At 40.2% G+C, this 72,089-nt stretch overlaps 1 protein-coding gene across 1 annotated transcript; it reads right to left on the bottom strand.

Annotated features, from left to right (window-relative positions):
• Positions 1-26,860: 26,860 nt before the first annotated feature.
• INO80C (INO80 complex subunit C) lies at positions 26,861-57,195 on the bottom strand. Its single transcript, XM_015618157.3, has 5 exons — positions 56,701-57,195; positions 36,678-36,788; positions 33,661-33,772; positions 31,908-31,975; positions 26,861-27,580 (listed from the first exon to the last, which is right to left on the bottom strand). Exons 1-5 carry the CDS (start codon positions 57,169-57,171, stop codon positions 27,449-27,451), a joined length of 894 nt encoding a protein of 297 aa, XP_015473643.1. The 5' UTR covers positions 57,172-57,195; the 3' UTR covers positions 26,861-27,448.
• Positions 57,196-72,089: the final 14,894 nt, after the last annotated feature.

Here is a 72,089-nt window from a genome sequence, read left to right as displayed (position 1 = left end):
ATTTTCAAGTTAATCATACAAAATATAAACTCTGAGTGAGTGCAGAAGAAGACTGAGATGATCAACATGGGGCAGGAGCACTTTTCCTGTGCAGACAGCCCGAGAAAATTTGAGTTGTTCAGGCTGGAGAATAGAAGGTTCTGTTGAGACCCTGTAGCATCTTTCAGTAACTAAAAGGGGTATACAGAGAGATGGAGAGGAATTTTTAGCAAGGTTATGCAGTGCTAGGACAAGGGGTAATGGCTTCAAACTGAAAGAGAGTTGTTTTAGATTGGATATCAGGAAGAAATTTTTGACTATGAGCATGGCTAGACACCAGAACAGTTTTCCCGGAGAAGCTGTGGATGCACCATCCTTGAAAGTGTTCAAAACCAAGTTGGATGGGACTTTGAGCAACCTGGTCTAGTGGGTAACATCCCTACCCTTGCAGAGGGATTGGAACCAGTTATCTTTAAGGTCCCTTCCTACCATTCTATGATTCTCATTCTGTGACTCTATGATTGTGAAATTGAAAGAAGTTTCCTTGGCAGCACTAAGTATCCATCATCCTGCCCTGGTGACTCAGGGTTACCAGTGCAGGAGGGCATGAGGCTCTCAGAAGGAAAGGGGACACGTTGCCTGCACACCAGCAGCAACGGCCAGAGGGTTTTAGGATGCTCATTTTAGGTGTGTGGAACAAAGCTAGTCTCTTAACCTCCAAGAAACACTGTACATGTGATGTGAATATGGCCATGTTACAGTGGGAAAATGTCTCTCCTTAGGACAGTTTGCCAAGATGAAAAGAGGTGTACAGAATTGCCAGGGCTCACATCCATGAGAAATCTCGCTTTGAGGTACACCATGAAAACCTGCACTGAGCAGCCAGCCTGTATGCATACCAGAGAATAAGCAATTAGGGTTTGATTTGTCTTTTTTTGAATATTCTGCTTGGGGCTTTTTTGCACAATCAGAACATCTAAAAAGGGATTGTATGCTGATGGTCAGGAAGCTGTAATTTACATGATTACTGAAATTACTTATTCAACAGTTACTTATCTCACCAATTCATCATTGTTTAAATTTTAATTCAGTGACAATGTAACCTCTGGAAAACACTGCTTGCATCTATAATTAATAGATTGTTATGCTCTGTAGTTTAAAATTTGATATATTTCCCTCAAACTCCATGAAGAAATGTTTCATGTGATCTCTTTTTGAATTCACAACAGATGAAAATGGCCTGCTAGGTTTCATACAAGGAGGTTCATTTGCAGGGAGATGCAGATCCAGTTTGCTGTTTGCTGTCTAACACAATTTAGTCAGAGCAGCACAGCCCTCCCCTTTTCTCCTGACAGCAATTCTCCCTCCAAAATGAGGTTCTGGCAGTCTGCTTTTGTACAAAGTAGACTCAAATGTAATTATGCTGCTATGACAACTTAGTCTTAGAGCACTCACAGTCCTTTTTCTTCTCATCTTCTTAGTGCTGCTACGAGTAGAAAGTGATTGTGATTTTTCTTCTTCCAGTATAAATAGAAATACACGTCAGTGAAATCCAGGTTGTACTGGTGTAAGGTCGGGGTCAGTCCCAGTATATTAAACACTTGTCTCTTAAAAATAATGTAATGAAAAGAGGGAGAAAATGTAAAGCACTCAGTCCTCCAGCCCTGTCTTAATGAAGGCCATGTTAATCACCCTGTCCACACACCTGCACAGGGAAGGAAACTTTCTCTGTTTGGATATCTACATGAGAAGAGAGCAGCCATGGCCATATCTCTCCCCGCCTCCCCTTTCCTTAGGAATAAGCCACATGAATTCATCAGAGCCCTTGGTTGCAGTGTTTAGTCCTTGTAAAAGAGTCCTGTCTGCGCTCCTGTGCGGGCTGCTCCCAGGGCTGGGATGGCTCACAGCCTGAGTCGCTGCCACCTGGGGACACCAGCGAGGAAAGAAAGCAGAACCCAAATAACTTCTTTGGACATTGTACAGTGCCTCTGGAGGAAGGCAGACGAAGGATCTGGGCTCTGCATGGGAAGAGCCAGTGAGGAGAAACTGGCAGGAAGGACCACACTGGTCACCCAGCTTACTGGAGAGATTGGTTGTTCTGGTGGGAGAACACCGCAGGAAATGCTTGACAGCTGAGTGTTTTATGGAGAGTGGGCACACGCTTTCTGTTCCCTCCTGCCTGTGTCCTTGCTGTGCTCTGAACCTGACATCTGCTCTGAAAGCAGAATCTCTGCTGTAACAGGTTTCAGCTTCCCCTTAGACCTTCTCATGCAGCCTTTGAGGCAGGCAGTAGAAAGTGTCCTTCGAGGGTCACCTCAAAATTTGGATCATGATGCAGGCAGACTAAGGCAGAATACCTCGGGCCAGGCGTGAGGGAACATGTGGTTTTGCCATCAAAATGTCTCCGTTAATTACTACCAAAGCCAGAGGTTTTCCATGTGTTTACCTTCGAAGACTTACGCCCTGCAAAAAATTGTAAGTGTAGCCAACACAACTTAATTCACAGTGACACCCGGGGAGCTGTGGAGAGGTGCCAGAGGTGTGATGGAGAGCATTTTAGTTTCATGTGGCTTCCTGAAGCTCCCTAGAGCACACTGAAAATAGTCCAGCCATTTTTTCCTTTTTATTTAAGGTAAAAAAATATTCCCTTTCCAGCTGTGAAAGCAACTGCATAGGCCAGAACAGAAGGTGTTTGCGGTAAAAAGACACACAGGCTTAGCCAGACTATTTTGATCTTTTTTTTTCTCTCCCTGAATTCTCCAGGGAGGAGAAGTGCCAGCATCAGAGGACAGGAGTGAGACCCAGGGATTCTCATTTTTTTACCTTCTGAGCCAAGCTCTGGAAGTAGGAGCTTCTGTCACTTGATGTCTCCTCTGTCACACAGGCTGAGACCTGAGGTCAGAAAAAGACCGGGTTCCCAGTTGGTGTGGCTGAGAGAGTGACAGGACCCAGTGAAGGGCAGGAGGGAGGTTGTGCCACTGCTCCTGACACAGGCTCCTGTCTAGAAGCAATGACCCAAACCATACAAGTATCAGAGTCTCTGAAGTCCCATGACCCTCACCCCCATGTGCTCCTTTCTCTCCACCATGCAGTCTCCTTGCACCTGGAGATGGAATTCCCCAGCTTCTCCCTCCCCAAAGCACCCACCCAGAAGCTGCCACAACAGAGCTGGGGATAAACAGGGTGAGCACCAGGGCCTTAGAGGAAGTGACCCCTCCAGCCACTTAGGGTGCCATAATAAAGCCTCACAAACATGCTAAGGAATAAAGTATTAATTTTTGAGCCTATTCAAACTGTGTGGATTGCTCCCTTGCCTGTGCAGGGATGTTTTTAAGTGTAACCCTCCACAGCCCTGGGGCAGAAGTGGGACCTAATTCCCTAGACAAGGGAACTCTAACAGCCATAGTGGGTCTGGACTTGTGTTACGCTCTCCCAGCCTGAGAGTTTGATTCTGGGTCATCCTGAGTGCTGCAGAACCTGTGCCTCCCTCCCTGGCTTCACCCTTCAGCAATGTCTGTCAGCATGGGCACCACCTACATCCATGGGTGGCCACAGGTGGTAACTCAGACACAGAAAAGCTGCTTCCGAATGTCATCTGTCAGCTCTTCCTTCTCCTATCTCCCCTCCCTCTGAAACAGAGAAGAGACACCACTGCAGGTGTTTTCCCTGTCTCATTTTGACATCTTTGTGAAGTGACACTGTCAGAGAGATGTCTCTCCTATGAAGGAACATCTCCTTTTCCACTTGCTCCTTGACATTTCAGTGGATGAACTAAGAAGATTCTGACCTCCGTTTTAATCAAGTAAGACCCATTTAATGTACAGGCTGGTTGCCCTAGAGCTCACTACAGCTTATGAGATGAGAGAGATGTCTTGTTTGAAACACAGACCTAAATCCAGCACTTACAGCATAAACACCATTTCTGTCTCAAACCCTGCGTTTGCTTCAGCATGTTTTCTGACCTGTCATAATGTTCCCTGCTAAACACCTCCTGGCCTAGACCCCACGTTTGCTCTGGTGGGTGTTTTTTTCTCTGTCTTGCTGCCTAGACTTCCTGTGTTTTGCAGACTAAGAACTTGTTTGAGACATTTGTGAAAGCCGAGACAGATCCTTGACAAAGTAATGTTGCTTGTGGGAATCATCCATGTCTGAGTGAGGTGAGTCTGGGAGGGGAACTTTCTGTGTTTCCATTGACCTACTGATCAGATGGTTGACTGCTGCAGCCTGTCTGTTGTGGAGGTCCCTGGAGAACATTTCCTGGGGGAAGCCTTAATGCATCTCCATATGCACAGCAGCTGTTCTTCTCTAGGCGATCAGTGCTCCCAGGCTGATGTTCTATCATGTCCATTTTACTCCCAGCCTCCCTCCCCTCTTGCACATACTGCTCCCTACACCTCCCTGTTGCCGAAGGAACACCCACTACCCCACTTTACCTCTCATCCGCTTTGTTCTCGCTCTGAGGGTACTTTCCACACAATCCCTGTGCACCTGCACTCTCTGTAGCAGGTCCCTGTCTGCTGAGCTGCAACTGCAGGCTGAGCTGCACCTCAGCCCCACAGACTGGCTGCTTCATCCTGTTCATATGAATGATTGCTCAGAAGTAAAACTCCTGGTTTTGTCTGAGATTAGAATACCTGAGCATGTTCATTACTAAAATGCACCACATTCACATGAGAACGGGGCTTCATGTTCTCACGGTCCTGGTTCCTCCACAGTCTTGTACCATCAATCATATCCCTGCAAAGTACAAAACAATGCCCAATGCTGTCTCTTGTATTTACTTTGTGAAGATGTTAATGACTGTGAGAGCGAAATGAAGTGGTCCTTCCCTGAGGAGATAATACCATTTTGTTCTGAGAGGCAGGTCATAACAGATGGGATGTACGTGCACTTACTTTCTTGTGCACTTCTCATTTCTCCTTTCCCGGCTTTTTTTCAGAAGCAAAGTTAGGAGTGACTCATACCAATTGATGGTTGACAGCAAGACAAATATTCTCTGTTTTGAGGGGTTTATAAGAGAAGAAATTGGAATCACACTCTTCCCTCCTTCTCTTGCAAAATGAAGTCTCTCACGAAATGGTAACTTTCTTCCAGATTACTCTTATACTTAATCTTAACAATAGCAATTTGTGATCAATGAAGTAAAAGTCAACTGATCCAGCGTCATAAAAACAGCTCGGAGCTCATTGGAATTCTAGTTTAGTTTCCTATGTTGGCTTATTAGTAGTTGGACAAACAATGTTTCCTGGTTCTGATTCCATATTAGATTCTATGGCTCTGTATTTCACAACTACCATAAAAGCAGGTGCTGCAGTGATGGGAGCCATATAAGAACCTGGATAGATGATAAAAATATTGTTGCTGAGTGCTTCAGGGTGTACTTTGTGTGAGGAGACACTTAATCTAAAAGAATAAGGGATTGTTAAATTTTACTATATAGCATATGCAATACTAGAATTTATTAGTCTATTGTTCAATACAGTAACTGATGTGCTGTTTTAAGTATTTTTTTTAATCCGTGACATAAAACAAGTTCCCAAACTTCCTGACTCAGTTTTCCTGTTTGCAATATGTGAACACTGTTGATATCAAGCGAAAGGGCAGTAAATTAAACAGCAGAACTGATATATAGCACACAGGTGGAACATGATTCATGTGTGTCCTTGAAAAGATTTGGGCTTTCCCCAGACTAATAAAGAACTGATTTCTAGTAAGGTAAGGGCAGAGAGCAGATGCTGCTTACACCCCACATGTTTGAGAGTGTGTAGGAGAGCTGGTCAGGGTTATCTGTCTTGCAGCACTCTTCAAGATGCCTATAACCAATAGTTAATAACACACTGTTGTGTGTCTCCAAAGCTGAGACACTTCAGTAACTCAGTCTCAGAGGGCTGAGCACTCATTACTTTCCATGTGCAATAATAATGATAATAATTAGTAGAAATCATTGGCAACCTTTCTTTTAATATCTATGTCATCAGACAATTTTTTGGATTTTTGCATTTACATTCAGTTTCTGTTTTTAAATTTACAGGTTTAGCCCACAGCTGCTTTCAGCACACTAGGAGAGGAAAGTGCCATTTCTTTACCTCCCTGTTGTATGAGGGAAAAGCAGTTGTTCTTTACACAAAATCTCTATCAGTGGCAGCTTTTAAACATTTCCTTGTGTGATGTCTGAATTTTTAAAATTCTTGAAGCGCCAGGTTTTTCTGCATAAAAGCTGCTTATCCCTCAACAGCAAGAACTTCAAACAGTTTTCTGACAGCACATAGACAGCCCCAACTTAAATAACTTGAAATGGCTGTAGCTTCTCTTGGCAAGTGGGGGAGATTAAGTGCAAAATCTTACAATGATGAAGATCATTATGCTGAAGTCCCTCTCTGCTCTCAATCTCTCCATGTCTCCAGGCCCAACCAGCATTTCCCTGCCTTGCAGTGAGTGTGCATCTCTATTGTGCAGATCCCTCTGCAGCAGCAGCAGCAGCAGCAGCCTGTCCCTCTGTGCTCTCTGCAGGCTGGAATTTGACTCAGACAGAAGGCAGCCTGGTGCTTACACATGGCTGGTGGTTCTCACACTGCTTTGTACTACCTTGCAGAGCTCAAGTGGCTACTTCACCTATTTTGGTGTCTGACACTAATTCATCTTCCTTCCATGCCTCTAGAATAGTAGAAGAGCATAGTCTATTTATGCTTTGTTAAATTCCTACAGGAGGCAGAGAGATGTATTTTAATTATTTTAATCTGGGTATGTGCATCATAGAGGGACAATGTATTGATTTTTCTGTTTATTTTTTTCCATCTCTGAATGAATAAAGCTTTTTTACTGAGCAGCTATATGTTCATAACCTCAGGCTCCCAAATATTTGTCATTTCAGTTGACTCTTCCCTCCAACTTTTACCTACTTGTTTCATATCTTGAGGATCTACTTTTACTGAAAATGATACTCAGAGACATAAAATGTAAGATATACGCTGATATCAACCCCCTGGTGTTTGGGATCTGAAAGGAGAAAATCACTGCAGGAATAGGGACCTGTAGCAGATGGGAAGCTGACCCCTGTGACTGCAATGTGTAGAAGATGCCAGAGTACCTTTGGGAGTATAGACCCTGATGTCTGTGTAAATAGTCTGCTGTAAAAACAGTACCAGGGTTTGCAACATCTGTCTATCCATAGCCAGTTTCTACCAGATTAGCAGAAACAACATAGCTCAGTAGTTAAGGGAGAGGAATTTTTTACTGAGGGCTTTTTGGATGCTGTTCTAAGACAATTCCCTGCAGCAGGTGCTGCTAAGACACAGGGGATCCTCCTGTGCCTTACCATTCTGTCAGCACTCAAGTCTGGATGCACACACAGGCAGTGGAGTTCAAACAAGCATTGTAGCCTCACAGCAAGCTGTTTTTCTCTTTCTTAACATGGTGCAAACACTGTATGTCTAAGGAAATGGAAACTCCCCTCTAATAACTGGCTTAGTCTCAATATACTGTTTGTATGGATCCCCATTTTAGAAACCATATTTTCACCTGACTCACGGGGAAGTTTGCTGCATTTTCACTGTAGATGAAGTCAAGATAGGCAGCTTCACAAACTGCATTAAAGTTTTACTTAGCAGGCAAACCAAGGCTATCACCAAACACAGAAAATACTTTTGGAAAGGAGTAGAAACACTGCAAGGCAAGGCACTGCAACCGGCTGCCCAGAGAACCTGTAGATGCCCCATCTCTGGAAGTGTTCAGGGCCAGGCTGATGAAGCCCTGAACAACCTGATCTAGTGGAAGGCGTTTCTGCCCACGGTTAGGAAGTTGGAGCTAGATGATATTTAAGGTCCTTTCCAACCCAAATCATTCTATATCTTCTGGTTTTTGTGCTGTGCTGATATTCCACACTGAAAATAGCTGGTGGTCCCTGTCTGGCTCTTTGTCCCCCTGCAAAGCTCCAGCAGCCTTCCTGCAAGCTGTTGCTTTAAATCTAGAGGAAAAAAAAGCAGCTGCGGCCTTTTGGGCTTATTTGGTAACAGCTGTTGCATGCCGGTGTGCTCTCTCTCTCATCTTGCAAGTATTTATGTCCTTTTTTTGCTCTTTGTGCTCCTTTCTCCTTTCGTTTTAATGCCCTTGCGATGTAAGATAATTGGTCATGAGAAAAGGTTGGTGGAGGAGGCAGGCAGTTTCCTTCCAGCAGCCAAATGTGGCAGTGTGCTGGGAAACCTTTGTGAAGCCCTTCAGCCCTGTCAGAAAGTAAAGGTTTATATAGCACTGTGCTTCTCTGCTTTTATCTTCCTCCACTCCATGCATGCCATGGGATCACTGGTATGAAGGAGAGCCCATGAGCAAAACCTGCTTCCCTCTGAGAGACTTGGTCTAGTGGAATGTGTCTGCCCATGGCAGAGGGATGGAACTAGATCATCTTAAAGGTCCTTTCCTTCTATGATTTCTCCCCTCTTTCCTGGCAACCCCATGTGTAGACAACCCCCAGCACAGCTATGCCAGTGCCAGCTCAGGGGAAATCTCTGCACTGGCAGAAGGTTGTTCAGTAGTTCCTTTCCTTGCCAAGCCCAAAAGTGTGCCAGTCACTAGTGGAAGCTAAGATTTGAAATGCTTTTCCTCTCTTTCTGCCAACACACCATATGAGATGGTTGTACTCTTTGTATTATTTTAGTAGTTAACAAACATGTGCGTGCTGCAAGGAAAATCCTACATGGAAATGAGATGGTGGGTAATGTACGCCCTCCTTTACAACACCTTTTAAGTGATTTTTCTTTTTGTTTTTATTTTTAAGAAGTCTGTGGAACTGAAGCATAACAGAGAAAGACAGGATAAGCTGAGAAGAACCAACTGAAAGGAAAATCTTACAGTGTGTGGCTATCAGAGCAAAAGGCAAAAAGGTAGGCTTGCCTCCATGTGGTTGTTCATCTTTCACCCCCTCACATTAACTCTAATAGGACTGCTGGCTCTGTGCCCCTGCCTGTTGGACCCTCCCTTTTTAGAGGTGGAAGGGGACATTAAAAGACTCCAGAAGTTCAGGGAGATGGAAGCCAGACTAAGGCAGATTTTAGCAGGCTTGTACTCCAAACAGTTTGGCTCCAGGAAAGCAAGTGAGGGCTTGTAGCGCTCTGCATATGAGTTGGCCCTCTCCAACCCTGTGTCACTGTCTCTTTGAGACCAGCCCAACTTCACCAACACCTCATGCACAAATATGTGAAAAAGAGCAAACCCTGCATTTTTTTGCTGAAGCAGCTACCTGCTTAGTGTTCAAAACAGTGGCTTTATTTCCATAATGTTAGATGGCAGCATCATAACCTTTAACAGCACATGAATCAAAAGTTGACAGTTTTTCCTCCTCTGCATGAGCCTTGTGATTCTTGCTGTGTGCTTTATTTTCTTGTGGTTAGCCCAAGCTTGCTTGCAAATTTTTCCGGTTTAGAAATGTCCATCATTTCCTGTGGTCTTTAACAAGAGAGGAATGCCAGCCAAGGCAGGCAGCCTCTCCACACAGCTCTTTGCTCGTACACACTGAGGTTGCTCTCGGTAAACAAGGTCACTGCCTCTCCCTCTCTTGAAGCAAACTGCAACAAGACTCCGCTTTGTGCCCTTCTCCTGGAAGGAGGCAGGGAATTCGGAGGCTGGAGGGGAAATCCAGCTTGAAAATGCCAAAAAACGAACCAGTCCCAAACCCCAAACAACCAAAAAGAACTCCACAACTTCTTTCACCATTTGTTGAAAAAAAGTCTTATATACTTAGGTGGAAATTTTCCTATTAATGCTATTATTTCAGCTTGTAGCTGGCCATGGGAACATTTCCAAAGAAACCAGTACTCTGGGAAACCTTTTGTTTTCCAGAAAAACTGTTATTCAAAAGCAATTAACATAAAAACATTTAAATTGTCCAACTTCAGAGACAAAAAAATGGAGGAAGGAAATGTGAGAGTGTGTTTGTGTGTGTGCATGCAGGAGGGAATACCACAGTCTGGGGTAATGTAAGAGGCAGAAGGAGGAGACAAGAGCACTTGGGTCAGCATAGGAAGGGTGCAATTGCCAAGGAGGGTTGGGATGGTGAGACCCCACACCTGTGGGATGGAGGAGCTGTGAGGTCAGCTGGGGGCTGCTGTGACCTTGGAGGGCAGCACAAGGCAAGGAGAAGTGTGGGGCCAGGGGCAGCAGGAGCCCCAGGAGTGAGGGTAGAGATGCCCAAATGTCTCACCATTCTTCAGGCCAGGTATAGAATGTGCTTTATGTGTTTTGGCAACTGAGTGCCTGCTGTCATGAGGTGTAGCTGTGGTTTTGAGACCACAGCTCAGGGCAGCGCTCCCAAATCCCCTTGCTTCCCACTGACAATGCTTGGTGAAGGCACTGACAGCAGCAGCGTTGAGGGTTTTATTTTACATTTGTACTGTGCAAGTTTTCTCCACCATTTCTCCAGTGGGTTTTGGACCAGCTGGCTGATTTCAGCCTCACTTGAGAGGGCAGAGGGTCACTAGATATTAAAGTACTGTCTGCTTGTGTGGAAATGGAGTTCAATCAGAGGGAGTTTCCAGATGCCCCAAGACAGATCTCCCTGCCTTTTTCAAAAGAGCACAACTATTTTAAAGTGTGAACTGCACCATATGCAGCCTGAAGTAAGGTGTTCTCTCTTGCAAAGGGGGTGCTATAGCAGTAAATGTGCAGATTATCTTTTTAGGCCTTTTGATGTTTCTATCAATTTTTCCTCCTTCTGTGTTACCTCATCCCTGACCCTGCTCACATCCACATGTGTCAGTCTTAGCCAGACAGAAATGTGGAGATCTCAGTCCTCCTCAAGGGGGACCCAGGGGACTCGGGAGTTAGAGGTAACATATCAGGGAGGAGACCCGTGGAAAGAAGCAGCAGTATTTTTGAGAAGGCTGAGTTCAGTGTGACTGGGAGACATGAACTGCAGTTCTGGGGTGGAATGCAGGGATGCAGGAGTACATGAAATATCTCAAACTAGCTGGGATTCCTGAGATCAGTGACACTCAGAAGAGCCTACCTGTGTCCCAGAAGCACATTCGAAACAGAAATCCACAAAGACCTTAGATAATAAAAGTCTGAAATGCAGAAGCTTGTTCTAAACTAGACAGCGGTCTCACACTGAAAAACCCAGAGAAGTGGGGCAAAAAGAACTGCATAAAAGGGCATGTGAACCACAAGGCCTGCAGAGCAAAAACCTACTTCAAAAAAGGCTCAGGGCAGCATGTGGTGCCAGCGGAAGAGGAGGAGGTGTCTGGGACTGTCCTTCTCCTGCCACAGAGGGAGGCTTTGAAGGTTTCCAGGGCACTGTTTCTGTGCTGGTCTTTTCCTGTAAGCTTCCCCTTACATTCAAAGGACAGAAAGGACTTTTAATAGCTGGTACAACAGTGTCCCCCCACTCCCATCCTTCTGTCTGTTTCAAGATTAAATTTTAATTGAAACAAGATGTTGTAGACAGGATGACTGTCTATAGATAGGTTTTAAACTGTCACCTTAAGAGGAATGTATGGGACCCAGTTCAAACACTAACATGAAGAAAGAAAAATTGTTGAACACAATTCCATTGTGTTGCTGGGATCTTCAGGGGGCAGGAAAGTCCCCTTGTAGATTGTTTTAAACTTTGAAAGATACTTATTTACACTGCCTCCAGCAAATGATAACATATTTTCTGCTTTGGTGCCCAGGAAATGCATTTTGATAATGGATTCCATTCATACCACATGTTGTATTGTCACTGAATTTATGGCACAGACGATATGCATGCTTACTAGTTTCTCCTTCTTGCGCAATTTTCAAAGAGTTTAATTTATGTATTCTATTACCTGATATGCAGAAGGGATTTTGTTTGGGTTTTTAACCAAATCTGCATTTGAAATATGTAATTTTTGATGATATTATAGTCTAGGTTGACCAAATGATTTATGCAAGAAAGCATTTAGAATATTGTAGAGGTTGTGAAACCCATGTAGGGTGTTTAAACTTCCAGTTTCATTTATATAACACAATATTTAAGTTGTCTGAGCCCCCAGAAGATTACCTGTATAAGTAGCAAAGGCAGACAGGATTCAGCTTTTGTTATTCAATCACTTTTCAACATATGAAATGCTTTTCCAACAGCTGGTTATGTAAAGCAAGGTTTATTGAGGTTACATTTTTCAGTACTTGACTCTCGGCACTGCATGTTTCTCATTTTTTATTTGCCTCACTTTTTGAGGGCTTATATGTATCATCCTTACAGCTGAATTTCTGCAGCAGCCTGTATATTTTGAGGAAAATATTTATTTGAAGCATAAATATATTTTCATGATAAAAAATACAAAGCTAAGGGTGGCTTATATTTTACGTATGCTTATGCAAGTTCAGATAAATGAAACACAGACTTTTAAACTTTATCCATATTCACTGAGCTTGATGCAGTGTTACTATAGATAATCAGAACTCAGAGCTAGCTACCATTTAAAGACCAATAACAACAATACTGTGTTTCTAGAGGTTTTATCAAAATGAAATGCTCCTGTGAAGCTATGGGAAACTATCCTATACAACAGTGCTGGCTGCCTGCAAACACGCTGCAGAAATTTTCAAATCTTCTTATACCAGGCAATGTTCCTGCTGGAAAAAATTTCCTCACTGAAGAGTGGTTAAGTATTGGAACAGGCTCCCCAGGGAAATGGTGGAGTCCCTGAAGGTATTCAGTAAACAAGTAGATGTGGCACTTTGTGATATAGTTTAGAGGGCATGTGGTGTTCAGTCGAAGGTTGGACTTTATGATCTTTTATGGACTTTATAAATCTTTTCCAATCTTAATGATTCTATGATTCCATTAAATTTCTTGAAAGTTAAGTAGTTACTGCTTTGAGGCTAATAAACAACATATTCACCAGTCATACATGCAGACTACAGGCCTCAATAATCAAAATATAGGCGTCTTTTTGTTTTGTTTTGAGTTTGTTTGGTTTTTAGGTTTTTTGTTTGTTTGTTTGGGCATTTGTTTTATTTTGGTTTTTTGTTTTGTTTTGCTTTTTTTTTTTTTCTTTTGTTAAGTTGACTGGTAGATTTAGAAATAACACTCTATTTGAAGCTGTGTATCCTAGGCAGTCTCTAGAAGGAAAAGTCACAGAGCTTTTAAAACAAGGCGAAATATAAAGTTGCTTCCAGCCATAGACACCAAACAGTTTGTTTTGATAAGGTTTTTGGGACAGGCTGACAGTTTAGTTCATTGACTTTGCTCTTGCTTGAATTTGGGTGTAAATCTTGTTATCTAATGGATACATCTTAGGATGTGTTTTAAAACTCATTAGCCTGACTACAAGGATGCACAAAAGCAGGATAAAGAGATAAAGGAGAAAGAGAGGTCCTCTGCCCACAAGCACATGGTATGTCTCCTGTCTTTCAGACATTAAACACACACTCATTACCAGAAAAACACAGAAATCTCAGGAGACAACAGTTTGACTTTCTCACCAATTTGGAGACTTCTCTCTGGACACCACATCAAAGGGCCTCAATTGCTTCCAGCTCATCACTGTTCTTTGTGGTGTCAAAAAGGTGATGAGAGAAGAGAACTTTGAGCTAGGTTGAGGTCTGAAAATCCCAGCAACCAAGAAGGCCCTTGGGATCCTGGACCCTCTTATGCCCCTTACACACCTGAAGTGCTGTAGTTAGCCAGCCACATCATGATATAAAGCAGACAACCCCAGAGAACCAGTAAATATGTAAAGCAGTTCAAAGTATGTGCCATATGAAAGTAAGCATCTCTGTGAACCTTCAAGTTGACATTTATATTTCAAAGCAGCAAAATCACCTGTTTTCCCCTTTTGCAATAAAATATTTGAGGTATATATGTACAAGGAAAGACTTGCAGTAGATGTCTTGAGTAAAAACATCATCTTGAAAAGTGTATCTGCAAGCACAGAAAGAATGTGGGTATTTTCAAGTCTGAACTGCACATGTCCAGCATTATATGTGGTACTTTCTTTTGCAAGAGGAGAGAAGACTACTGAATTTTTTTTAATTTACTCTTTCCCAATATCTCCTTTCAGAGCTTTTACAAATTTTCCAGATAGTTCTGGCCTCTACAAGAATCTGGATAGGGAATAGAAACCTTATTGTTTAATACCGGTGACCAGTCACACAGCATATTTGAATCCTGAACAAAAATGCTTGGAGATACTGGTACTATTCAGCAACCCATGGGCAAAAAAAATATTTTTTGAACCTCTTCACCACATGGTTATAGGAAAAGACTGTAAAACATGTTACCCATTTGTGGTCAGAAATATCAAGTACAACAAGTTAAACTTACTGAATACTTCAGTTACTGTACTTGGCAGTGAATTTGCTTTAATTCCAAGACAGCATTACAAATTAAATCCTTAGAAGAGATGTGAACAAATTGTTCAATACTGGACTTTTTGTTCCTCAGGCCATAGTCTTGCTCCCAGACCCAGATTCACTGTGCCTTCACATGTGTCATCAAGAGATGCATGCTATTAAGAAAACAGAAAACATGAGCAGTTCCTAACTACAGAAGGCAGCAACCGCAGCTAAGATACTTGGGATGAGACCACCATGAGACAACTGCAGTTCCAGCAGGACTTGGCTCAAGGATCATGTGGGAAGCCTTTCCTCTGCCAGACCAGTGATGAAAAAGAGACAGGGGGTGAGGGGGACACAAGTTCCAAGTTGTGACTCACCCTTCATGTTGGCTGAAGAGCCTGCAGACAGAAATAGGAGGGAAGAGACCACTGAGGCTGAGCTCTGCAACCTCACTTTACCCTGTCCCCACTCGGACTCTTGGATGACCTGTGCTTTGTTTCCCTTTCTGAAATATGACTTTTCGTACAGTATTTGCCATCATTAATTGGAGCATCTCCCTCCTGCATCCTAATCAAACAGTGCTGGCAAAGAAGAATCAGTATTAAAAGCAATGTCTGATGTGCTGGCCAATTCAAGCCATGAATTGCTTGCCTCAGGCCTGGCAGATAGGGGTCTCCATTTAATTTTATTCAGAATAAAATTATTAACAGCAATGAAGCATGTGTAGACCATCCAGAAAATGCAAGTGCCCCTGTTCCTGAGAGAGAGCCTAACTCTCAGTTTCTATTTTTCCCTCAAATACATTTAAAACATCGACACTTTCTCCCATGGGAGGAAAATACCACCAGGTAGATAGCAGCTAGCACATTAAACCTGGTGCTACACCAAAAATCAAGAAGAGGTGAAAAACAGCTGAGAAACAGTTCAAAGTCAAAACTGCACACATCTAGAGGTGTTCCACATCTTAGCAAGTATATCTTTCAGTCAGGGAGTTCCTACCTCAGGGCACAGGCACTCTGTGCCAGACCCAAATGTCCTGCAATGGGAGTCAGCAGGAAGTGGGATTTTGGCCAAACCAGCAGTGGAAATACATGTCAGCCACAAAGTGGCTTCCAAGTCTGGGTTATAATGTTCCCCAAATGTAGTACAGAAATGAGATTTTGCTACAAAAAAAATGCTGTTGGGGGCCTGGACTGCTTTATCCAGAATTGCCAGGGACCTGCACGCACAGAGTGAACTTCACTAGAATGTAATTCCAACAAGGGGTCTGCTTTTCACCCCGTTTCCTGACCCCTAGAGAAACAACTGCGGAAAGCAGGAGCCTTTGCAGCAAGCCTGACCCTGTGTCGCAGGAGCTGGAGCCACCTGTGCGTGTGTGTCACGGTGGCCGTGTCCAAGGCAAACAGCTCGCTTCCTGGAGTGTCCGGCCGGCCGGGGATGGAGCGGAAAGCGGCTGATGCTGCGGGAGATCCCGCCGTGCCCGGCTGGGCTGCCGGCTCCTCGCCAGGGTACAGGGCTCCTCCTGCGCCCCATGGCAGCGCCAGCCGGGGCAGCGGGGAAGGGACGGCTTTTCCCCGGAAAACTATCGGTCTGGCAGAGAGCAAGCTCAGCATCCGTGTGCTCTGCGAGGTTCAGATAGACGTCTTACAGCGCTGAATCAGCCCCTGGGCTCCCCAGCTGCTTGGCTTGGGGTGTGTTTGGCAGATAGTCCTGCCTGAGCCTACTGGAAAAGTTCAAAGGGTATTTTCTCAGTTCTTCCCCCTTCCATTATCCCTGCCAAGGGAAAGTGGAAGCACTGCAGCAAACCTATGGTTCCTTTCTCAGAAACTAAAGCTTTGCACCACTAAAACTTGGCCACTGTGAAGAAAAAAAAAAATAGTATAAATATATATGAACAGCATTTCTCTAGAGAAATATGTTGCAGATCGGATGACAGACAGGTTTCTTTCCATTTTCTGTTGTTCTCTCACTTAGCAATGTACGTATATTTCCCATCACTGAAGTCTAGGCAACTTCCATCGCGCTTTGCTGTACTGGGATTGTGCTCGCAGAGCAGGCAGCAAGCCAGCTTTCTGGGCATTCCCCTGCACCGAGAGGGAGGAGAGAGGGACAACAAGCTTCTCTACTTTTCTTGTCAGCATATAGCTGGTGGTTTAGATAATGATAAGGCACACTGAAGAAGTGCACGTGTCTTTTAATCTAGGATCATCAGTATGGTGTGTGTGAAATATTGGCTTTAGTGAGCAATGCTGGCTCTGGATGGAATGGATTTTGCAGTGCTTCTGCCTAGCCTCAGTTCACCCAGCCTGGCTCCCTGCAGGATAACTTGTTTTAAGGTGGATTTATGAACAGAGATGCCACCTCCTTATTGCAAAGCTCAGTAGCTGCTTGATTGCTTTTTAGCATGAGAGTTCAGAAAAACATTCTTAAACCATGATGTCTCCAGAGGTTTATGGTAAGAAAATAATGTTAATTTTCCCAGTCTAGAAGTAGAAAGATGAAAAAAGAGTGAACTACACTGTGTTCTTTGTTCCAAATACCTGAAATGTGTCTTTGTTGGAGATAAGTGCCATAAATGGCTTTAGCATTTTCAGATTTTCATCTCATTTTGGATCAGTGTTGTATTGCTGCCACAGCACTGCTGCATCACACAGCACAGACCACCTATTAACACTTTTTAACGAGCACTGACTCTACTGTAGCTATTGCATTAGCTGTGCATCCATGATTTATTATAGTTTCCAAAGGAGAGTGTGTCATATCAGCTTCTAGAAAAGTCCAAGATAGTTGCTTGTGTCGTGGAAAAATAAGACGTGATTAACAGAGGATGTAGGAAGCCAAAGTAAATACTAGAAATGTGTAAAGCAGTTGTGGTGGCATAGATTAGTACCCATGAAGGGATGCATAAATCTTGAGTGCTTGACATGATTGATTCTTACACCAAAAAGGAAGTCATTGTGTTATTATGTTTGTAGTTGAAAGTCCCTGCAGAGAGTGTTAGAGTTGTTTCAATGTCCCACTCAATTAAAAATCTCAAAAATTGTGAAGAATTTGGCCTGCGTTCCCATTTTTCCTGAATTTCAAATATGGAAGGACAAGCAACAAAAGAGGAAATGCTAAACTTTGAAAACTGTGCCTGCCAGCAAAAAGCACTGATGTGTACGTGAAGCACCTCTTCACTGAATCGCGTAACTCATGTTTAAAAAATATCCCACCATTAAAGGTAGATGTGATGGTAGCTGGTGACAGGACCGTCCAGAAGGCAGGAGGAAAGCTTTGTGAGCCCATGAGTCTTGCAAAGCCTTTGAGATAGTCTTACGCCTCTCACACACTGCAGACAAGCAGGCATAAAGCTGCAAGGTATTTAAATCAGTCACTGAGACACTTCCAGTTAACTTGCTTATGGAGAGAGCAAGAGAATTACAATTATAAAGCACAAATCCCATTATTATGTGTGCATATTAAAAAGAAATATCGTGTTTTGTTTAGAGTTTTTTAGTTTGCTTGGTTGGGGTTATTTGGTGGGGGGTTTTTGTTGTTGTTTTTACAGCAATTTTAAGACTTTTAGACTTGCTAAGAGGTAGGTCCAAGCTGTGGTTAAATCTCTAGACAATAGTCTTGCTGATCTCAGGATTTTCCAAATATTAAAATACATGTCTGGATTTCTCAAAACCCTGCAAAACTTCAAAAACATTAGACCCATTTCTCCTTTTCCCAGATAGCTGACATGGCCATAAACTGCATGAGTGTCCTGGTCCTGGCAAAATTTCTTGTAATAGACAGTCTCTTGAATAGATCTTAGTGGCTTTTTAGCAACTTCAGGTATTATATATTAGCAAACAAAATCAAAGTTTATCTCCTAGCTTTTGTTTAAGTACAATAAATTATTTATAAGGTGCAACCCTATGTCATGCAGATGTTTTTTCCAGTCATGTTGTTTATATAACAGGCACCATTAAAAATGTCATCTTGGGGGAGTTCTGTATGGAGATGTGCATGAAGTCAGAGAAAAGAAAAATCTCCCAGTAAACGCTGTCACTGTTGTGTCTATGATCACTGTGCCATCCCCTGCACTGCTTCCAACAGGAGCCTGAGGCTAAGGCTGAAAGTTGGTACACATAGGCTGCATGGCTCCAGATGTGGGCTGGGCTAGATGAGAATTAATTTTAGCAGAATCAAATTGAAGTCCTTACCTGGAGATAAGCCTGAAGTGGTCATGCACTATTAGGTTCCTGGCAAAATCTTTACAATGTATATATTTACACTCAGGATTTGTACATACATTTACACTTGGGGTTTGTAGATATAGTTGTGGTGTGACAAATATTCCTGTCTAGAAAAGTTGGCAGGAAAAGAACAGAATAAGTACAAGAACAGTAAAAGAACATAGTAAATGTCCATGTGCCTTCTTGACTGAGGTTTGGAGGGTTTCAGTGTGTGCATGTGTCTCTTTTTTTATTTACTTCAGATGGTTTAAGTGTCTCAAGTGGTAACTGCAAGCCTTGGGCAGGAAAAATACACTTGCTGAAGTATGCTTGTCTGTTGCAGCTGGTCCAGGGGTCAGTCCAACCCCTGGCTGCCACAGACTTCCCAGATAGAGGTCCCACAAGGAACAGCTGTCCAGGGCTCTCAGGCAGTTTCCAGCCAGGGGTAACCCTTATGAGCACAGTCTGAGGCTTCAAGGGATCAGCTCTTTTAGGTGTGATTTCAGCTCTGTGATCAGCTCAGCTCAGCTCACTCATGGGTTACCCCAGCCAACACACAGTCAAGAGACAGGAGGCCATGTAGCATTCCAGAGTCCTTTATTGGCAATCTTCGGCACAGGGGGCCAGTGATGAACTTCCACTGAACTGGGAAAAAGCTGGGGTTTTTATAGCGAAGGGGAGAGTTGGGAAAAGGCCCAATGGTTTAAGACCAGGGTAAAATGACCAGTAGTTTACAGGAAGATAACATGGGGTCCCAAAGCAGGAAGGGGTCCACAGCTTAGTCACCATGACTAAGTAGTTTTTTTTATCTTAGGGCACAGACCTCCTAGGAGGAAGCCTTTCAGACAACTGGCCTCCCTCGTCACTTGTCCTGTATTAAGACAACTGGCTGGTCCCATGGCAGGCCATTTTTTATTTTCAGGTGAAGCTTCTGGCTTTGGCCCACCCTGGCATTTTGTTTATCCTCTGTAGAAGTCTGTCCTTTTTGGCAACATAGGCCATTAGCTTTCCTCTTTTGGTTTCAGTTTTTCTTCTTGCTTTTCACATGGGAGTTTTCTTCTTCTAATGGTTCTTTTCTCTTTTCAGAAAGCAATTTCTGCAAATCCGCAGGTGAATTTTAGTAATTCTGTGTAAACCACTTCCTTTTATTACATTGGTCATGTATTTTTCAGTCCACATTCTTAAGGTGAACATCACAGAGTTGTGGTGGTTTGTGAAGGGTTTTGGTTGGGTACTTATTGGGTTTGTTGGAGCAGGGAGGGGAAGTGAGAGATGGAGGGAATCACATCTCCCAGGGAAGGTGCTGTTACTAACTATGCCTTGGAGATTATTACTTCATGGCTCAGATATAATTAGTACTTACTTGATCAAACTCATATGTGCTATTTAGGACAAAAGTAAGCCTCTCTTTCTGTATGACCCAAAAAGCCAGCTGTTACTTCAAACATTCATTTGCAGGGGTTCAGGGAACTGCATCTAATTCTTATGAGTCCTAACAGCCCCTGAACTCCTTCCAACAGCTGCCATGCCTGCAGCCCTCCTCTTACCAAAACTTTGCCACCTATAGCAATACAGAGGTGCAAAGGAGTACTTTTAGGACATTTCTTACTGCTGGATTCTGGATGTCTTTTGAGACCTCCTTAGAACTGTATGTCGTAGGACAGGATTTTTAACCTTTTCCATGTCTTATCCATGTTAAATTTGCAAAAGCTGGATGTAGAAGGTACTGAAGCACAGATCATAAAGATAATGGGGACATAGCCTCCACAGGCAAAGAAGTTCTGTGAGAACAATAAGAGGACCCCTGTCTGACCTCTTTACTCCTCTAATGCTCATATTTCACCACTTCAGATCCAGTGCTGGGAGCAATACCTGGTGCCCTCTGGTAACAAGAGGTGTGTGTTGTGTGAATCGGTCAGATGATAAAGATGTTGAGTCTAAAATCCACTGAATTTTTAAGACTTCTTCCCAAATCTTCAGAAAGTTGCAATCCCCAATAGAATCTGGGCTGGAGTTTAGACAGCCTATGCCCAAACCTGCATTCCTTATCCTCACACAGCTGCTGACTGGATCCTGGGTGGTTACCATGCTATCTGAAGCTCTTGTCTTTGAGCATGCCCAGAGGCATGTCATCCTCGGCAGAACTGAGCAGCTCAGTGCCAGGTCTGTCCCCCAGCAGCAAACGCAGCTCTTCCAGATTGCATCTGCAGAAAAGGCTGTTGAAGGCTACTGCCTTTGTTTGAAGTACAGCAGGGATGCTGCTGCAGCTGCTGCAGTTCCTGTTCTCCTTATCCTGCCACCCAGGGTAAGGATGCTTCCCTGCACCCAGCCTGGTCCTCTCATACAGGCTCAGTCTCTTCTTTCAGCTAACAGATTCAAAGCTCTTCCATTCTCTGGGGCACACATGAACTTTCAGGGCTGTGTATAACTGTTTTGCAGTGAGTGCAATCCTGATTCATAGAGTTGGAGGGACTAATCATGAATCTGTTAAGTGCAGTGAGCAAGGCACATGTGTGAAAGGTGGAAAGCAGGATTCCACTGCTTCTGCAAGGAATCATCCCTGTGGCTTATGCCTACATTTTATGAAAGATATAAACAGGCCTTGGGGTGACAGCTACTGCCTAAAGGCTCTGGAGAAGTCTGTGTGTCCCAGTGGAATTGTATACAGGAAATGTACAGGAAGAATGGCATTTGCACTCTCTGTCCCAGTGTGATGCTTCAGAAGGACATTTCAAGGTCCACAGAGAATTTGGCTTCCAATTCATTATTAGGTAAATTATACCTATGTGTTTCAGGGCTGTGTTTCCCAGAGGAGTCAATGTGCTGTTTCCCAAGGGTTCAGGAGGCATGGGCCAAACCCATGGACACGAAACACCTTGTACCTCACTAAAACGGTGATAGTAATTCTTGGTTTACATAGCTCATGGGAAGGCCTCACATAACAGTGGAAAAGAGTTGGTGGTATTTATTTCTTAGGTCTCTGATTTTGTACAGCCTGGTAGAAGAGATGAAGCATAACAAACAAATTCTTGGTTGTTAGAGGCCAGAAATGTTTGGTTGACTGTGCTTTACCACTAGTTTCAGTAACATAAGCCACTTTATTTGGAGGAGAATGAGGTTTGTGCCTATTAGCTGCTGCCACTTGTGCATGAGACTGATGTCAGCCATTGACTTCACGTCACCAGCTATGACATATGTACACCTATATGACATATATACACCTTCTTGAAAGGCACAGTTCGAAGTGGTCATTTAAGCTCCATTTATAGTCTTTATTTCAAATATTAAGGCCACCTTAATGCTGTATGTATTACTTCAGAGGATTATGGATCACAACACAGAATGTTTTATAAATTATTTCTCTTCAACACAGAAGAGAAAATATACTGTCAGGGCTTTATATATTATCAGAGCAATTGCTTCTACTTCCAGTCCCTCCACCTTGGTCTATGTCCAGCTCTCCCCAAAATTCTCGAGATTCTTCTTTATTATGGTTATTATCAGGTCCCATACTGCCTTTGTTGAAAGAACAAGATTTGGGACCACAGACAGTTTATTAAAACATCCTTAATTCTGTCCCCTTTGCGTTGTCTTTATGTCATGGATCTAGTGGCTAGACACACAATATGTAGGCAATGTACATGTGTTTATGATGTCCTTTTAAAGGCATTTTTTTCTCCTGGGAGAAGAACATCAAGAGAAGCTGCTGTCCCCCAGGATACAAGTGGGATCACAGCAAAAATTCAAAAACTCCCTATTACCCTTGCTTGCTCAGTGCCAAACACACACCAGGGTATCAGCCAAGCAGACCTTGTGCCTCTCTGCTCACAAGGGTTTATTGCTGTACATTTATCAGCTCAACACAGTGGCACTGAATGCACACACCCCCCATTTATTTCAATATGATGAGGCAGGAAACACTTTCTTCCCATGCACGTGTAGGCAGCTGTCTTGAGAAATTCCAAAACTTGATGCTGAGAACTTGCTTGTGTATGATCTGCACTGAAACAGAAATATCCACACAAGGGACACCTATTCTCCTCTACCATAAACTGTGCTTTAGATTCAAGACTTGCTGAGGAAAGGGACACTATTCACATGAGCTGGGACTTTCTTTACTTGAGAGATGAGTAGTTTTTACATCCCAGATGAGGGACATTGGGGAAGGCCTCAGGCAGTCCACGAGCCAGATGAGTTTCCTGTGGTGCCATGCTGGGTGTGGTAGAGTCAAGTAGCAGAGCCACAGCAGTCAGCATGCAATATTTGAGGGGAGCTCTTGCTCAGAGGAGAACACACTGGTAAACACTAACCACAGCCAGCCCCATCTTACTGTCTAGTCCACTAGTTCTATGCTTTTTGTGTCAAGATTATTGATTTTACACTACAGCATCAAGAGACAGCAATGGTCTGTACAAGTGACCTCGTAAGTCATAAACTATGTGCAATTACACAGGCACTACTCAACTACTACATTAGTTTAAACAGTGTTTGTTACTTGTTATTACCTCTCTCAAGAGCGTAGTGCTATTGCTGTCTGTAGGCTGTGATTTATCGTAGTGTAATCACCTGAAAATACTGGGTTTCTTAAGCTTCTCAGGTAATAAAAAAACAAGTCAAGCAATACTTACTGGACTTAAATGTTTTTCTTGCCTGAAGATGTATTTTATCATGTTCCACCCATCCACCTGCCAACAGACAAAGTGGTCTTTCATTTGGGAACACCTACTAAAAAAAGAGAATTATGAATTATGAAGGAATTTCTGTGACTTGTAATATTAGTGGTATGACCACCATAGTGTGACTGAATGTTCAGTAACAATATAGATACCACCTGACTCTTGTTTAAAAGAGCACTAAGTCAGGGTTTTCCTCCTGAAACATGACATCAAGTCTGTGAAACTCTCTTTTCTTGAAGTGATTCAGGAAGAAAAACTATGTGCTATTTGAGAATGTAAACCACACACATTGTTACAGATTATAAGAGACCTTAAAATCCATTGGTTAGTTTTCCAATCATAAATTACTGTTTCATGAATTAAAAATTACTTAGCTCTTCAGGAAAATTATTGTAGTCAGACTTTTCAAGCTTTTCTCAACAGAGTGGACTTAGAAAAACCTTTTTCAGCTTATATTGGATAATTTTTCCTTTGATATTTTTCACCAATAAAAAGCCCTCCCCTTTGCTTACTTTCATTTTTCTGTGTCAAAGGAGATTAAGGTACATCTCCTTGACTACGACTGCTACTCCCGTCCTCCACAAAAGCCCATATATAGCAATTCCATACGGATCTAGAACACTGTGATGGGAGAAAGCCAAGAAATACAGGACGTTGAAATGGAGGGGCTCCAAAATGAGCTGGCCCAAGGCCTCTCAATTGAATTTTGCAGCTTTCTAGGATGTGGAGCCAAGGTCATTCCTACCTCAGATGCAACAGAGGGAAGGGCTGGGGCAGGAAGTTTCCATGGGCACACACCTGCTGTTTGAAACAGCAGGGAATAATCAAGGGAAGAGTCCTGGAGCTCCAGTACCCTCTTTTCCCTTCCTTTAAAGAGTGCAGAGATGGCAGCTGTGGCTGTTGATTGCTTCATTCCTCTTGGCTCCCAGCAGATCCCTTCCCTTGGGAGCAGCTGTCTTTGCAGTCCCTGACCCCATGTGGCCCAGCCCCTGCCCCAGCTCAGCACAGCGCCCTTGCAGCACCAGGGCTTAGGCCACACCAGGCAGTTCAGCTACAGTGGTTCTGTTGCCCAGGGGCATCTGCTGCCTGCTTTGTCCTGGCCTTTGGGGGCAAGCAGATCCACCCAAAGCTACTGCAGGCTTAAACAAAACCAGAAAACCCCACAGTAGGCTGGAGACAATTCCCCATCTCCAGTGTTTACTGGACCAGTGGCATGTGCTGGGCAGGAAACTGCACAAGAAAACAGAAGCTTGGCTTCTGGGATAGGGCAAATGAGGCATGGAAAATGTGCTTTCCACCTGCCAAAAAAACTGAGGTTAAAGCTTCCATGGTCTCTGTGAAGTAAGGCACTCAGGTGATACTTCCCACACATCTGTTGTACTCTAACAAATTAGTCCTCATCCTGACTGCTGGCTTTCTGCTTTTGAGATATGGCACTGCTATTAGCCAAAACACATCCTTTCCATGTCTGAAATGGGATTCATTGCTGCTTCTCTTTTCAAAAGCTTTTCTTTTCTCCTATTTTCAATTTAAATTCAACTTATGTATGTTTATCTAGGTAATATCCTGTAAGTACTTTTACATATAAATGTACTTCTCAATTTTCACTTCTTCTAAACCTGTCAATAAAACATTTTAAAACTTCTCTGTAGCACAGATAAGCTTTTCACTCATCCATATTTTTTCTTAAGTAAAGCAAGGAAGGTACTGCTCAGTTCTCTCATAGAAGACACTGATGAGAGCAGCAGGTTCATGTGCTGTTTTCGAAAGGAACCCAGCAGGGCTGAATGCCATCGCACATGTTGGCCACTAGATCTGTTCTGTCCTCATCTTCCTGCTAAATGAAACCTGGTTAGATTGTTCCACATAGAAAACTGTTGTTGATTGATGTAATGCTGAATGGTGCTGGTGGCTGATTCATCACTCTTAGCTTGACCACTGCACAGCCTTATCAGTAAAAGGGAGGTACTACTGACTAGGAACAAAAGGCCAACAAGGGAGAAAACATGGAAGCAAAAAAAAAGGGAATCTCGTAGCCATCATATGGATACAGAGCACTGAGAGAAGAGTGACTAATGTTTTTGCCAAATTAAAGATGTATTTGCATTTCTGATGCTGATCTATTCTGTGAGACATTTAGATTTTGAAAACAATGCATAAATGCTGCACAAGAGAAATTAGCTGAGAAGCAACATCTTAATATGAAGTGCAGGAGTGCATGAACACTTCTGACAGTGGAGGAGCCTGGGCTCCTACACAGTCATTCCCAAAGAATGTTAAAAAAATTTGTGGGAGAGAACAAGCTTGTAAAATCAATTTTCTGAGCTGCTGTCTGCTTATTTAAAACAAAAATGATCTTACAGCAGTTCTATGTGTTTTCTTTTTGTATCAGTTTTAAGCTTATCTTATAAACACATGTTCAGTATGTAATATAAGTTAAAAATATCCATTATAAAACTCAGTGCAAAGAGAATGTGGTTTGGATGCTTTGCTGGCATGCCAAGAGATATCCTGTCTTATTCTTTTTTGTACTGTGATACAGTTGTAGCATTATCTGATATCTAGGGCTTTGAAGGATCTATTGTAAGCATGCCAAAGACTTTTAGAATTTGTTTTTGGCAATATTAGATCACAAAAACTGAGGAATGAGTCCCACCAACTTTCATTAAACAATGTATCCCATTATTGTTTTTCCTCTTTTGGAGTAAAAATTAAACTAGCATTAATAATACTCTGCACATTTTTTCTTTCAGTCAGAAAAAGATTATTATTATGTCTATAGAAATATGCATTCAAAACACAGCTTAGACACTGAATAGTCACCACTGCTTGTGTAGGCAAAGAGAAGAGTATGCCTTGCATAAGATCCTGATGTCCATGGTAGAGCTTGCTGAGTCAGGAATGCTGTCTCCTGATCAATACCTCACCTCCCCAGTGACCCGCAGAGTCCAAGACTAACAAACTATGGCACAAGTGTTCCACTTGGCAGTTTTGCACATGGGGAAAGAACATTCCCACAGCAAATGGTAACTTGTGTAGCAGCCAATTCTAGTGCCACCACAACAGGACTATTGATGGAGTGTGGAAGTGAAGGTTGTGTGACTGGGGGCTAGGAACAGCTGAGCCTGAACTTGGGAGTCCAGATTACAACCTAGCAAGAGCTTAAGGCTGGGACAAAGACTCAGAAATGGGAAGACATTAGCTGGTCATAAGAAAGAGGACAGAAAGAAAGAATGGGCAGAAAACCCTCTGCCCCTTTGCCCCTAGACTTAGTTTCAGGAAGTCATGGTCATTCTTAAGCTGGCATGTTGCCATGTACCTGTTAGCCGTCCCTCCAGCAAGAGTCCAAACTCTCTTCCAGTCTCCTTCTTCTAAAGCATGACAAAACTTGCTCTCAAGTATTCTTTTGGTGTCTCATGGTGCTAAGTTCAGTGTTCTAACATAGAAGGTCCTGCCTTGCTGAAGGCCATCTGGGTGTCAGAATGCCAATGGAGAGCAGAATCTTGCTTTTTAGCATCTTTTTAGACTGGGAAATTAGTACATTCTTCATACTAATTAGTACAAATACTGTAATCACTAGGAAAGTAGAAGAATAGTCAGGTTGTGAAATGAAGCACTCAAAAACTGCAAAGTGTCATGATTAATTACACGGTGATTTGATTGGATCCTGTTACACGTGTTCACTAATGAGCATGTAACAGGCAATGCATTTTACAAGCAGGTTTGAGACCAACTTTATTTATGTTGGCAGCTAATTCAATATAAACATTTGTGTCCTTGTTTTCACAGTGCCACAGAACCCTGAAAAGTCATCACAATGGCAGCACTTGCTAGATATTTTAGCTTCATTTTACAGATGGGACAAATTTCATAGCCAAGCGGCAAGCACCTCTGGTTAGGCAGCTTTAGACATTTGGATAACTTGTTGTCTTTTCCTTAATTCAAATGACAGCTTCTTCTGAGCCAGGCTAGTACATAAAATATATAGGGTGGAGATGAAATCCCACCTTTACAGAAATTAATATAAATGAGACATTATAGTATAGATACATATCCTTAAGGTCTAAGTTATTCTGTTCACCAAACTAAATTGCTAACAAATTGGCAAACTAACAAATATCAGCATTTATGAAAACAAAATCCATGTGTTCTTCAAATGCATGTATTATCAACTACTTCCAGATGTAAAAATCCATGGACAGTTTTGAACAATCTCAGTCCCACAGTCAGCTTCCATCATGGTACTCCAAATCAGCACTGTTCACAAGCAATATACAGGAATATTTAGTCTGTTCAGGAAACAATACTTGTTGCTTTCCTTAGAGCCAGGTATCCTGTAACCACATCTGAAGGGAGCATCCGAATATAGGCAAATTCTTCAATAGTACTAAATCTTAGCTTGCTCTGTGGATCTGTGTAATTTGCCTGAAAAAGAAACAATGGTAGAGATAGGAAGAAAATAAAATTTCTGACCATAATAGCAAAAGAATTCTCTTAATTACAGAACCACAAAACAGTGACTTTCTCTTCCTAGTAACAACACTGCTGTTCTACCATGTGGCCACAAGTCTGTCTTTTTTTCTTTCTCCTCATTTGAGAACTTATGAGAAGTTTACACACCCCTATAAAAAGAGATTACAAATGCATTAAACATAACAGAAGGCTGAAGTAAGTTTCCTATAAAACACAGCGCAAAAGAAATTCCTCAACTCTCTAAACTCACCCTAGCAACTCTGTGTCTTGTGCAGTCTCAAGGCAGCTCTCCAAAGAGTGAGGCTGCTGCCAATAAATTACCCACAAAGAGCCTGAATTATGGGTGCTCTGATAGCTTTGGACTGCCTTTCTCTGCTGCACACAACTTAGCTTTTAATTTACTTTAAAGTGGTTGTTAAAGCTAGGGAGTCTCAGCTTATGGTTCTGTGACTGAACTGATAAGAGATTTGAACTCATTGTTGCGGTTTGCTCCAGATGCCTGCTTTCAGGATAGCAGCCTGGCCAGCTCACCCTGGGCTACGCTTGTATCCTCTGCTATATTTGGACCCTGAGTGCCTGGGAGCGGTGCCAGTTTCCTTCTATCCTCTTCCCTTCCTTGTTGCTACAGAAACCTGGAGCTCAGCTGAGCTCAGGGGCAGGCCAGGAGGCTGCACTGGGAGAAGACAGGCATCAGAGCATTGCCCCTCCACACTCAGCCTCCAGGACAATCTCTGCCTCTTCAGCACTGGATTACCAAGTGCCTGCAAGGCTCCAAAAGTGTCTTCTGTGCCTTTCTTTAGCACGAGATGGTGGCAGTCTGCAAGGCACAGGGAGCTGAAATCCCTCAAGACATTGGTACTAAAAATAGGAAAGGCCAGAAAGAGCTGGAGTAGTCCCCCATGCCACACGGTTATAGGGCAGAGCTCTCTACATTTTTATATTGGAAAGGCACCTGTTGACCATGGTAACAATCCAGCCAATCATTTGGTCTGATATGACTTAGAAAATTTAGTGTTATTTGTAGCTTGATTTTCTTTACAAAGAAATAATGCCAGGTTAATTAAATGTAGTCAGCTAACAGTTCAAGCCATCAATTAAGCTTCAAACAAATGGCAAAGTTAGAACATCAGGAATAAATTTATCCCTGCCGGTAACTTCATGATTACAGCAGGTATAAATTTACTTTTATTTCACTCTTTACATCTGGCCTCATGTAAGAAAAAGCTAGGCAATTAGACTGCTCTTCAAATGTGCATGATTCTGCAATAAAGTAACCAAGCAGTATCTGCAATTTGTATTTTGCACTGATCTAGGTTAAAAGTATTATGGCAGCTTTTCACTGTTCTGATATTATGTATTGGGCAGACACTAATGTATGGTAACCAGCTATTCATGCCATGACTTCGGCCTGAAAACCAACTTTACCAATACTCGAGCATTAATTAGAGATTAGAATATTAAATTAAGATGAATTTGCATAGAAAAAACTCTGTCATGTTTAAAAACTAAGTCAAAGGCCATGGACACATGCTCTTAAAATACAATAAACTAGGTATCTCAATCTGTTTCTATAGAAACAGGGCTGATCCATTTTCAGAAAAGGAAGAGAAGTATAAATATGTGAAGGTTTGGGTGTTTTTTTTAAATCTGCTTTACAATAAATTACTCTGTTTTGCATGTTAAGATATCTAAATACTCACCTTGCAAGCTTGGAAATAATAGGTTTATTTTGCAGAGTCAATACAGTAGATAATAGCTTTAGAATTCTAGGCTGCCTTACAAATATAAATTGGCTGCTCTGCTGAGACCATTGGTAAATTTAATTTCATTTGTTTTATACACAGAAAGAGAAGGGGATCAGTAGAATTTAATTGTGGCATCTAATATAAGAGCTAGTATGCTGATTAAGAATGTTTTAATACTCTTCGTTTTTTGTACCTAGTAGACAATTTAATTCTTCCCTAAATGGGTAATGCTAAGGAATTTTTTGCCTCCATGGGGAATCCAGCATTTCCACAGAAAATACATTCTTACACAAATGCTTTTATATTTTACACAGAAAATACAGGGACATTTTTCAAATACTACATTTCTACAATATTCTATTGTCCCACATATCCTCCTACTAGGAAATGATCTTGAAAGCATATTTAGTTCTTCTTATGAAACATTTCTAGCCTAGCAATTTAAAGGACACATTGTCTCAGCTATTTTAATAAAAAAGGGGTTTTTTTAAATGTGGCAATTTTATCACCGTCTGGAGAAACCTTGCAGGCCAGGTAAAACAGGAAACTTGACTCACAATGCAATTAGAGAATGGAAAATTAAGAAAAAAAAAGTGGAAAGAGAAGAAAAGAAAACAAAAGCAGCGCTGAATGGGTTTGTATAGAGAACACCTACACTAAGCTAGAATAGTTATAGTACAAAAATCACTGATGGAAAAGAGGTGCTGGTAAAGAAAAGCTGAGAACTGAGAGATTTCCTAAGGTTTAACTGACCCATAGGGATGTGGTCTCCGCTCCCATCTATACCCTGCATCATCAGCTCACTATAGGTGCAGTGACTGATTAGTTTTGAAATACATCAAAGGTTAGTGCTGGAAAGCATTATCTGGTTCCTTGAAGATGGGGCAGGATTCTGCCTGGCTGCAGGGAATTATCTTCCCTGTGCTTGTGAGCAGTCTCTTCCATTTGCTGTCTGACAATTAATCTATTAGGGAGAAGTTGCTTTTTGGAAATGAAGGATTACCAGTCTTTATCTGAGCAACTCATTCCATATTCAAACCACATTCAGAGGCACAGGCTGGGCACATGCCACTTACTAGGTTCCTTATTTAAATGTGTTACTTAAAAAATAAGTCTAAGAAAACATATGTTACCAAGTCAAGATCAAATGCTAGGATGTGCAGGATTACAGCTAGTCCTACAGCTCTTCTTAGATACCTTACACTAAATATCCACTATAAAGCAGCCCTTAGTCAAGCGCTCACCCATTTTCTGTCCTAATGAGGACTTTTTGCCTAATTCAGTGCACAGAATGCAAGGTGGTATGTTAACCTGCATCTGCACAACAAACATGTACCTTTAAAGGCATCTCCAGGAGGTGATACCAAACCTTTGAAGGTGGGCTAGTGCCCTATGGGTGAGAGACATCAAACAGGGAGAAGTGACACAGAAATTCTGTGCAAGCCTCTTTGACTCTGCAGGGTTTTCATTATTGTAGCTACTAGTGTAACCATTACTTAAGCATTTTTTTACTCCAAAATACAACATTCCCATTCACTTCAATTGTAAGAAATGCACAGGCTTCTGCAAAAGAAATCACTGGCATTTGAAGGTGAAAAGTTAAAAGACATGCTGTTACTAATACCTGTTCTGTTTTAAGTAAAATTATTCATGTAACATAGGAACAGTTTCAACAGGAGATACAAAATTTTTGTTGGGCAGAATTCAATGACTTTACTCCTGCTTAGTGCCAACAGAATCTTTGGGGAATTCAGGCACCAAATTGTAACTACCAAGACTTTCTGGAGAATGTGCAAACTGTATCTAAGTCAAATGTGGTTTGTTTTTTTTTTCCCCCCTTTCTCCTCTTTCTTTAACAAAAACATGTAAAAGACCCCATCTGTGACACACAGAGCATACATCTGCCAAACTCCAACTTTCAGCTCTGAAGCATAGAATTTGAAATTCTCAACAGTCTATGCCAAGTGTCTATTTCAGGCTGATTTGTTTGAGGCAAAGTTTGAGAGCAATGATAACAAGGGTTTTGGTTTTTTTGGTGTAAAAGAGGGCAAACAATAAAATTTTGCCTAATCTCATTATTGAAAATTGCTGATCCATCTTTTTAAAACTTCCTCTGCATGATACAATGAAATAAATCCAAATCAAGCAAAAAGCATGTAAAGTTTTGGTCAGTGTGGGTATATCTTGACAAAGTTAACACTCATGGAGACTGTGAACTACCAGCTTTCCCTGTAGCTGTCTTTAAGACTTAGAAATTATGGGCACCAATGTACATTCTACAGGTGAGAAAGAGGCGTCATAGGAGTTACTTGGCAGGACAAGGTATTTATTCTGTCCTGACATCTATTAACAACCTAAGGATTTTGTGATGTTGTGACAACTATTTGGGGTTTGATTCTAAATCACTGGATAATTATTAAGCCCAAGTCTGAATAGGAACCTCAGTATATACATCATTTACAAAACAAGGCACCAGCACTATTTCACTGTGGAAGGTGTGATGCCAATTTTGAGGGGGAAAAAAAAATACTTACCGGAAGTCCTGAGATGTCTGAATATTTCTTAGCAGGTCTAAATGAAGGAGGAGCATCAATATTAAAATCTAGAGAGAAACAAAGGCATTAACTCAGTGTATTTTATATATATATTCTATAACATATACCTACTCTCTTATGTCTCTATTAACTAGCAACACTAAGGCAAAGAAATATTAAGCAGAATCACCTCTGAAAACATTTAGCCTGTTAGCACTGTAATTCACAGTCTGATCCTGCTCACCTATAGAGTTCAGCAAGCAGAACTGCCCTCCCCAAAAGGAAAATGTCAGAGCCATTTGAAATGTCCATTTCTTCCAAGTCTTTATGAATTCCCTTGCAGTCAGTCATGTGCAAAGAATAGCCATTATCAAATGCATACTGTATGTTAAGACTGTGAAACATTGCTCAAGATTGCAGCTCTGAAATACTATAATCCAGAAAAGCAAAGTAATCTTTTAAATCAGTTAAATCTTTAAGCATGTACCACTTTAAGCCCAGTCAATGACCTAGAAAATTGTCTGAATGTTTAAACATTCAGGGTTGAGGGTTGAAAATTGCTGTTCTTTGGTGCCCTTTAGATAGCAATTATCACTCATAAACATTTTTTAAGATACAGTTGGTATGCTTAAGTAGTTAAATCCTCAATTTTGGATGTTTACAAAAATACCTTATACCTGACTAATTTCTTTCCTCTTTCCTAATCTCCCTTGGAAGTCATTCAGATGCTATGTTCAATTCAAACACTCCATCCATATCAAATTTCTAATTCATCATCTCATAATTCAAAAGACCCTAATGCCACAGACAGCTGGTTTTATATATGAAACTGAATTCCTTTTCCCTCCATATAAAAAATCCTGCGAATTTCTGGTTGCAAACAGAGCATAGTAGAAATAGCAACATCAGCAGATTGCCAGTTACAATGGAGAGGAACACACAGTAATCTGCATTTTTCTGTAACAGTTGCATCTAAAACACTTCAAAAAACAGCAAGCTATTTTTGGATAAAGCACTAAGTCTGACAAAAACTATATGCATATGCTCAGTTTTGAAATGCCTCTACTTGCTTAAATAAAATCTGAGAATTGCATTCTGACAGCAGCTATGTTCAATAGTATCCTACTTTACAAGTAGACTTGAAGAATATCTAGATTAAGACCACTGCTGTAACTCTGCTCCTGTGGATGTAACCAGCTAGAACTGCTAATCAGCACTGCTAATAGTGTAGTTTCAGCTGTGCTGCACTAAAGAGAGGATGTAGGATTTAAATCTGCCAAGAATCTAGGATAAGGAGCTGGATAGGAAGCTTGGGCTGAGGTCTAAGCTAATGCAGGTATGTGGCTTCACAAAACTATTTGAAAAGTGCTCAAATATAACTAACTGAGCAGCAGCCACCCACCAAAAGACCTCTGCAATGTACAAAGAGAAGAAGGTGCCTAACCAGTGAAAAGGTGACAAAAAACTCTTGGGAATAAAGATTTCTGACTTGGTTTGGATAAATAATTTTTCCTTATTAAACTCTCCCACCAGATGTAGTTGAACTTTGCCCTGGTACTCCAAATTATTTGCTTCTCCCTACTTTCCACTTAGGGCTGATGAGTGTGATTGGAGTAATCTTAAATGTACTACTGGACCCTGTTCAAGCAGGATACTGCATACACTGATGAAATAATTTAGGTTAGTTTTAAAGAAAGTTATTTGTGTGGATTCTATTATTTATAAATACATGCAAAGCGTCTAAGCAGCTTACAGCTAGGATCATTTAGTTGCCATGGCAATGCCCTTTCAGAAGCAAGAATTTGTTTTAGGTTCTTCCACGTTCTGTTCTTCTTGCCAGCTGCTGCTCCACCAATGCCGGAGTGCTAGAATTAAAAATACGGTGTTTAGAGAAAAAAATAAATAAAGAATACCATTTCAGAGCATGACACTTCTATTTCATAGTCTTCATGATGATATGTCTCATCTTGTCATGAACCATTTGTTATTCTCACTTATTTCATCAGCAGGCTACTATGCTGTACACTTTAATCTTGGCTGCAAGCAAAAACAGAGCTTTTTGGACTGTGTCAAAGCTTCTATGTTTCCGATTAACTGAAGGAAATTAAAATCTGCTTTTTACATGGAAATAGAAAATCAATGTGGTTAGGCTCAGGCTGAGATTACAGGATTTTGTATGTACTTCCTATCATATTAGAACTTATTACTGTGAAGTTGTTTCTAAAATTGTGATTATACAGCTAAATTTTTTCTCTCCTTTTCATGGCATATTACAGGTGCAGCTCTTTTCCAAATTATCTGTGACTGCAAAAAACACAACAGATTTTGCAAAATGTAATGAATACTATGAAAACTTTCTAGAAATTTTATTTTTCTTTCAAAGGCTAGCAGACAGAATAATAGAAAAAGAATAATAAATAGAATGTTGGCTGCCAAGACAATTTTGCATTTTGAAAGGAACACTAATGGAAGGCTTGCCACAGGTGCTATAATGGCAGTTGCAGTTATCAAATGTGATTGCTACAGAGTAATTTATTTATGTCCCTCCAGAGATAGAAGCTGCACAACATACTGTACTACTTCTAAATGATCAAAGGATACAGATTTACAGCTTAACTTCAGAAAAAGAAAATGTTCTTACAATTGAGAAGTTGCTATTTCTGTTAATAATTACTACTTGCCCCATGAGTCTCATTGAAACTCAGCAAAAATCTGTAAACACACTTCTGCTCTGAATGTTTATAAATTAACCAGTTAAATTGATGAGGATGACAGGAGGAAGGATTCAATGAAATAGCTTTTCTTTGCAGACATAAGATATATTCAGAAAAGACACTCACGATCTGATGATATACTGGGTTTTGGTGATGGATATCTGATTTAAAACATAGAAGGAAATATCTGCTCTTAGGGTAACACCTTAGTCATCTAAAGATCATTGTATAATAGAGACTGCTACAGCATGACATGAAACTACAGGTACTTCCATACTACTAACTCAAATTAATTCCGTGAATTTTCCCCCAAATCACTGCATAATGATTTTTTGTTCAGTATTCTCAAAACCAACCTCTGTTTTTAAATGAACTTATGCCTCCTAAAAATGGGGCTGAGCATCACCTCACACACATACAATGTAAAGGCAATGCCATTCAAGCACAAATGCACCAAGCGAAGTTCAGAGAAAGCAAGAGTTAGAACAGATGGAGCTAATGCTCTACAGCAGCTATTGCTCTATACAAGTGTCAGAAAGTTTTTTTCTCCTTCCTCATTGCAAAGGGATGTAAATTCCAATCAGAAAGTTTAGGAAAAGGTTAGTTCTTCCTCCTTCTCTTAAGTCTATCCTCTGCAGTGAGCTAATGGCTCAAACCTGGGCATATATAAGAGAGACAGACACTATTTGATTTATTTTCTTCCTTTTAAGGCAAATTAAGCTGGAAAGATGGAAAAATCCATCCAAATTGTTACTACCAGGTCATACCAATGAAATGCTGATTAACACTCAATGCATTTCTTCTCAAATTAGTTACAGTATTGGAGGGGACAATTTCATGGCTTTTATTATAACTGCCTATTATTTCTGTAGCAGTCACCAAAGACCCTGTACATTCATTATTATTTCAAGCATGCAGACATTAGTACTGCCTCTTTGGAAATGGTGACATCCCTCTAAGAACTGAAGGATCAGCTCAGGGCCTCATGGATATTTAAATCCTATGTGGAAGCTACATGGGATGCCTCTGGGCACAAAAGGAGCTTTTGCAATAAGCCCCATTTCTCAAAGATTCTGGTGCTTGCTGGAGGATTACTGAGCAAAGTATATAGTAGTTTGAATGCCCCTCTCATGACTGAAGTTGTCTGCAGAGCAGATGTAGAGCAACTCACATGTCAGAGATTAATTTCATACCCCCTGCCAAACCTGTGCTTAGAGAGCTGTGCGTTGCCCGATTACTCGTTATGTGCTGTGGGATATTCTATCTTGTTCATGCAGAATGAAATCTGGGATAAAATCCTTCTTTCTAAGTACTGGCTTAGAACCAGCAGTCTGAGAGGTCTGCTTGTCTAGAAAGCATTTGTACTGTGTGCCAATGAGTTAGACTTGGCACAGCAAGATAAAAAGATATCAAAAACAAACCCAACATTACTAACTTAATCTTCTTCACCTTTTCTCCCAGTTTAACCCTCAAAGTGTTAGCAGCCTGTATTTCATCAGCTGTCAGTGTTTACATGACTGAATGCTGGCAGGCCAGACTTCTAGGGAGCACAGAGCATTTTGCTTCTAAATCTAGCAATGATTGGAAGAAGACACCACAAATCTGTTAAAAGTTTCAGGGGCCAGAAGAGGAGCAAAATGCCATTTACTAATCACACCCTGGCTAATTTCTAGCTCAACTGCTTTGTATCCTGCCTTGACTAGGAGTCCAACATTTGTATTATTAATTGCTCCTCTCTAGCTGTGGTAGTTTGTGAGATACCATATCATAAAACTTCCACACTTACCTGCACCCAACAGGTTTCCTCACTCCATTCCAGAATTTAGTATAACAGTTCTGCCTCTGGACCAGTGCCATTTTCATGCCATAATACAGTGTGCACTTTAGACCGTGGTGTTACATGGATTGAGGTGAATTTCTTAAAAATTGTCAACTTTTATTTGGCTATTAAGGTTATTTTCTTCATATTTACACTAGGAACATGGTTAAATAGAATCCTAGTTAGCCTTTTATGGGAAAAGCTTGAAATTTCAAATTGTTAAAATAATATACTTACGATGAAGTTTGGGTCTTTAAATGGTAATGGCTTGGCAGTAGTTTCCACTGATCCTGTGCTGGAGTCTGTATTCAGAAATTTATTTTCACTTGCAGCCTCTCCACCTGCACTCTGCAGAAAAAATACAGTCTTATTGCTTGTTACTATGAGCAAGTTTAACTGGAGACGGAGCCATCTGCTGTATTACCTATCTGTTGCTTTCTTAGCTTTCCTATCTCTTTTGAATCTTTAAAGATGTTGTATGCCAAGGGTAGGGAAGCATGAAGCAGAGTATTTCTCAATCAATTTACAAGTGACACATAAAAGGGAGGACGGGAATAGATGGCCAAAGCCCACTGAGTACAAACTGCATAGGGTTTTTTTCAGTATTAATTAAAGCCACCTCATCTCACTTTATAAAGTGCAAAACAGCATGTGCAACCAAACCCAGCAGAAATGTACATTGGATCTGTTTTAGAATGTTCTTCATAAAGTATTAACAGGAATATAAAAAAATTGTAAAAAGGCTTTTCATCAAAATTTTCTAAAGAAAAATCGATTAATCATTTTATTCCTCATCCTTGGCTCCAGCTGTTCTTGAGTGAGGACTCAGAAGAAGTATTTTATTATATATTATTTTCATATGCAAGTTTCAAAAATGTACATGGGTGCTAGTTAGCGTTTTCTAGGTTTTCTTTATGGATTGTTTATTTATTTAGCAGGAAGAGCAATCAGAAAAGATGTGTATGACTGGAAAGCTAAAAAAGTTGTGTGTCAATCCAAGCAATTTCTGATAATTCTGCATGGCTGAGCTTATGGATTTTTTTAAAATTTGTTAGTGGCCTTTAAGTCTCCACATTACCAAAAGTAGCCCATGCTACATACATAAATGTTTCTTTGAAATCCTCATCTACCCTCAAGTCAGTGCAAATTCTGCCACTGAGTTTGTTAGTTTAGTCAATAGGAATTCATACCTTGATTTTATTTTTTTTTACTTGGAGTAAAAGCTTGGCTAAAAGGTAAATCAGTATTTACTGAGTGGATCTTTTATGTTACATTTAGAGAGATAATACTTAGGGAAAAAGAGTGTTTTACTGTAAAAACCCTTTGTGTTGATAAAATACTCATTGCAGTATGAAAAAAGGACCATTATTATTTGTGGCTTATTGGAGTACCTCTACAAACTGGACTATATAACAAAGGCCATGATTCAGCATATCCTTCTCCATGTGACTACAAGGGAAGTGTTTTTACTCTTAATACATGCAAAAGTAATTACAGGATTAGGGACTAGGCATGTTGAATTCTTCTTAGGGGAAATACTTCAGTCATTGTACAGTGCCTGTTTTCAACAGAGCAAAGATACATGTTAAATAATGGAAGTATAAAGTAAAAAAGCAACGTTTCTAGTGCCTTACAAAAATAAAAATATGAATAGAAATAATCTGTTTTAGAAACAACACAGTCCTCTGTAAGTTCATATTACAGGGGATAAGGCAATAATAACATCAGCAGAAGCAACACTGAAGCCTGTAGCTTAAACTTGATTCTTCCACTGAGGACAGAAAACATTAAAAGGCAGTGACTGTCAGAGAAACGGAACAAATGCAGATGGATGTTTAGAAACGTGTACATTATAAGGCAGTGTGCAGAGAAAATATCTTCATCAATCCTGAGTAAAGTGGCTTTATACACTGAGTTCCTACGTTTCAAAGTATATTCTTGTACATGCATGCTTCCAGCATTTCCGATTTCAGCAGCAAACATTAGTCAGCTTTGAGAAAGACAAGGCTTGAGATAAAAGAATATTTTTCATTAATTCATTATCTCTGATACTGCTCATTATCAGTATAAATTCTCTTAAGTGGAAGAATCAGGACTCAGATTTATTCTACAAAGCATTCTTGACTTTTCTTTGGTACCATCTGGTTGGTTTTAAATCTAGTTCTACAGATAATTACTTTATCATTTTTGCCCCTTCAGTGATCATCTCCTAAGTATTCTGGTTTCTATGAAACAGGCTTTCAGTAGTATTTCAACACTATCTCAAAACAGTAACTAGTACTTTGAGATTCAGCAAATAAAAATAGTTCAATAGTAAAGGGAAAGAAACTTCCTCATACATGTAATCTGTAATTACTGCAGCTGGATATACTTACATACTACCCTCACTGTCTTCAGTGGTTTTTTAATATGTGGATTCAGTGATAATCTTGCTGTGCAGTGGGAAGGGAAGAAAGTAAGGAATTGTTCCTGGCATGACAATTCCTGAATGTAAATACTACATGTAATTTCCATACTGACTCCTAAGGGATTTCAGGTAAGAAATCTCTTAAGAGTTGGGTTAGTTCTTATTACAGGACAGATGTTGATTTTGTTGGTGCCAGTATCCCTTGCTTGGTGGCAGAGGCAGCAGGATCTAGAGCAGCAACTGCTGCTTTTTGGGTTTGTTGCCCATCAAGGCATCAGGTTCATGGGATCACTCAAGTCATCCTCCAGTGCCAGTGACACATAGTGCCAACAGTGGCCTCTGGATCTGTCATGGACAATTTGAGAGCAGCAGTTTCTTGTCCAAGCAAAGGGTGCAAGGCTGTAAAGCGTTTTTCATACCACTGAGGCATGCAGCTGATACCATGATTTCAGAGCCCTGTGACAGAGTGGGAAGCAAGTAAGACTGAGTATCGTGATTGCAGTTAAAGGCTGGGAACTGAGATAAAGCCTACTGTAGAGGCATGCCAGTTCCCTCACTCAGCACTGCTTGTACGAAAACTCTGATTTTTTGCATTGGGACCACAGCAGAGAGACACTCAGCTAATGTGCTTTTCTTTCTGGAAAAACATTAAAGAGCTGAGCAGAAGCACTGCTTCCCGAATAATGTGCTATTGCACAAAGGCGTGAACTCTGGAAATACAGAGCTTTGAAAAGCTCTTCCCGTGCTGCCTGCAGAAGTCTCAGCTGACATCCTCTGCAGCTTTATAGCCACAAACTGCAAGTGCCTCCAGAATCTACAAATCTCCCTGGCCTAGGTTTTAAACATCAGGATTTAAAGCATAGGAAACATCATGTAATATTTCAGGTTCATTTCTGAAAGGCAGGGGATATGGATCTACCTTTGTTCTGCAAAACACATGTTTCCTGAAAGTGAATAACACAGTGATAATACAAATCATTATTTACAGCCTGAAAAGAGATTCCTCAGTGAACAATTACTGCTCAGTAAAGGTAATAATCAACTTTTAACATCAGTTGAACAAATCTCTTCCAAATGTGCTTGTTTTCTTGGTCATTTAGATTGGAGGACGGTTCATTCTTCACTGTCATGTGTTGGGACAAACAAACAGGAAGAATTCAAATGCCCTTTGTAGTCGTGTGAAGTGACGGCGGTGTCGTGAGCACAGTGAGGAAATGTCTGTCACCAGGGAACACGCTCTGCTCAATGTGCGCTGTAACCCCCAGTCACGTGTGGGGCAGCTTCCCCTTCCTGCCCAATCCACAGCCCAGCCTCAGCACATTTTCCCTACTGAGTCACTCTCTTAGCTAATTCCCTCACCCCCAGACTTCTGGGGTAATCGCAAATGCTTTGCCATGGGGCTAAAAAGAAGGTGCAACCATGGGCTGAAATGCTCAAAAGCTTCTTTAAAGTTTCTTTTTAACTGATCTTGTAAACAATCTTTATGGAGAATTCAATATACACTTGGAGGAGAGAGCAGCTTTTAACGTGCACTTTATAACTAAATTGTGTCTTTTTAATGGTAGTTTATGTAACTAGGGCTACAGGGAATTTGTGTTACATTAGTCACTAAGCAGTATGTTTTTCTCCATAGTCTGTTGAAGATTATAGCAACAAAGACTTTTGGAGTGGCTTTACGTTTACAGGGTACTCCTGCATGGGAAAATGAAGATGTGACATCATTTTCATCAGCACAGCTGAACATGCTTATGCTAGTTGTACCTCAAATCAGGATAAAAATACTGCACTAAATACTGCAGCTAAGCCATCAGTAACTATGAGTAACTCATCCTCTCCCAGAACCTCTTTCTGTGGCTATTAATCCCCACTGAAGTCCATGTTGCCACTTCTCATGTTACCCCTCTCTGGTCTTCTCCTCCTCCTCCCAGTATCCCCATGGCACTGAGCAACCTTGACTGGAATGGCATATATTAAAAGTCATAGGCAGCAGGTCAGATACTTCTTACAGGAGCACTTGTGCAATTTTATTCCCTCTGTAAAGCTGTGTTTATGTGCTTCAACTGAATTTTAACTACAACCACAGTATGGCAAGTTAGCAACCTCTATCCCTCCTGGGACAGACAAGAGAAATAGTGAAGGGATGAGCTTCTATTTTGCAGCTCTTTTCACAAGACCATCTATCGAGTATTCAGAGCATCCCTACTGGGTGGAACACTGCTCTCCCTGTTATGTCCTGTGACTCGGTGACAGTAACCCAAGGGAGGAAGATGGCAGAGGACTTGGTAGCAAACATTTGAGAGAGACTGAAAACCTGCAGCAAACACTTGGGAGCCCTAATAAGTTTGTTTTAGGAGCAGCCAAGTCTGGGGAAGAGACCTGACCTAAACTTTGCTACCTCTACACTGGTTTCTTTTGAGTAAAGCCAAACCCCAGGAATGAGCCTAGTTTGGACTCTGCTGTATATACTGCCTGTACTGGGAAAAAACACACTGGGAGGCTGCCTATTCACATACTACTTTCAGTAATAAGTTATGGTAGATCTATTAATTTTTTGTATATATTCTGTTCCAAATTCCCTACCGCAGATGTTTTCATATGTTTTCCAAAGACTGTGCCATCTGTCTGGTTTTATTTAGAGAGGATAAGCAAAACTTGTAGACCATGGAAACTGATTTCTTTGTTTTGGCTATTTCTAGGTAGAATCAGCATTGTGGGGTTTGGGATGGGTGCAATGGCACTAAATACCAGGTGAAATTAGCTTATTATTAAAGTGCTTGTTTCACTCATAATTTTTTTTTATTTTTTTTTTATTATTCTCCCAGCAAGGATTAAAACTGTGCAACCTCAGGATATATCAGAATAGCAGATATATACTGAAGTAAAATTTCTTACCTATTTACTTTCCAATTATATTCTATAACTTTTTTTTTATTATTTTAGACTAATAGGATTTTACTATATATATAAAAACCCCATGAAAATATGAAACATTAAGTCAAAAATGTAAATACATGCTTTTCTGGCATCCTATCACTCCACACCACACATGCCATGGCTTAGAAAAAAAACAGATTTGCACATCATTGAAGGTATACTATGAACCATCAGTGTCCAGTTTCACTAGGTGTTAACAGTTTTACATGCTAAAACAAAATTTAAAACCAGAAGGTAACTGAAAAGTGTGTTGGTAAATCAAAACTTAAATGCATAAATAAATTCTGTGAGAATTGGAAAGGAAGTTTCTCATTTAAGGATGCAAAAACAATACTAAAAACATTGATTCTGTTTTCTGCAAATCATTAATTTGTTAGTTTTGACTATATATTGAGTACAGAAATCGTAGAGGATGATTTTACAAGTTGGGTTTTGTTCTGCTTTTGTTTCTGCATTCAGTATTTTTGAAATGCTGGCTTTGTCTTATAGTGATGATGAAGGTGTTATATGTAACTATTGAAAAAGAACTAATTAGAGGGGTCTGGCCCCTCTAAGCACCCAGTTTACTGAGGAACCCACTTGACTTCAACCTCTCAATACGAAATTCAATAAATAATTTAAATTACTTTAACTTTTTTTTGGCAGCTGATTTTCATAATCACAATACTACTACAACAGCATAATTAGACATACATACATACAACATACATACATACATACAACAAATAATTAGACATCCACCATTACTGAAGCTTTAACTCAGCTTCAGTAATGGTGGATGTCTAATTATTCCTGTAGTAGGTTACTTTTAAAGCAGCAATATCCAACTTGTAGCAACTTACTTGGATTTTAGTTGTGTGTAAGTTCTGTGAAATCCTGACAGAGCTGTGGCATGCAGCCAGGGAAGAAAATGGTAATTTATAAAATCGATGGATAATACCTGTATTTTCACTAGCAGACAATTACAGTGAGTGAGAATGCCATATGGAAACAGAGCACAAATGTCACTAGATGACAGCAGTGATGATATGAGTAGACTTTTTAAAATTGGGAGTAGATCCTGAATGTCAGCTATTTAACTGAGTGCCAGCTAATACTGCTCATACTGGAACATGTATTAAGCTGTTTGATTAATATATTAGCTCTCACTATAACAAGGCTGGCCCAGGCTCTTGCGCATTCTGAATATTTAAATCATTTAACTTTGCATGATGACATGACAGGGGCCATTAAAACTTGAACACGTACCCTCTGGCAGACAAAAATGCAGCTCTTTACATTGCTGGAAATAATTCACTGAGAAAGGTGTCAGAATTAGATGTGTTTAAGCTCAAGTTAAAATGATGGTTAAAAAATTTCTCATCACCAACATTATAACCATGGTGTATTTCTGAAAGCAAACTTACTGAATACTCAGTAACAATGCAGGACTGAAGAAACAGCACTGTCTAGAACAAAATTAACTTTAACCACGCCTGTGACAGAAGGGTTTGTTGGAAAGACTTTTTCAGTAAGATGTATAAATATGTCTTCCTCATCTGGAATTCAGCTTGAAAATGTTTGCACGCCAAGAAGGAAAAAAAAACCCCAAAAACCTAATCTTGCACATTCACAGCAAATTTTGTTCCACAGGGCACTGAAAAACTGAATTTACTTAAAAATACCAAAATCTTGAGTAGTACCCAGCTATTAAGTACAGTGCAGATCACTGTCCTGGATTTTAAGCACCTACAAGGGTTGGCAAGTCATTTGTGTATACAGTTTAAATTGGGAATAAATCTATCAAAGTCAGTGGGTTTCACTGTCAACTCATCTTAAAAGACAAGCGTCCTCATATAGGTTTCTGCTTCCACTGACATCACAAGTAAATATCCCAAAGGCCTGACAACAAAAATATTTTTGCTTAAATTACCACATTGTCCTCAGATGCTACTGCTGTTTTGACTTATAAAGAAAGATGAAAGAGGGTTGTTAAAAGCAAACATAACAACATAAAGCCTGAAATTAGATTGTTGGACTATTACAATAATAGTTTACAATTCCAAGTACATGTATCACTAAATGCACTTCTTCTAACCATTCTCCAGAGGGTTTCTGAGTCTTGTGTCAAACTACTTACCTGTAGGAAACATACAAAAGCTGCCTTTCCTAAAACAGCGGTTCTTTCCCTTTGACTTGCTGAGCATTTCCACCAAGCATCAAGAGTTAATCAGCTGTGCAAATTAACTCCAAACATATGACTAAAATTTAGATATAATCTCTGCTGTTGGATATATGAGTAGGGGGGAAAGTGTTTGAAGCAAGACATGGAAAACGCTTCAATTGCAATTTAAATAAATAAATACATCAAGACACATAACTGCCCAGATAGCAATCTCGACATTATGCTTTCGAACCTCTGCTGTTCTGAGGCGAGTTAAACACCTCACATTCCAACTGCCTCAGAAAGGCTGAATAAAATTTTACTCATGCACTAAAAGATTGGACTGTCACAAAGTGATGGATGGCTTTTCTATGCTCTCTGTAGGGCATTTCAATACCATAGACTCCAAGTGCTCTTGATTAAAAGGCGACATTCTCATTTAGGGTCCTGTCAGTGTCTGAGCTTCAAACCATTATCATTCACCTGCACTGGTGGTTTCAGTGACAAAATACTTACCAAAATGTATAAAATACTAATTATTTTAGTCACTTTAGTGGTATAAAACACCCTAATGCAAAGCTCTATTATGATGTGTGAGGGTTAGAATTCAAAATTAAAAATGCAACCAAAGGGAGTCTAAGATTTTAATTACATTCCCCACCTCTCAAGCATTTCTGAAAAACCTGGGGGGAAAAGACATAGCAATTTCATTACATAAGATCTCCTTTCATAATGGTAATGCTCACTTAAAAAAAACCCACAAAAACAAAACAAAAAATAAAAGGCAAGAAAAACTCAAGTTCACATTCTTCTCTTCAAAATTATTAAACAGTCAAGCAAAGAAAAAGATGAACAAGCTTCATAAAAAGCTTGGATTTATTCTCAGGAGATTTCAAACGCCAAACATGCTTTCCCATTTAAAGACTTTTAAGTACTGTGATAGGCAAAGTTTTATAACTTACAGATATTTAAAGCAAAAAAAATTGCTATTTCCTGTGGGGAAAAGCCTCAAATAAAATGTAATTGGGACACAACTGTGAATAGCTTCTCACTATCCCAGAAAAGCTTGGTTTAATTTGCATTTGCCACAAAGCTCCCTTCGGTTTAAATAATTGCAAGGGATCTCTAACTTTTAGATTTCATTTGGTGGATTGGGACTACTCCTTGTTTATAACGTTTGACAGTTTTCTTTATTAAGAAAATTGTAACTTTAACAAATTCATAAGCGTAAGCTGAATGACATTGCCAAAGTGGCCCTAGAGCTAAAAGTTTCAGTATATTTAGAATCCAAAAGCACATGTTTGGTCATACTTTCATCAAGGCTAAAAGCGAGCTCAGCTAACAGAATATTTTGATTCCTCTAAATAAAATACGTCTCCTAAATTGATGAGCTTTAAGACCGAAAATAGATGGAAGCATACTAGCAAAAAAGACTACAGTAAATCACAATTGAATTTTTATAAAAAAGCTGCCAGTATGTTCCTTTCTCTATCAGAAAAAATCAGTCAAGGACTTTGGCTAAACTGCTTAAAGTTAAAATACATCATTTGATACAGAACAGTTAAGGTCAAAGTACTTCTGAGAAAAGAGTGGAGGATTACAATATGCTCATGTGCCATTAACATTGTAAAGCTGCGCTCAGGGAGCATACCAGAATCCCTGTGCCGAGTAACAGCCTTCAGCCAAGGCAGGAGAAGGATCCAAGTCCATTCATCTACATGTGACTGAATCGAGGACAAGGAAAGCAAGAAGTTATTGGCTCCTATGATTGATAGGAGAGTAATTTCATTCGGAAAAAAAACCCAAAAAAACTCCTTAATTTCTTGATTGTAGTTTATTCTGTAGAACATTATCTATTCTGATGGGAAGTAACAATTGAGTAACAAAGAAAAACAAAACTACATTTCTTCAAGGAAAGGCAATTAAATAGTTTCATCTGAAAGCAGAGTGTATATTTCAGAGCTCCTACTCTATACATTTTTCTTAGTAAAAACCACACCTCAATTAGAAGAGTTAAATCTTACCTTCAAAATGTTATGGACTACTGGATAAACCAACACAGAAAACAAAACGTTACTTTTGCATTTTCTCTATTTTTTGCACATTTTAGCACTTGATTCTTTATGATTTTAAATGAAATAAAACCAGGATTTTTATACACTTTAAATATAAAAATCCTAGTTTTATTTCATTTCTGCTAACCACACTACTTCTGCCATGGCCCACTGCAGTCTAAAGTTACTTAGAATGTTTTTCCATTTATGCACAGGTACTTAAGACTGACTGCCATACTAAAACACTGTGTCAGAAAGACAAAGGTTGGGTACACTGATATATGAAACACTGCAATGTTATAGAAACTGAGAATAAAAACATTATTTATCTGAACCTTCAAAAAGTTATCAAAGGCATAATGTATCAGAGAGCAGTAATTTTATCAGATGCTCCAAAGGTCTTTTAAAGAAGACAAGAAAAGAAACTGTACCTTAGACTTTAAAATTCTTCAACCTAAATCAGTGATCTTTATTGTTTGTCTCATATTCTGGGACAAAAAAAATCTGGTTGCACATGCCCTGAATACTTCATTCACTTTCCTTTATCTAGTAAACTCACCACCAACCATTCCAACTGTGACTAGTACACCAGTCTCCTGTAATCAGCAAAATGGTAGGCACATTATCCTATGGATACCAACATTTAACTGGATAATGAAAAAAACCCAACAAAACCAACCCAAAAAAACCCCCTGACAACTGAACCAAAATAAACATATGGCAAATTCTAATTTAGATGAAAATAAGGTAATATAAGTATCTCTTGTAGACTATTTTGAGGCAGCTCAGGAGGAAAAGGGAAGAGAGAGTTGTATGGTAGAGCTAATTTGAAAGCAAATTTCTGACATATTTCTGCAGAAACATTTGTACAAGTAGGTGGTTGTTTACTCAGCTATGCAAGTTCTGTGGCACTTCACCCTGATACCATATATTGAAATTGAGGAACTGCAGCAGATCTGAAAAGTGCCAGACAGTTCAGTGTTTTCAAATAAACTTCTATCCCAACTGCTTTTTTTTGCTTGAAATAGAACAGAACTATTAAAAGGCTTGACTTGCCACTACATTAGAATTAGTGGAGTTTTGATATCACATCCACAATTGCAGGTGAGAGGGAAACACAGTACTTAACATTTTGTGGTAGGTTTAACAGGATCCCATTTTAAGACATTTCTCACAATATATATTCAGCAAATAAAAAAATACCTTTTGGACAGATAAAAAAAAAGGACAAGGATAAGAAGTGCAAGTCTGTATCTGTAAAAAAAGGCAATTCTGGCTGCAACAAATAGGTTTAACAAAAATGCAGGTGAAAATGGAATTTCTGACTTTAGAAAATTCAGGGTCATTAATATGAGACTCAAACTAGCACTTCTAGTCCTAGACTATGTAAATAAAGATAATCAACTTAAAGAATAAGGCCTTTCCAGATTACTACTTTGGTTTGAGGAGCCTGAACACACTGTGCATACACCAAAGAAAAATGGCCTTCTTCTATTCAAGTTTGTTGACTTTAACAGTTAATTTTGCTGTCAGAACATTGTCCTCTCCTTTCAAGGGAAGAGCAGCTCTACCATTGTTACAGTATAGGGAGACTTAATACTGTCTAAATGCAGTAGTTGATTTTTGTGGTAATTTTCATGTTTGCACCTGCCTATGGCAGGAGTGTAGGACTGTTTGTTTAGGGAGAGGACACACCCGTCTTAGTCACATAATCAGACATCTGGAAGTCGACACAGTAACTCTGAATCACTGAGGCTGGAAGGGGTCTCAGGAGGCAACAGCTCAAAGCAGAGTCAAAACTGACCTCAGACTAGATTCATGGGGCTTTTCCCCAGCAGGCCCCGAACACTTCCAAGCACAGAGATTGCACAACTCTCCACAGAGCTCTCTGTCTCCCTGGCTAGAAATCAGTATCTTATAAAATAGAAAATAATGGTTTTAGTAAAAAAAAAAGGCTCTTTTGGTCATAAGCAGTTGTATAACTCACATTAATTACTGCCCTAATTTCTGCATATTCCAATTCAGCAGGATTTTCCTGTAGTCCTGATGGTTTCAGGGCATAAATTCAACAAAGTTTTTAGACAGAGGAGTCATCTTTTATTAAATGTACCTGTTTATCTGAAATATTAAGACAAGCTTCTGGATGGACTGTATACCAATACACCACAGACTCAACAGAAAGACTTTGTATGCCACAAAGCTTTCATACAATTTCCTAGAGGGGTTTAACTCCCTCCACCTTTATCCTAAACGATGAGTGTTTTCACAATACTTTCCCCCTTGCCTGATGAACATCCCCTATACTTCTGAGATGCCAACAACATTTTCTCCTTGATTCATATCTAACCAAACTCTAAGCAGTAGCTCTGTATTTAGCTTGGGAAGTTGCTGTTTCACTTTCAAATATGAAAAAAGACTTAAATCCTGGAATTTGATTTGAGTTTTCCAGCTGTAGTACTTAAGTGACACTAGCCATACCTGTAAACCTTATCTAATTTATGCAGAAACTATCATAGGTGTCTTAGCCTTTCCTGCCTTTCTTCTTGTTCTTTCATTAACTCAGGAAAGTAAAAATCTGAGGAAGTAATAAATAAGGCTGTCATGATAAGCACACTGCATCCTTATGAACACCAGGGTAAGTAAAGCTACAAGCATGTCAACACTCCAAGGGCAGAAACTCAAATACCTAAGTTGCTTAAAACTGTGTGGAAAGTTTCAGCTCTAGGCCTGTGGATGTTTACAAAATGAGCTATCTTTTCTAATTACATCAGATTTTATAGTACACATATTGGGTAGGTTGTACACAGAAGCATGGAATTTTAGGTGTTTATTGAAAATTAAGGACATATGATACAACAAATCATATTTCTCTGTTAAATAAATGATAAAAAGGCAAATATGACCTAAGACTCTCTTTTCACGTGGTAAATCCCAGCAATGGCCTAGAATGCTTTATAAAAGGAATTTTGTCTTTTTATTCTCAAAAATGCTCCTTATCCACAGCAGGGTCTTTTAAACAGCAAGGGCATTTTTTCTTCCTGAGTCAGCCAGTACTTACATCCTGGGGCAGGACAATAATTACAAGACATGTAGCCACATATATCCATTCACCCCTCCCAAAATGATGGCCTCTGCTACAGCGTAAATATGTATTAGAAAAGAGTTTCCTCCAATCCATTCCAAATTTGCTTCTTGAATTAACAGTATTGCATTTTTACTACAACATAAACACTTCTTATTAGATGGATGGCATCACTATTTCACTTTTTGTCTAGAGTTTAGAAAATAAATTATTTCTGATCCCTGTTTGCACAACTGTGTATTTTGTATTAAAATTATCATAAGACAAAATATTTAACAAAAATAAAGACCTAAAATACATAACCAGACCATTCTGATAACCATGTTCATTACCAAACTACTTTGTTCTCTTTGGAACAGAGAGAAAACTCCATCCCTGGCTGTGGAAGAGAACACCTTTCCACACTCCCACACCAGACCTGCTTCTAGGTCAGTGGTTAGGGTGTGCTTGGGAAAAAGAGGGTTTGAATCCCTTCAGCCAGTGACAGGAAAAGGTAACCTCAAGTGGAGGACAGATTAAGCAGCTCTAAGGACAGATATAAAAAGCAAGTATCAGTGCATAAGTGTCCTTCTACTTTTGAAAGAAAGGATTTAATACCTGCTTTCAAAAAGGCAGATGTTCATGGTTCTGAATCCCAAGTAGAACAAGTTGCCTAAATCTTCAGGGAGAAGTATAATTAGGACTAGTACATATTTCTTGATAGCTTATTTTGGTGGCATCTCACAGTTAGTAGAATCAGCTGAGGATCTTGGAGGCTGACAGACAAGCAATATGACAGCTGAAGCTGTTACTTTCCAGACCTTCCTGCAGGCAGGAATACTGGATGGAGCATTTCATTTAGTCTGTTACAGTCAGCTAATGAAATCTGGAATTAAAGAGTATGTAAACTCATGAAGTAGATTGCTTGTAGTGGAAAAGTGGTTTCCCTTGCCACTTGGTTGTGCCTCTTCCTTGTGCTACACCACACAGCTGTTAGAGTTCCCTGTGAATCAGTCCAGTTCACCAGTGCAGCAGGAGGCAATGCAGCTGCCAGGAGAGGAAGACTGTTTGGCAAGTCCTGATTGCTGACCTTTATCAGTGGGAACAGGTCTGGGGAGAGCCAAAGCTGGCATGATGCAGGCAGTAGGACCATGCAGCTGAGACTTGTGGAGGTGGATAAGAAGGAAGAAGATAGGACATGGGACTTCAATAATGAGAAACTAATTCACTCACCTAATTGAGCCTCTTAAAGTTGCAGGTGTGCTTTATAGTGAGGCAAGGCACACTGTTTATATATATGAATTCTTGTGTCAGGGCCAGGGATACTTCTCAACACAGTGTGTCACAGCTTTTATCGCTTTCTGCAGGTATAAATAAACAGACAATCTCTCCATTCTGTTTTCTTGGAATGTTTGAAAAGTGTGTTCACAACCCTCCCTGGCTAATAAATTAATATTTATATTAGCCTTTCTAAACCAAAATGAACACATTGAATAAATGGATATAATTGATATAACTACCAATACCTTGCTACAGCAAGAATTGAAGTTACTACCAACCATAATTATTGCACTTTAGAAAAATGTGAAAAACAGTCTAACACCTCTTCAAATCTGCAATATCTAGACAGTTAAATTACTGCAAATTTTCTTTTGTTAATCTGGATCTTTTACAGCATTAACTGGATTCTGAGATCACTTTTTAGGGGTACTACCTTTTATAGACTATTTTATGGTAAAGTATGTATGTGAGGTGTTTTAGATTGTTCTTTCTCCTTCAAAAAAATAACCTATCTTATTTTATCTCCTTATGATAGAAGTGGTGAACCATCTTTATTAAGTCTCCTAAATTTCCGGTAGGTTTATTATGAATCCTGAAACTAGGTGTGATCATAGTAAAACTCCATTTTCTGTTAACTAAAGGAGAGATTAAAATTGTCTGGTAGGGCAAGTGAAGAAAGGTAAAAGACCCATGACACCAGTGCACTGATGCCCATAAAAAAAATAAAACATAACACATCTGCACATACTCTAAAATCTATTCACATTTGGTTGGGGGAGGGAGGTAATTCTCTGAGATTGGCATAGTCTGGTTTAGAAATTCATATACTTTTATGATTACAGATCATCTGAAGCCTTCAAAATCTGATAAATGTCAAGCAAAGTTAATTCTTAGCTCTGTTTTGACAGTTTCCATTTTAACCTAGATTGCTCTATAAAAGCAATTCCCTTTTTATAATAAAGATGAGCTTAAAACACACATAAATTTTGCCAGATTTCTGTAGAAAATCTGCTTTTTGTCTTTTAATTACCATTTTTCCCCATCAGGGACTGGAGGGATTCTGGCTCTTTAACAGATTTAACTTCAAATGTGCAAGTGACAAAAACTGGCGCTTTGGGATAATCTGTTTCTCCTTAGTGGACTGTCTGAAAATAAGATGTATTTTGGGAAGAGTATTACAGCTATTCACTATCAGCTTTGTTGCAGAAAGTATCTTTGTGGTGCAGTCTGAAAGGATTAGACATAGGTGGTGACCCTCTGAGAGCTTCATTCTGAGAACTGCAGGTCTGGGGGATTTTCAGTGCTCTGTGGTCTGGTGACATGTACTGTGATGCCAGAGTACATTAATATGTGTGGGATAGCTCTGCCAATTGAAATGCTACCTGCTAAAACTCTTGTTAAGACATGGCAATTTGTTTTGAACTGGCTGCTAGTTTTGTAAGAGCCAAAACTCCTGGGTAGGATTTGGTATAATTGTGCAAGTGGATGAACTTGAAGAGCTCACCTTAGCAGTTTTTATCAGTAATTAGCAATCACCTGCAATGTATCATGGTATCAGTATTTTATCCAATGGAAGTGTCATTTAAATCAATTTAATTAGGTTGGAATTAACATCCCGTGAGAACACATATCTTTTAAAGATATCATTCCAGGCAAGCAGTAGCTTCAGACCAGAACTGCTTCACTGGTTAAATTAATGTATTTTTGGTTACTGTTACAATCTTATAGGATGAGAGAGGTTTTAAAACAAAAAGTGTAGTGTGTAAAGCATAATGACATGATAGTTTCTTAATAAATTGGCATAGGTATGTACTTATATCTCCCTACTAGTATGCTGTGCCAGATTCCTTCTATCTTTTGGGGCAGGTGGATTGGTGAGAAATACTACTTGTTATTAAATTTCCAACTACAAAGGAGAATCATGCTTTTCTGTAGCAGAACATCTAATATTGAGTAATACTAAAATAATTAGAATAAGTTTGGTATCATACTGATTGCAGTAAACAAAGTCTGAAATGGTAAGAAGATAATTTTCACTCAGAAAGTTGTCATACTGTGCCACACTGAAGGAGGTCCTCTAAGAGGTTGTCCCAGAACATAGAGTAGCAGAGAGTCCCAGAGAGTGGCAGCTCAGCTCAGTGGCTGTAGCGGTATTTGCCATTTGTGTAGTTAAACCCTTTCACCCTAACCCCGATTTTCAGGAACTAACACCCAGATCAAATGGGCTCTTTAAATAAAAGTTATATTTAAATTGATTTGATGGTTTCCTACTAAGAGTGCTAGGCTTGATAAAACAGCATAACCAGAGAATTGATTAAATTTACTGATGTTTATGGTCGAATTCTGTGCTGTTTATGTACTAGGATAAGCTCCCTGCCTTTAGTGGGCAGCTTTTGAGTACATAACAGTAACCATGTTAATATGTATATATTTAAGTCCACCTGTTTAGCTTACAGCTATCAGAACCGTAAAATCTGATGATCTTCAGTTAATGAGATAAACATATGATAATATAGATACATCTAAAATAAAAATTGAGTTCTAATTGTATCAGTCACTCCATCTATTTTTGTGTGGTGCATTACAAGAGTTTATTTAACTGGATAGCAACTAAACCATTTTTATTTTATTTTCTAACATTGTTGTATAGTTTTTGCTTTTAAGCACAGAATAAGAAATACAGAGCATTAAGTAGACATACCAGTAGTACAGCTGGAATAATAATAATTATAGATAAAATCAATATAAATACTTCACCAGTTTAAGTCTGACGTTATTTCACAAATAATGTAAGCAAATTTAGATTTACTATATTATTTAGAACATTTTCTCTCTTTAATTTTTCCCATGATAAAATCAGAAACTTTTTTTCCAAATCATTCTTATATCTTACTGCAAATTCTGTCTTTAAAGATTGTTAGCTGTCACAGAAATGCATTTTACTTCATTACTTACACCTTGGTCTAGAATATATTCTTTTAAAAGCTTCCTGTTGCAGTACAATTTATAAAAATAATGGTGTGAACATTAAGATAGATCAACTGGTGGCATTTTAAGCTCAGCAGCAAAGATTCTATCCCAGGTTAAGTGATAGAAATTAATAAGACGGGAGACCTGGAAACAAGTCTGCACAAAAGCCAAGGATGGAGCTGAATCAGCAGCTACTGGGAACCATTGGGCAGGGATATCTAAGGGAATGGTGCTGTGTAAATCACTACACAGCACTGTTTTTGACACATTAATGTTACCATTTAGTATACATAATAATCCTAAACATGGCTGCAGCAAATACCGAGGTATTTTGCAATGGCACAACAGCATGGGAGGAATAATTGTGTAATGCTGATGAAAGTGAAGTAATCAATTTGTAATCATGCTTTCCTGTAAACTCACTTTTAACATTACATTTGGTAAATACAGGCATTATGTCCAAAAAGCATGTGTCTCCTTCTGTAGACATGACTGACAAGCCCTATGAGCAATGTGCTTCCAAAACAAGTATGACTCAACACCTTTGGGTCGGTAACTCACACAAATCACACTGAATGTTCTGAGTTGGAAGGGACAGACAAGGATCTGTCAATTCCAGCTCTCAAGTGAATGGCCCATATGGGAATTAAACCCAGGACCTTGGTGTTATTACCACGACACTCTAAAAAAAAGATGAAGAATGGTTTTTGGTAATGTTCCTAAGGAGTATTTTAGAGAAAGTAACAATTCACCTGTTGGAGAAAGAAAAATCAAAATGGGGTTTCTAAAAATCTATATGCTGTGTAATAATTGTGCCTTCTTGTAGGATACACACAGTTACTCGAACTAGTTGATTACACTGCTACACTTAAGCAAATTCGTTATATAAAAAAATGAATACATTCTTGAAATTTACAGTTTTACCAGACTAGCGTGTCTTTCAGGGTGAGCATTGTGAGAGCTACTTGTGACATAAGAGAAAAACTAAGTATGAGATTTGCAGAACTAACAAAAATCCCTTTTTGTTTAATTTCACAAAGATGGAATAAGAGATGTAGGGATGTTCACAGTTGGCATAATGTGAAGTGTATTTTCACATAGCCCAGTACAATGTTCTCAGTAGAAGTTACTACTTAATACAACTGGGGGGGGGGGGCCTCCAGTTCTAAGTTGACCCTGCAGGTAGTTTTAAACCTCCCAGCAGGGATTCTCTTACCTGAAGTTTGCTAGTTAACCAAGGAAATAATGTCAGTTTACTTAAAACCATTTAATACTGAGCTATGGGCATGATACGTTTTGGTGAGATATATCAACATTTTTAACTCAAAACATGCAGAGGCCACATTTCATTTCTCTTTGAACTGGCTTGCTACAGAGCTAGCCAGCAACATTGAGATTGCTAGAATGAGCTGTTTTCTTGTCCCATTCCTGAGGTAACATATTTTCTGTGGCATTTTTTTCCTTTTCCTTGTGGGATTGATCTGCACTGTTGAAGTCAATGAATGTGTATGATGACTTAGATGTAGTGTTGAGAAATTACTTCTTTCTCCACTGAAATGATTTGTGAGACAAATTACAACAACTGTTTATCACACACTGTTGAAACCCAGTTTGAGTAAGAAATCATGAATTGTCTCATAACACTGGAAGCTATCCACAAGCTTAAGTTTGGTGTGAACTTTGGAAAACAGTTGTAGAAGCTGAAAGGTGTAGGGAAGTCTTTTAAGCATAAATTATTTTATACACATTTAAGTTATATATCAATATATAATGTTTTATATCTGTATACACACACAGACACACACACGCACAGAGCAGATAGCTCGACACTGGACAATCCAGATCATGATCTTTATCACAACTTGAAAAAGTTGTCAAATATGATCATGTCAGGCAGTAATCTTTCACAGTGGTGCAGTTTGTTAGCTGTGTGTGCTAGTGACATCAAGCACTATGGTGTGTAGTCCCTGTCCTAGGATAAGCCTACCAGAAAAAAACCCATGTAACTCCCATGGGGTGAAAACAAGAGCATCATTCAAACAAGGAAGACTTTGTGTCTGTGCTCTTCTGCTTGCACCCTGGCTTTTATTTGCCTGGAGAGAAGATTGCTGAAAAATGCATAAGCACTCCCCTGATCTGATGGTTCCTGTGAAAACAAGCAAGCTAACTGGCAGTAGGGCAGACTCTGTAGGTATGCTATAGCTCATGAAATAGCTCATGAAATATTATTGAGAAAAATAATTTCTAGAGGGAAGAAAGGAGCCCGACATTTTTTCCAGCCCTTTTTTGACTCCTGTAGCTACCAAAATCTTTCTAGAATAATCCAAGACATAATAGTCTATACAAATGTCATATACACACTGACTCTGAACATCTTCTAGGACTTAATTTTCAAGCGTGAGATGCCATCTCATCATTGAGAGGCAGACGAAAACCAGAATGGTTTGAGTGATTGCTTATTTCTATAATAGTGTGATATACACCTCCTCATCAAGAGGCATGTAACATCAATTGGGGATGGGTGCTGCTGTCACACAATGCAGAAAATGAGGCTGCAAAACCCACTGGGATTGAGGGTTGGAGTTCAGGATAAAGTGACATTAATAGCACTTCTCCCTCCCTGATGGAACCTTTCCCCAAAACTCAGGCTCTGAGGTTACATCTTCATTTCACATGTAAATATTCTATCCACTAAGTCCAACTGAGAGAAGGCCACGTACACTGCACACAGCAGATCCAGCAGCTGCCGAATTGTGCTCTGTCCAGCACTAGCCCCTCCTTCTCCATAGCTCAGCTGCCTCACACTAAAATCAGCATCACGCAGGGCCAGAGATTTGTGAATCTGGGGGTACACACGGAGCTCAGGCGCGGAACAACCTCAAGTACAGACCTGCCACTGGAGGCGGGCGCAGGGAACAGTGAGCTCCGGGACGGCTTGGTCAGGAAGTGTCACCACACACCTGTGTCACCACACACGGTATCTGCTGATCACAAGTGCAACTTCCCTGGCATCCCGGTTAAGATTTGCCTCATCCGGCCGCACACCCGGCCGGGGAAGGGGACAGAACGACAGCACCGGTCCAGCTGTGCACATGGAGGGGAGGGGACACAATCTCCACGCTACAGCGGGATGAAGAAAGGCCCGAGAGCCCCGACCTCTGCAGGGCCTCGCCAGCCACAGGGACACCGCAGCGGGCCCAGCAGCTTCCGGCGCGGCCGCGGGCGGGACGGGAGAGGATGAGGAGGAGGCTGGGAGGTGGAGGCGTGTCCCGGGATACCCGCGGGTAGCGGGAGCCGGGACATTCCCGGCGGGAGGGGGCTGTGGACCACGCTCCACCACGGCGGGAAAGGGCGGGGAAAGGAAGGTCGCTACCGCGCATGCGCGCTGGCCGCCCGCTTCTCACCATTACCTGCGAGCCGCCAGGCGCCGTCGCCTTCTTTTTCTTGGCGGGGCCGCCGCCGGTGCCCGGGCTCGCCGGGCGCTTCTTGCTGCGGGATGCGGCGCCGGCGGGAGACGAGGCGGCGGCGGGGACCACAGTCGCCATGCCGCCGCGCCCGGGCCGGGAGCGCTTCCCTTCCCGGGCAACTGTGGCGGTGCTGAGGCCGCGCATGCGCAGTGGCGGCGGCGCGGCTGTCACCCCCGGCCGGGCCTGGTCGGGGAGGCTGAGGGCGAGTGGGGCTTGGCCGGCGCTTGTGAGGCTTCGGGCTCGGACCGGCCGCGCCTTGGGCGAGTCTAGTAGAAAGCAGCTCTGCCGGCTCCTCGTTGCCCTGCGCTGTTGCGGGCCCCCGCTCAGAGACCTGGCTGCGGTGGCAGCCTCGGCCCCGGGGTAGCCCGTGTGCATGGGAGATAGCGAAGTGCGTCGAGGTGTGGGGTTTCTCATCGTAGAGGGTAAACGGGACTGGAAAAGGTGCTGGGTCTGAGTAATTTCTAGCACAAAGGCCTTTGCAGCAGGAGGTGAGCAACAGAAAGCAGCGGGAGCGGCTGAACAGAGGCTGTAGTTTGGGACATGGGGCCCTCTCCCCGCCCGCTGCCAGCGCTGGAGCACTGTGTGCTCCATGTAAACACTGCGCTGTGCCTGCGGGCCTGTGTTAAGCCTGAGTAAGGAGAGATAAAGTTTATGTGAAAGGCACTCATAAGATGAGAATGGTGTGCAAATCTCAGATGTGTCCAGTTTTTTCCAGTTGCCCCGATTAAATCCAGGGGGGTTTAACTGCTCCCTTCAGCTCTCAGATGGTGAACTTTGACAAGTGGAGCCAGCACTCAGTGTGATTGGCCACACTGAGCTGCAGTAAGTCCCTGAAAGGAGGCTGTAGTGAGATGGGATCTGTCTCTTCCACCATGACTGCAGTGAGAGGACCCGAGGAAATGGCTTTAAGATGAGACAGGGGAGATTGAGATTAGCTATTAGAAGAAAAAAATCCACTGTTAGGGTGGTCAGACATTGGAATAGGCATCCCAGGGAGGTGGTGGAGTCACCATCCCTGGAGATGTTTAAGAAGTGCTTGAATCTGGCACTGGGTGATGTGGTTTAGGGGTTACAGAGATGATGCCTGGCTGACAGTTGGACTTACTGATATTAAAGATCTCTTCCAACCTTGACAATTCTGTGATTCTAACTGTGACCTTTCAAAATGCAAGTTATTATAGTTAGCATTAAAAATTTCAGACTATAGCTACAGCTGCCTGATACTGATGCCTGCCTGGGTAATTTGTACTGCTAAAGATTTGCTTGCTTCTACAATGTTTTGGCATGGCTAGTAGCCTGGTCCAGTGATTTTTTCTCTTCTTGGAATCTGGAATAATTTTGCACTGGAGAGACATACCAGAACAGATTTGAGGGGATTTGGACTGTACTCTGAAGAGTTTTCACAGTCCTCTTACTGTTCGTGCTGTTTCACACCATACCCCAGAGAGCTGGTTGGTGATGAGGTGATGTCACACGGTTCTTAAACTGCTTAATGACTGAGAAAATTCTGAGCTTTGTGCTTGCATGCACCTGCATTCAACATGCTGGTCAACTTATTGCCATGTTTGTTTGAGCTACTTCTATGCAGTGCCAGTCTGCCAGGTTTCCAGCTGCAGCTGCATGAGATCCTGTCCCAACACATGCCTTGCGGAGCGGCAGAGGTCCAAGAAGCTGATATTCAGGCATAAAAATGAGGTCGCGTTTATAGACAGTGCTGTAATGAGGACTGAGCTTGGGCACAGTGGGGGTGCCAGGCAGTGCTGTGTAAAAACAAAAACTTTGAAGGTGGCCTGAAAGAGAGTTGAAGACAAAAGCCTGGACTTCCAGGCTCTGTTCCAGGCACCTGTGTATGTAGCAGAAAAGCAGGATAAGATTTGCTTTGCAGGGGCATAAGCAGGGCCTTGTAGAAACATCCAAGTTCCCATATTCTCCTTCCCAACTGTAGTTGCTGTCTTTCTGTCTGAGTACACAGGCTGCCAGCAGCACCACAAAGCCAACTGGTAAACTGGATTGCGTTTGCCCTTAGTGAGTGTTTCAGGCTTGTGTGTGCTCTGCAGTTCGTGTTTCTTCTCGCTTCAGTTGGCAGCATGCTCAAAATGGTGGCCTAAGTGTGGAATTAGCAGGGGCACTGGGAATCGCAGGGGAGTTGTGTCCCTTGATAAAGCCAGATCTGCTTTGCTGTGTGCTCAAAACATGGATCTTGTCTTAGTCAGCCTTTTCTTGTTCCCAGGGCTGGGTCCCATCCCTTTCCCACGCACATGCTGTGTGCTCAGCTCCCAGGCATGCCCAATTAAATAGGAAGCATACCTTATCACTGGGATGTTTTTACTGAGAGGAACATCTTTAATGCAAGTGAATCATGCAGAGACTTAACTGCATCAGTGAAAGTTTTTGAATAGCGCTTAGCCAAGCATTTTCTTATCTCTACCAATATCAATTGGTTTACTGAAAAATCACAAGGCCCATGTGTATAGCCGCAATAATAAGTACAACAGAATTTTACACAGTACCAAATGCTGTACCAAATCACAGGATGGGTCAGGCTGAAGGGACCACGGTGGGTTGTCTTATCCAACCTTCCTGCTCAAACAGGGTCATCCCAGAAACATAGCATAGGGTTGTGTCTGGACAGTTCTTGAGTGTCCCCATTGAGGGAGACCCCACAGCCTCTCTGGGCACCCTGTTCCAGTGCTCAGTCACCTGTACAGTTCTTCCTTATATTCACATGGAGCTTCCTGGGTATCAGTTTCTCACTGTTACCTCTTGTCCTATTGTTCAGCACCACAGAGCAGAGCCTGGAGCCATCTTCCTGTCACCCTCCCTTCAGATACTGACAAACATTCATGAGGTCCCCTTTCAGTTGCCCTCAGCTCCCCTCTTTCTGTTTTGTAGAGTCCAAGCTTTGCACAGAGCTCTCAAGTAGAGAAAGAAGCCAGCAGAGAAACACTTTTGCTGCCAAGATTTTCAACACAGCACCACAATCTGGGTGACGATAAGGGGACGTGAAGAACATACCTTTCCTGTTCCACACAGCTTCATGCAGATCTTTAGTCCTTGGAAGGACTCTGAGTTGTCTCTTCTCAAGGCTGGACAGGCCAAATTCCCTCAGCCTTTCCTCATGAGATGTTGACCCGCTCCAGAAGCTCCATGTTTCTCTTGTACTGAGGAGCCAAGAACTGGACACAGCACCTCAGAGGCAGCCTCAGTAGGGCTGAGTAGAAGGGCAGGATCACCTCCCTTGACCTGCTGACAGTGCTCTTCCTAATGTGCACCTCAGGATCTTTCTGGCTTTCTTGGCCATGGCTCATGGAGAGCTCACTTATGGACAGCTTGTCATCTGCCAGGACCCCCAGGTCCTTCTCCACAGAGCTGTTTTCCAGCAGCTCAGCCCCCAGCTGTACTGATGCCTGTGGGGTTATTCCTCCCCAGCTGCAGGACCCTGCATTTGTCTTTCTTGGGTTTCAGACAGTTCCTCTGCCCATCTCTCCACCCTGCTGAGGTCCCTCTGAAGGGCTGCACAGCCCTCTGGGATATTGGCCACTCCTCCCAGCTTTGTTTCATTAGGGAACTTGCTGAGGAGGCCTCTGTCCCTTCATCTGAGTTATTGATGGACAAGTTAAACAGTGCTGGGCCAAGTACTGAATCTTGGAGGACACCACAAGTGACAAGCCTCCAAGTGGACCCTGTGCCATTGATTATGACCGTCTGGGATCTGCTGTTGAGCCAGTTCTCAATCCACCTCACTTAAAATACTGAAACACCCATAACTCTTAGAGAAATAGGACCAATGGCAATGTAAACAGTGACGGTGTCTGTGGGGGATGAGTAATAAAAGTAGGGATGAGACAAGGGCTGTGGAGTTGCATAATACATTCTCCCCACTCCATTCTCCCACAGCCACAAGAGTGGCTGTCTTCAACCAGCCCTGCTGAAAATGAAGAGGTGTTTTGCTGCTGAGTAAGTGTCATATGTATCTTGCTGGGTTTAAGTTACACACTTAAATAAGCAGTTGCTTTGTGATACAGATGAAGGCTCATTTGAACAAGTGCAAATTGCAAATCTGAGCCTGGCTTGGTACAACAAGGCTCTTCCTGCTATTAATTTTGAATGTGGCTTGAGTTGAATACCTTTCCCTTACTGGTACTACAAGGTGTATTTGTATATGCTACCTTGCTAATAAGAAAATGAAATACAGCTTAGCAAGAACTCAGCATGCTTTTTGATGTGAAAAGTCACCAACCTGCCTGTTTGTAATAGTCTTAAGAAGCTGGAAAGGCCCCTGGTACTTTTTTTAGTAATATTTGGGCCAAAATGCAAGAATCTCCTGAATTAGGGGTGAAGACCTCAGGCTCCTATCCCAGGTTTGTGAGGTGGGGTTTTGTTTTTTTTGTTTGGTTTGGGTTTTTGGGGTTTTTTGTCTTTTGGCTGGATGAAAATTGACCATGATAGTTTTCTCATTATGCACAGGGGATTAGTACAGTGTGAAGCTTTTTGAGGCATGTGAAGGGTGCTGGGTGCCTCACAATTTAAGATTCAAATTTTTTTCATGGAGGAAGAAAGTGCTGGGAGAAAAAAAAAATGTTTGGAAAGCCAGAAGAAATATCTAGTGTGAGTTAGGATAAGCAGAGTGGAGAGAGCAAGGTCCCCAGGAGCTGTGTGAGTCAGAGCTGCTCCCTGCCCCAGCCCCAAGCACAGTTTCCCAGCAAGTGGAGAGCTGTGCCAACTCTCTTCCTACTGGTAAGCTGGCCCAGTGGTGTGGCTGCTTGTGGTGGGAGGCCTTCTGACTGACACATTCAGGCTGCCTGGGAGGAAATGTGCTGGATGCTTTCAGTCCAAATGCATGGGTGTTCTGCTCCATCAAAAGGAAAAGGCTAGTATCTGTAACTGTGTGTTTATTTTATTTCAATCTTTGAACTTAAATCTTTCTCAGTATCCAACTTTTCCTGGCTGTTTAGCTTTCAATATTCCTATTATTCTTACTTCTGTACTACAGAAAAATGAGTGGATTAAAAATGAAATTGTGGCTTTACTCATTGGCTATATTGCAGTTTGTAAGATTATCAGGTAGCTAAAATGATGCAAAAGAATATGTATAATCCCTCTGTATATCACTGAATTGGGATGAGGAGTTTAGAATTCTTACATAGCTTCTCCCTTTTTTTTTGGTTTTTGGTGGGTTTTTTTTGAAGTAGGAATAACCTTTTCCTGGTTAGTAGGTTGAAATGAAGATGGGAAGCTGTGGGAGTTAAGAAATAGCTCCTAGTGATAGTTACATAATGATTTGTACTATTGCAATTTCCAACATGCTCAGGCAACTTTTCTGTTAATTTAGCCATTTTTAGCAGCATTGCACAGGTGCAATTTGTGCTATCATTTGTAAGGTTTTAATTCTTCAAAAAGATTAAAGTTGTATTAAAAACAAAAACAACAACTCTTTTCCCATTTTGGTTGTGTATGTGTCTACTGGGTGTCATTTGAATTTTCATAAGAGGCTCTGGAAAAGGAAGGATTGAAGTGCTTATATTCACTGCTGTCAGGTAAAAAGCAGTGGGTTCCTGCAGGGTAGGCTTGTGGGGTCTTGGTGGTGTTTTGTACCTTATTCTTTAAAAGTACTTGGGAGCCTTTGATGACTTTTCAGAGCCTGCAGTTTGAACTCTTGTGATTTGCATTTGTTCCCTTCAATTTGCAGCTGCAGGCGCTGCAGTAGCTTTGTTTAAACATAATGCCAAATGCCTTTAAAATAGGTATTTGAACTGTGGATTAAGGAGACTACTTTGGTAATATTAAAGGCCTTTTTACTGCACACATCAAATATGTAGCATACAATGCAATCTTCCTGAAGCCATTTCTATATTCTTAGTAACACAAAAAGAGAAGCAGGGTCTTTAGAAACGCCTTTTGTCATTTTCCTAGTAGCCTCCCCTTCTCAAAGTTTATTTAAAATAATGTGACAAATTTGACACATCAGAAATGAGTAAGAGTCAAAGTGCTGTTCTGTTTGCAGTTTAGTTTTACTTTACTTCCATTTTTGCTACTAATTAAGTAAAGTTATGTTGGTAGCACAGTGGTTACTTACCAGTGTTGTTACTTGAAGTGTGAACTACTGACCAAAAATTGTATTCATGCTATGCCTGGCAGGTTTTACCAAAATACTGTGAAGCAAGGAAATCCAACCCAAAAAGTTTTGTGAATTACAGATTTCACTATGGTAAAAAAAGAGTTTTATGCTGGGGAAAAAAAAAAATTGCATTTAGTATTTGACTTTGATTTTGAGCATGATTCTGTTTGCATAGAGTATGAAAGGAAGAAACTGGCCATTGTGCAAGTTAATGGAATCCTGTATTCTGTATATCCCACAGAATTAATTATTATTCCATATTTTTTATATTTAGCTACTGTCTCAAAAGATTTATGAATTAGTTTATTATAGTAAATTTAATCTTATCTTTTTGAAAGTGAAAATGGGTTAAGAATTTGCATTCAGAGTCTGATGAATGTTTTCTGCAGTTATTCATTGAAGAAGTTCTTGATTTCTGAAATTCTTAGCTGAGAAAGATAAAAATGTCATGATACTCATTTGCATAATCTTGAATGTAGTAACCACCTTGAAAATTCTGTTTTCAAGGGTTTGTAGACTTAAAAATATGTGGATTAGCTGAATAAATAATCTGATTTATGAACATAAAATCTTGGTGGGATGGCTATTAGTTTGCAAGCAATCTGGAGACTGAGCATGGCTATATAATTAATTTATTAATAATTTTAAGGAATAAATTCACAGAAATAAAAATGTCCCATTGAATTCATTACCAGAGCAGGGTTTGAAGTCACTGAATAAATTGCTCAGAGGGATTATCTCATGCATCTCTGCTTGTTACAGCAAGTCTTACGGTGCTGTAACACTCAATTCTGTAGTAACTTTGCATTTGCCTGTACATTAAGCCTAAAGCATTTTTATTGCAATTGGGATATAAATTTGAGTAGGTCAGTAATGCCAGCAGTGTCTCTAACTGTTAGAGGGCAATCTGTGGGTGTTACTTGCTTTTCTCACTACTCATTCTCAACTTTCTTTTTCAAGGAAAAAACTGAAAAGGTGAAGGTGTAGAATTCAACCAAGGTCTGTCATCTGCTTGATGACATCTTGATTTTGGTGGTTGTTTGTCAGTCTCAGTTGTTTTTTCCCTAAATTCTAGCTAGGATTTCAGGTGCTGGATGAACTACTGTGGCACGTGCTGAACTACTCAGACTGCACCCAATGTCTGCTCTGAGTTGTTACTGTGCAAAACAGATGATTGGATGGACAAAAAATCCCTGATTGAATGTGCAGATACTCAAGAGGAGCCCAGTTGGAGCATAAGATTAGAACTTAGAGAAAATGCTTCTGGGCTTCTTTTTTTGGGTCTTCTTAAAGATATATATATATGTAAATAAATCAGCACAGACAAGCACAAATTCACACTTAAATTTCTACAGCCCATGATTTTAAAAGTCTCACCTGTTGATTCTGGGAAATCCTTACAGTTCATGTGAACTGACCAAAAGAAGTTGACCAAATTGATAGTGCTTAGTGTCAGTGCAAAGCTAAAATTCCTAAAAAGATTGTCTCTTCTTTAGTGGAAACTGTTCTGTGTGAAAGAAAAAAAACAAACCAAACAACAAAAACCAAAATTATTTGAACTACATAAATCATGGGCTGGGGTAAAAATGAGTGGATAACAATTGCAGTAGAAGGCATTTCAGAGCCTGGGTGATTTATGAGCTAGCTATGAATCAGCGGGATTGCAGTGCCCTACACACACGTCACACAAGCAGGAAGTCTGCAAGGCACACGCGGTATTCCCTTCGCTTGTCAAAAGTTTGGTTAGGCTCAATTGGAATGCTATGTTTAGCTGTGGGCATTACACCTCTGGGCTCTCTCCAAATCTTTCCTGTTTTGAAGAGAAGAGGATCCTCTGAGGTCTAGGGAGTGTGGTCTATAAAGAGTGATTGAGAATTTGGGTTATCTATGTGTCATAAGGATAAGGAGGAGAAGGGGACTGGAGGAGATTGCTGCAGGAAAGGAAGATCTGTTCTCTGTGCCTGCTGTAGATGAACTCAATTTATTATGTGCTATAGGCCATTCTTCATATAGCAAACAGACTTCACACATTTTTGTTAGTGGTTTTTATTTGGATTTTGGGGTTTTTTTTGTTTTTGTTTTGCTTTGTACTGTGATTTTTTTGTTTTGTTTTTATTAATAATGTCCCTACTAGAAGAATCTGTTTTGTTACTTTCTGTGATGCACTCAAGTGGGAATATGTAGAGGAATTTTGGTATTTTCAAGGAACACTGCTTGTTTTTTTTCTTTCAATGATAAGGTGACAACAGTTTGAGAGGGCTTGGGTTTTCTTTCTAGGTTTTGGTAGCTAGGCCCAAGGATGTGAAAGGCCGTTGCAGAAGGGGAGGGACAATCTCTCTCTGTGTGTCTGTAACAATGAAGAAATAAAGGGATTAACTTTGCAGCAAAGAAGATTCACGTTGTATTACAAAGAGCTTTTTTTCAGAGAAGGCCTGCTTCACACTACAATAGCTTGCTTTTGAAGATTTTTTTTTTAAAAAAGTTAGACATCTGCCACAAAAGATCATGCACAACTGATTCTACCCAGAGATAGGAGAGTAGATTAGATGACCTCTCAAGAATTTTTGCAGTTCTGTTTTCTGTGATTCTGTCAGTTCCATGGTTATTTGTTAAAGGCATGTGCTTTCACACAGAGCAGTGAGAATGTGGGACTGGCTGTATGGGGTCAGACTGTTTAACCCAGTGCACCATCCCAGTGGGAGCTGAAAGCAGATGTACAGGGAATACTGTACAAACAGGCTCACTACACAAGATGATACTTTTTCTGAATATGGTTTCTGTGTATTTAGTAGCTTTTGTTAGATTCCGGTTCCCGAATTTATCTGGTGCCCCTCAAACAAGTCTGAGCTTTTGGTGTTCGTGGTATTCCACAACCCGAAGCTCTTGCAGCTTCCATCACCTGTGTGAAAACCTTTCTCTTAGTTTTGAACTTGACCCCCTTTCAGCTTCATTTGGTGCTTCTTTCTCTCATTCTTTTAGACAAACATTATAGACCCATCCTCTCTGTTTCAGCTAAAGACTTTATTAACCTTTACCTTATTCATTCTTGAACATTTATGTGTCTTGATTCAAAAGTTCTAGCTTATATAGCTATTTATTATATGGTAGATGATGCTTGGATTTCTCTTGTTGCCCTCTTTGGAACGTTTTGAGCTCTACATCCTTTTATATGGAGGGCATGAAATTAATATAGAAGTTAAGATGCAGTGTAGGTAGCAAAGAGATGTTCTTTGTTTTATTCTCAATTCTTTTTCAAATAAATTATTTTTTTTTCTTTTTGTGATGTTGTTGCTGAGCACTAAGCTTATGTTTCCATAATCTGCTGTCCTAACCTCAAGGCCCCTCTTCCTGAGTAATACTGGTCAGCTCATTGTATATTTTTAAATTTGGAAAGCTTTATTCTCCTGTGTGTCTTTAGACATTCGTCTCTAGCTAATTTCCTATGCTGGATTATTGCTGATTTTCTAAGTCATATAAGGTCTGTATGTGGCTCTTCATTATAAGCCCTCACCTTCACTAGCCTAAATAATGAAGTGGCATCAGCAACTTTTGCCACCTTGGTACATCTCCTTTCTGGCTTTCTTGTAAATACAATGAGTAGCACGACTCCCAGGATAGATTTCTGTGAGGACTGTTTACTTCCCTAACTCTTGTAGGTGATTTTATTCTTGTTTTGAGAAATTCTTCATCTGTGCAAGGGCCCTCATTATTTTTTTGTAGTCCTTAGCTTCCTTAAGCCTTCTGGAAACTGTGATAGATTGTATCATCTGGATTTCTACTGCCCATGTGCATTTGGGAATAAAATTAAGACAGTAGTAACAATGTGATTATCTTAGACGTGAGAAACTGTTCTCTTCACCAAACACAAATTTGTTGGTTTAGTCACACTGTCACGTTTCAAAATCTGACACATGGCTATTCTGTGCTTTTTAATGCTCAGAGTACAACAATTTAATCATTTGTCTTCTTTTTTTTTTTTTTTTTTTTTTTTTTTTTTTTTTTTTAATATTGGCATTATAAATGGATGCATTTTACTGCTTGAAGAGAGATTTTGATGAAGATCATTGTTAACTGAGTGCTGTTGAGTATGTCATGTTGTACAATAAAAATTTGCAAAGCAATTTAAATCTTTTCAGTACTAATCATGCCTATTGAAACAAACTATGTTTTTTTTCCTCAGTACTGTTTGGTGTTGTATTATTGCTTAGATTATTGACAAAAATAGATGTATTGTCTTTTATATTTTCTAATTTGTAGTTGAATATCACTCAGCAAACTGACAGAGGAAAAAGTAGCCTCAAATCAGGGTTATGCTCTACTGGCCATGTCCATTGCTCTGGATTTGGTAAAAAGCCTGAATTTACTTGCCTGTATTGGGTGGATATATACAGCCCTTTGCCAACAAGAAATGTTGCTCATTATGTCATTATATGAGCAAGCTAAGATCTCTACCACTTTAATGGAAAAGAGCCCATCATTAAAAATGTAATGCATATTTTCAGGTAATTAAAAATGATGCATCTGAGTACTTTTCAAGGTTTTTCCCTTCCCCCAATTCCTTCCTTCCTTCCTCCAGCACACTTCTGGCATGGGAATGTGTTGTTTCCTGTAGCAAATATTGAGGGCTGATATGAACAGAAGATATTGTCTTGATCACCTTTCATCTTTTATGATTAAAAATGTTATATGCATGTTTTTTTATTAAAAAACCAAAACAACAAAACAAACCCTACAAATATTTAAATTCATTTCTTGAAGTATTTCAAGGAATTTGTCTTCTCCAGCTAAGGATCTGAGAATGCATATAATTATACATAATAATTTCACCGCTGTCAGATTAGATTGATTTTTAGTCATTTTTGTGCAGATTAGATTCAACTCAGGTGCTCATACTGAAAGGAGGTGCATTAATCTGCAGTGACATTCAGTCTCTCCTAATTAGTAAGTTCTAAGAGATGTTAGAAATGTGAGTTTGGTGATGTGAAGCAGTTTTGTTCTGCCGTAGATTTAGTAAATTTAAGGAGGTTTAGGACTTCAAACTATCAGCAACTTAAGTGTTTGGCATACAAAAAAAAAAAAAAAAAGAATGAAAAATTAATGGAAAGTATTTTTGACAGATTTAAAGCCTGGAGATAAGTTATGGTGGTTAAACTAAGACTTTGAGGGACACTTTAAAAAAGAAACAACAGAACATTTCTGTAATGTAAGGATGTAACGCGTATCTATGTGCAATCAGAAGGTGTCTTAAAATTTTGGCTGGTTATTGACTTTTATAATGTGCGTAAGTTTGTATAGTGGTTTTCCTAATGCTACATAACCTTGTTTTCCAGCATGTATGTGTTTCTGTGGAGTGTTGAAGGTCACACATTAATTTCTTCAAACTGCATGTGGTTAGACCATAATTTTAATTATTTGCAAGGCAGTGGTACATTAGCATTACAGAAGCGAGCAGTCAAGGACAAAGTACTGAAAAATGAAGTGCGAATAAATGACACTGCAATGTGTGTATGTCTTCTGATTTGGCAGAATTAATGCTGGCAAGGCTGTGCTGTAGCTCAGAGTATATATGTGTCGCTTAATTATCTCAGTTACTGAATATGCTTATTGCATAATCTGGGGTTGGAGTAATTGAGTCCATTACTGTACATAAACAATTGCCAATTTATAGTACTTCAGAAAAAATTCTTGACTGTAAACAGATGTTACAGAATCTAAAATATTGATGCTATCTTGCTTTTGCCATGATGAAATCTTAAGTGATTTTCTAAATATGTGCTCTGCCAATGCTTGTTGAAAATTGATGGTATTTTCTTTATGTATTTTGGAGAAAAAGAGTCTACTCCAATTAATTTTTTTCCTTTCCACTCTTGCCATAATTTTTGAATGAGATATTAGCGTATTTTTATTTGTTTAATGTTGGTGTTAGCTAATGCCAATAAGCCACTTCTTTTTACTAACTTAAGAAGGCCTGCTTTTGATTAAATGAGAGCAGTATGAGATGTGATTTTAACTGATGAAGTGATGATGATTTTGTAGGCAGGTTGGCAGTTTTCAATCTCCTGTTTAAAAAGGTCCAAATTCATTGTATTTCAGGAATGTTTGCATAAATCCAAATTTTTGTTCAAACAAACAAAATACCCAGCCTGGTAGGAGTTTAGTATGAATACCAGAAACTAGTTTAAACAGCCTGGCAAGGGTTTTCCTGCAGATCATAATCCCTTGTAATTACAAGATTTAAATTCTTAAATTTTGCCAGAATGTTAACCTGCCTAGTCCCAAAGCAGTGATCAATATCTGCTTTCCCACTTGCATATGATTCTGATTGTTTAAAATTGTACATGGAGTTCAAAAGTGAGAATTTTGCTACATCTGAAGCAATACATAGAGGAAATAAGCTTGATTGGGTTGGGTTTGGGTTTTGTTTTGTTTGACCTTTTTTTCACTTATTTGTGATCATGAATTGGCTACTGCTTTAAATGTTACTCCTGCATCAGCAGGGACACCATAGTCTTGTCTGTGTGATTTCTGTTTGGATGCAGCCAGGCCTGGTCTGATTCCTCTTGAGAGCAGAGGAAAACTCTCCATTGACCATAGCAGGAGCTAGAAGTCCTGCAGAAAGAGGAGTTACGTCATGTACTTAAGGAGATGATATTTTTCTGAAACTGTCAGTGGGAGCTCTGATATCTTAGGAGAATGAAGTTGCAACCTGTATGAAAGCCTGTTTTTAGCTGCCCCCTTGCTTTCTTAGCTTAAGAATTCTTTTACTATATGTCATACAGCAGTGATAGATTGCATTTGAATAATTAAATATAAGTGTAAGTATAAAGATAAATATAATTCAATATTATGTGATTGGAAATCACATACCCAGACACAATCACATATTTTAAACAAGATAGAACATGTATATATACACATATGTAGAAGTATGAGTGAGTGTGTATAAGAAGACAACAGAGGGCTCTCCTATTATCATTAAAGCTTTGCTACAGAGTACAGTAAGTGAGTACATGCCTCCTGTTATGCATAATTATTCTCCCAGTCTCAAGGGGAAGTTTTGTATCTTACGTCTGCAATATGAAACTGATCTCACAAATACTCAGCCCAGAAGTGTTCATTTAATCTTGGAAGTAGTCCCACTGAATTTAATGAGCCCTTAGATGGTAAATTCTTTGGGGCTCTTATTTTCCTTTGAGCCTTATTCAATGGTAAGAACATTAGCTTTTACATTAGCTTCTACTGTTACTTACAGCAAAGTGCTTTTAGGTTTTGGCTTGAAAATGTTAACTGAAACACATAGACACAAAAACTCTGAGGCAAAACACAACAATTAAATTAGAATTATTCCAAAATTTCATTTAAAGAATTTGAGTGGCCTTTCTAAAATTTCAAAAGCTGTGTTTTGAGTGCTGTTCCAGGAGTCATCTCATTTTGCTGTCTTTGTGGCTTTTGAGAGAGGAAAGATTGTAGATCTTGGATAGTATGATTCCAACCTACTGATGAACATTGATAGTCAAGGTAACTTTGGCTTCTCTGCAGCTGGGAGTAACTGTAAAAGATCACAGCTTTTGTTAACCCTGATGCTGGCACCCAAAGGTATCTGCTTTTACCCATCAGAGTTCTTTGAACTCCATTCCAGCTAACAACTTTCTTCCAAGTGGCTGCACCAGTTCTGGATGAGCCTTATTTTCTTCATGCTTCTCAAATCACATGCATAAAATAAGTTTTCTGCAGACTGGGTTGTCTGAGTAGAATTGCTGTGGTCTGACTATATATTTATTAATAAAGTGTACATAAAGTACAAGCTTATTCTAGATAATTGACACCTCATTTTTTTTTCTTCCCAGATGGTTTCAGTCTTTGCTTTCAGAGCAGGGGGTGATTTAACCTTGCCAGCAGAGAATTTCTAAAACTTTGCAAGTTTATAAACTTTGTAAGCTTTTTTGATACAGTTAGAGCAGCATTTCTATTCTAGTGGTGTAAAGCTATGTCCCACAGTGACCAGAGCTCGGTTATGAGGCTGCAGTGCATGACCATACTCCTTTAGGAGATGCTTTGAAAGAGTTCATGAGAAATTGTGCATGGTTTCTTATGTATTTTTATCTGGATGGTTACTCTACTAGCATCTGTTTCCTTCTCTTCTGAGAAAAAAGAGTGGGGTAGAAAATGGGAGGAAGAGGGAGCAGTAATAAATACAAATATAGGCAATAAAGCCATTATGTTATGAGAAAATTAGGTGAGATATGTTGGTTTGTGTATTGGTTTTTACTTTAAAACTGTCTTTGAAAGGCATATTATTTATTGCATTGGTTTTCATGTTAAAAAAATGGTATTCTGGCTCAGCAGTGCTGTCAAGAAGTACAATATGTCCCATCTCATTAAGTACTATATTTTTTCCTCTCCATCTGTCCAGAACAGCGTGAAAACTTGTTTTCAAATAGAAAAATAATTAGTTATGTCCATCTCCATTCTTTACCTCTGTATCTGTGTATGTCCAAAAATTTGTTTGAATTTGAATAGGGAAGTGTCTCTAGAACAACAATCCTAATAAAGGCATTATTCAGAAGATCAGGGTGTGTTGTTTGGTAGCAAGGTGATCAACTATGAGAGCATAAACACAAAAAGTAGTCACAGACTGGTTTGGGTTGGAAGGGGACCTTAAAGATCAGCTAGTTCGAACCCCTGTGCCATGAGCAGAGACACCTTCCACTAGAGTAAGTTGCTTTTACTGAACACAGGAGGGAAGGCAAATCTGCCATTTAATAAAAATAGAAACTCTGATTGACTGACAGCATAAGTGAAAGAAATTTAGAAAGGGATGTACTTCCTGCTCTGTTTGAATAGGTGAGCAGGAGTTCATCACTGTTTCTATATTAGAAACAGCACAGCACTTGTGCCTAAAAATCATGTTTTACATGGAAGCAAATAATGGTGCCATATACAGGAGAATGCCCTGGAGGTTTTTTGATTCCTTACAGACAGTACTGTTCAGATTAAAGCCCTGACCCACCATAACAAAAGGCTAATACTGGCCACTTGCTTGGCTGATAGACAGCAGAAAGCTGCAGGTGCTGGCTTTACTACTAGAACTAAGAGAAAACCAGCTCCAAAAGCCATGAAGAAAAGGCAATAGCAAAAGTATAAAACCACTGCCTATGTTTTCAGGTAATTTCTTTCATCGCCATTCAGCTTTGGGGAATTCCAGTGTTTTCAG

Source organism: Parus major, chromosome 2 (assembly GCF_001522545.3).
Source record: "Parus major isolate Abel chromosome 2, Parus_major1.1, whole genome shotgun sequence".
Taxonomy (NCBI): Eukaryota; Metazoa; Chordata; class Aves; order Passeriformes; family Paridae; genus Parus; species Parus major.
Note: the sequence above shows the minus strand (reverse complement) of the source record. Positions and strands in the feature narration are given on the sequence as shown.

What these genes read in the sequence shown, in the direction of transcription:
- INO80C (XM_015618157.3), bottom strand. Translation starts at nt 57,171, where the DNA reads ATGAGAAACCCCACACCTCGACGCACTTCGCTATCTCCCATGCACACG. An exon ending in CGGCGCCTGGCGGCTCGCAG is followed by an intron (nt 36,789 to 56,700) that starts GTAATGGTGAGA and finishes TTTTTTCTGCAG; the next exon opens with AGTGCAGGTGGAGAGGCTGC. An exon ending in GCAACTAAATGATCCTAGCT is followed by an intron (nt 31,976 to 33,660) that starts GTAAGCTGCTTA and finishes GTTTCTCTCTAG; the next exon opens with ATTTTAATATTGATGCTCCT.